Source organism: Rhinopithecus bieti, unplaced genomic scaffold (genome assembly GCF_001698545.2).
Source record: "Rhinopithecus bieti isolate Rb0 unplaced genomic scaffold, ASM169854v2 scaffold_13704, whole genome shotgun sequence".
Lineage (NCBI taxonomy): Eukaryota > Metazoa > Chordata > Mammalia > Primates > Cercopithecidae > Rhinopithecus > Rhinopithecus bieti.
Window position 1 is genome coordinate 663430 of NW_016808231.1, and position 70052 is coordinate 733481.

The following is a 70052-nucleotide window of genomic DNA, read 5'->3' on the forward strand; positions in this document are numbered from 1 at the left end:
GGCCAGACTGGTCTCAAACTCCTGACCTCAGGTGATCCGCCCACCTTGGCCTCCCAAAGGCGGGTCCCATTTTTAAGAATTCCACAAAAGGCTGGGCGCAGTGGCTCACGCTTGTAATCCCAGCACTTTGGGAGGCCGAGGTGGGTGAATCCCCTGAGGTTAGGAGTTAAAAACCAGCCTGGCCGACATAGTGAAATCTATCTCTACTAAAAATACAAAAATTAGCTGGGTATGGTGGAGCACACCTTAGTCCCAGTTACTCAGGAGGCTGAGGCAGGAGAATTGGTTGAACCTGGGAGGCAGATGTTGCAGTGAGCTGAGATCATGCCACTGCACTCCGGCCTGGCCGATAGAGCAAACTCCATCTCAAATAATAATAAATAATAATAATAATAATTCCATGGAAGATAGTTGGATTTGAGGAAGCTAGAAGAATTCGGGATCTAGTCCTCTCTACAGGTAGATCAAAGAACTCATAAATAAAGCACAGGGCTGCAATCTAATAACAGGTGTAAAGCTTTTCTTCATACACATAACTTTTCCTCTCTACATTGATTGAACAGGAATCTCAGGCTGGATGTGGAGGCTCATGCTTGTAATCCCAGCACTTTGGGAGGCCACGGTGAGTGATTCACTTGAGTCCAGAAGTTGGAGATCAGACTGGGCAACACATCGAAACCCCATCTCTACAAAAAAAAAAAAAAAAAAAAAAAAAAAATCGGTAGGTCGTGGTAGCATGTGCCTATAGTCCCAGCTACTAGAGAGGCCGAAATGGGAGGATCCCTGGAGCCCTGGAGGTCAGGGCTTCAGTGAGCCATGATTGTAGCACTGCACTCCGGTCTGGGTGACAGAGCAAGACACTGTCTAAAAAAAAAAAGGAATCTCAGATTATAAAACCTCTTGAGGCTAGGAAGCCAAACCAAGACAGACTTCAGATTTTGTTTTCTGTAGTCTGAAGGTTCCTGGGCCTGCCAGGAAGTGACGATTTTTACTTGCTCGCTGTGAGGCTGGGAACCCCGGAAGCTAGGCATTTTATGCACATTCACAAATATATTGCAATCAAAGCCTTGGTAATATAGTCAATGTCTCCAATTGTATCCTATGTAAAAACAGAGCAAATGCTTTTTTTTTTTTTTTTTTTGAGACGGAGTCTCACTCTGTCGCCCAGGCTGGAGTGCTGGAGTGCAGTGGCCGGATCTCAGCTCACTGCAAGCTCCGCCTCCCAGGTTCACACCATTCTCCTGCCTCAGCCTCCCGAGTAGCTGGGACTACAGGCGCCTGCCACCTCGCCCAGCTAGTTTTTTGTATTTTTTTTTTTTTTTAGTAGAGACAGGGTGTCACCATGTTAGCCAGGATGGTCTCGATCTCCTGACCTCGTGATCCGCCCGTCTCGGCCTCCCAAAGTGCTGAGATTATAGGCTTCAGCCACTGCACCCGGCCTAAAAAAAAACAGAGCAAATGCTTAAACTTCAAATAACCATATTGTCGTAAGAATACTCATGAATAGTGTCTGAATTTTGGAAGGATCCACTCTTGCCTGGATGACAGAGCAAGACCCTGTCACAGAAAAATAAAATAAAATAAAATAAAATAAAGCTTCAGTTTAGATGGCTGTTAAACACAGAAGCAAAAATTAATGCTTCTTGTGGATTTACCAAAAGCAGATTTAGGCCGGGCGTGGTGGCTCACACCTGTAATCCCAGCACTGTGGGAGACCGAGGCAGGCAGATCACCTGAGGTCAGGAGTTCGAGACCAGCCTGGCCAACATGGTGAAACCGCAACTCCACCAAAAACACAAAAATTAGCTGTGTGTGGTGGCACATGCCTGTAATCCCAGCTACCTGGGGCTGAGGCAGGAGAATCACTGGAACTGGGAGGTGGAGGTTGTAGTGAGCTGAGATCGCGCCACTGCACTCCAGCCTGGGCAACAGAGGGAGACTCTGTCTCAAAAATAAATAAGTAAAAATAAAAGCAGATTTATATTTCAAGGAAATCTTGTCGTACTAACATAGGGGACCAAATTTTAGTTTTAAATCAGTGTAGGTTTGTTTTGTTTGTTTGTTTTACTTCTCCTAGAGCTTTCAGATGAGAATATCAGTGTAGTTTTAATATGAAAGCTCAATCTTTAGAAAGACTCATGAATAATTTCCTTCTAATTTTAGCCAACCTGATCACATACAAAAATTTCTTTCACAAATTAATCCTTCCCCAAAAAATGGGAAGGATGAATTATATGTGTCTCTGCTAGATGTTTCAAGGTCATAAAACTATAAACCCAACCTAAAAACAGAGTGATCTTTGTTCCTGTAGTTCTTTGATAAATAAAACTAATTTAGTATTGCTGGTTTATTGAAAACAGCTCTGTTTTATACATATACATATATATATACATAGTAATGAGCCAAATACCTTTTAGTTCACATGATTTAACTATATCTTTGATAAACAAGCTGGTTTTAAATTGGTTGATAACATAGAAATACCTCAAGCTTTTTTTTTTTTTTTTTCCTTTTTTTTTTTTTTTTTTTTTTTGAGACAGAGTCTCTCTCTGTTGCCCAGGCTGGAGTGCAGTGGCACAATCTCGGCTCACTGCACACACCTTTCATGACTTAGCACTTCTATGACATGCTTAGGCCTCTGCTTTGACCTAAAGTTCCCCTTTCTTAGGTAACAAGTTATTTTACTTTAGGACACAAAAATTTACCATACAAGATCCTTTCTCATTCCAAATTATTCTCTTTTCTTTTAACAGTACTTATCAAAAATATATCTTCATCCCTTTCTTCATCTCTCTCTCCTACTTACGGGTTCCTTTCTATCCTGTTTTCCTTTCTTTCATAAAGCCATATTTTGGATATATGAAAACACATTTTTGCCAGGTGCAGTGGCTCACACCTGCAATCTCAACACTTTGGGAGGTGGCCACTTGAGCCTAGAAATTCGAGATCAGTCTGGGCAGCGTGGCAGGATCCTATTTCTATTTTTTTTTTAATTTAAAAAAAGTTAAAACAATTTTTAAGTATACAAAAAACTCAAATAAAGCAAAACATGTTTTACACATTTTAAATAGTTTTCTCATCAAACATACATATTTTTTGGTACACTTTGTCTACAGAATTGTATAGATTAATCAGAATTTTTAATTCTTAGCAACCTTAATTTCTAGTGAAAAGCTAGGAAGCAAAAAACATTTAAATGACTGTCACATATTAGTATTTTACAGATGGGAACCATTTATAATTTTAGAAACATGTTTCCCCATCGCATAATTTTTATATGTATTAACCTCTATAAATTTGGTAGTTCCATAAAATTTAAGAAACCAAAAACAAACTTATATTTATGTTCAGCAATTTATGTATTTGTGTTTTATCTTACTTGGAAATGACCAATATATTTAATAAGTATCTGTCAGTTAAGGTAGCATAACATGACTTTAAGATTTCGAAGTCTGGCCAGGCACAGTGGCTCATGCCTGTAATCCCAGCACTTTGGGAGGCTGAGGCGGAGGACTGCTTGAGACCAGGAGCTCGACAGCAGCCTGGCCAACATGCTGAAACCCCGTCTCTACCAATAATACAAAAAGTAGCTGGGTGTGGTGGCGCACACCTGTAATCCCAGCTACTCAAGAGGCTGAGGCATGAGAATCACTTGAACTTGGGAGGCGGAGGTTGCAGTGAGCCGGGATCACACCACTGCACTCCAGCCTGGGCGACAGAGGAGACTCTGTCTCAAAAAAAAAAAAAATTCAAATTCTATGGAAAGCTCATTTATAGACATTCATCCTATTTACATTTACGTAATTTATATTTTTAACAATTATACCTCCATTAATTATGAATACTGAGATATTACTATTACACAAAGCTAGTACTCATTTCCAGGTATTTTCTTGTTCACTATTTTCATAGCCTGTGACTCTCGGGCGTTCACTTAAAAAGCTTAAAGTTAAATACATGGATATTTTGCCAGTAACTCCTAAGACAGAGCTGTTTACATTAAACCAGCAATACTAAATTAGTTTTATTTATCAAAGAACTACACAAAGATCACTCTGTTTTTAGATTGGGTTTAAAGTTTTATGACCTTAAGCCAGACAAGGTGGCTCATGCCTGTAATCTGAGCACTTTGGGAGGCCGAGGTGGGCAGATCACCTGAGGTCAGGAGTTCGAGACCAGCCTGGCTAATATGGTGACACACCATCTCTAATAAAAATGCAAAAACTAGCAGGGTGTGGTGGCACATGTCTGTTATCCCAGCTACCCAGGAGGCTGAGGCAGGAGAATCACTCGAACCCTGGAGGCAGAGGTTGCAGTGAGCTGAGATTACGCCACTGCACTCCAGCCTGGGTGACAGAGTGAGACTCCGTCTCATAAAAAATAAAATAAAGTTTTATGACCTTGAAGCATCCAGCAGAGACACATATAATCTTATCTGACTCACAAACCCAGGGGAAAACGTACGCTGCAAATACTAAAGATGAAAGTGCGTGGTGGCTCACGCCTATAATCCCAGCACTCTGGGAGGCTGAGGCGGGTGGATCACTTGAGGCCAGGCATTTGATTTTTAATTTTAATTTTAATTTTAATGTTTTTGAGGCCAGGAGTTTGAGACCAGTCTGGCCAATATGGCAAAACCCATTCTTTACTAAAAATACAAAAAAAAAAAAAAAAAAAAAAAATTAGCCAGGGGTGGTGATGAGCACCTGTAGTACCATCTACTTAGGAGGTTGAGGCATGAGAACCACTTGAACCTGGGAGGTGGAGGTTGCAGCGAGCTGAGATTGCATCTGGGTGACAGAGAGAGACTCTGAGAAAAGAAAGAAGGAAGGAAGGAAAGAAGGAAGGAAGGAAGGAAGGAAGGGAGGGAGGGAGGGAGGAAGGGAGGGAAGGAAGGAAAAAAGAAAAGAAAATGCTAAAGATATTTCTCTTTTTATTTTATCAACAAATTTAAAACAAGCTTATTTATCAAAGATGTGGTTAAATCACACGAACTAAAAGGTATTTGGGTTCATTACTATGTTATATATGTAGGTATATGTAATATGTATACATGTATTTATATATGTATGTATCTACACAGGTGTGTGTGTGTGTATGTGTATGTGTGTGTGTATATATATATATGTACTTTTTTTTTTTTTGAGACAGCGTCTCACTCTGTCACCCAGGCTAGAGTGCAGTGGTACAATCACAGCCCATGGAACCTTCCACTTCGCAAGTTAAAGTGATTCTCCTGCCTCAGCCTCCCCAGTAGCTGGGACTACAGGCACACGCCACCATGCCCTGGCTAATTTTTGTATTTTTTTTTGTACAGATGGGGTTTTGCCATGTTGCCTGGGGTTTTGCCATGTTGCCTAGGCTTATCTGGAACTCCAGCTACTGGGCTCAAGCGATCCACCCACCTCAGCCTCCCAAAGCGGTAGGACTAAAGACGTTTGACACCGTACCCAGCCTATATACATATTTTTTAAGAGATGGGGTCTTGCTATGTTGCTCAAACTGTCCTTGAACTCCTGGGCTCAAGTAATCCTCCTGCCTTAGCCCCCTGAGTAGCTGGGAAAACAGGCATGCTCCACCATGCCCTGTTCACTATATATTTGAACAAGTTTAATTAATCTAAGTTAACATGAACAGAATGCCTTAAGGAATTTCTGGACTCTTGTGTCAGATTTCAAATTGGAGACACAACGCATGACATGAAAAAACATACATAAACATAGATACACACACAAATAAGACCTTATAGCTTTCATTTGAGCATTTCAGTCATGAGACAGCAAAACATACTAATACAGACTTGCAGGTTTATAAGACATAATTGGATCCAAATGAGATTTCTGAGAAAATGGGAGAGGTACCGAAGCCAAACTTTAAGATTTTCATTTGTCTTCATAAGCAATCTTATGAGGGCTGTGAACCAAAATTTTAGGTAAAGCAGATTGTTTTTCTTTTTTGTTTGTTTGCTTTTATTTTTTATTTCTTTGATCGTACCTTTTCCCTTTTTCAGTTTCAAATGAGTTTAGGGGTTAAATATTAAATGTTTATATTTTAACTAGGACTGGCTGGATTTTATAAGAGAAAGAAAATCACGGAGCAGTTTTGAAGTCCATGACCAGTTGCTTTTGTTTGCCACTCTTATTTGCTTGACAGCTCCATGCAGGTAGGGAAGCATTTTAGGAGGTTTTTTCAGTTTTTTCTGGCCCTGTGTAGCAGACAAAGCAATTTTATCCTGAGCAGAGACCCTTTTTATTATCGCACTGAGTTCACAATTTTGACCTCTTTGATCTGAGAGCCTAATTTTTATAAACATTTCTCTCGTTCTGTTCTTTCTAATAGCAGCCCTTCCATGGACTGGTCCATCACCCAAAGCAACTGTTAGACAGGCAAACCTAAATTTACATTTCCAAAAGGTGTCTAGGTTGTGGGTTGCCATGGAGCTGTTGTAATTTGTAGAGCCATTAATTTGAAAACCTTTTAAGACCTCTTTCTTATTGGTTTTTATCTTGGCTGGAAAGTGATATTGTGGGTTTATCTTAATACCAGCAGAAATGTCAGCAGATTTCAAGTAGGCAGAAAAAAGAGAGAGCATTTAACTCTGTAGTTGGCAGTTTTAAAATTCAGTGTAAGGAAAAAGCAAACTTGGGGAGTTCAAATGATTCCCATTATGCCATTGATTTTAAAATGTGCATGAGGAAAAGCCACGTAGCTGGCTGTTAATGTTTGAGAATGTCATTTCCTTTCTTATGAATCTCAAAAGCAAAGAAAATCCTATAAATCCCGGGGTTTGCACAAGTATTTCGAAAGTGGTGATGCCCTAGTTTCTTTTAACTGGCTATCTTATACCCATCTTTTGAAATTGTTCTGTTGTTGTTGAGACAGGGTCATTCTGTCAACCAGGCTGGAGTGCAGTGGTGCGATCACAGCTCAATGTGGCCTCTACCTCCCAGATTCAAGCAATTCTTACGCCTCAGCCTCCTGAGCTCAAGCAATCCCCCCCACCTCGGCCTCCCTCATAGCTGGGCCTACAGGCATGGACCAACACACCTGGCTAATCTTTGTATTTTTTGTAGAGACAGGGTTTTGTAATGTTGCCCAGGCTGGTCTTGAACTCCTGAGCTCAAGCCATCCTCCCACCTTGGCTTCCCAAAGTGCTGGGATTATAGGCGGGAGCCATTGTGCCAAGCCTGCACTCAACATTTATTTATTTATTTGTTTTTAAATGTTTCCTACGGTACCAAACCATTTATGTTTATTTTTGCTATCGGATGATCAGAAGGTGTTCACAAGCGAAAAAAAAAAAAAAAAAAAAAGCCAAATCATTTACAGACGTGGGAAACCAAACCAAAATCAGAGTGCTCACAAAATTTCAACCAAGGTGTGCACATCAAACAAATATTCAGCCAGGCATCCAGAACCAAAAGTGAGTTCACCAGAAAAGACTTGCCGTCTAGACAGAAAATAAATTCTGTAGAAACTAGAGCCCTGAAACCAGAAGGGCACTTCTGTTTATACCAGAAAGTGCTTGGGAAAAGCAAAGAAGCAAATGAAAAAACAAAACTGGCTGGGCACAGTGGCTCACCCATGTAATCCCACCATTTTGGGAGGCCGAGGTGGGCAGATCACTTGAGGTCAAGAGTTCAAGACCAGCCTGGCCAACATGGTGCAATCCAGTCTCTACCAGAAATACAAAAATTAGCCGGACATGGTGGTGTGCGCTTATAGTCTCAGCTACTAGGGAGGCTGAGGTACAAGAATCGCTTGAACCTGGGAGGAGAAGGTTTCGGTGAGCCGTGATCCTGCCAAGCACTCCAGCCTGGGCAGCAGGGCAGGACTCTTTTGGGTGACAGAGCAAGACTGTCTCAAACACACACACACACACGCCCCAACAAAACTCCAACCTTTATACTCCCAAGAAGGATGCAAGGTCCTTTGTTTAAGAGAGCCTTATAACTAAATCACATCCAGGATAAAGTAAAAAGGAACTGACCAAAGGGAGGGAGTCTGAGTATTCAAGGAGATTCACCAGAACAGAAAATCAACTCCTGGAAAGGCAGCCTGCAGAGGGCTCAGTCAACGCTGCATTAGATTTCAGGAAACTCTGATTTGTCCAAGATGAGTTCACTTCAGAGTTCACTTCAGTCCCACTTCTGGCTCCACTATGTGACATTGCATAACAGATACAGGGAGACTCTAAAATAAAATGAACTTTCTTTGGAAATAGGTATTGCAATGGGAATAAGCAGGCCATAGGAAACTATGTGTGAATTTAGAGAGGTGAAGGAAGATAAAGGTTTTAGAGGAAAAGGAGGAGGATCATAGGATTGTTTTGAGATATTTATTCTTGGCTACAAGGATCAAGGATATGAGTGGCACCAGTTTGAGGCTGGACAGGCAATTGCTGGGCAGATGTCCTAACAGAAGTATTCTTTGTTGAAAGGTTGCAAAAGTCATTATGCAAGCTGGTTGTTTGCAATCTTCTGTGATAGTTCTTGCTGTCAGGTTTTGTGCATGATAAATCCCCTTCATGTTCCTGGCTTTACTTCTCAGGGTTTTTAACAAAAGGAACTCCATTTTGATTCTGACAAGGTTCATAGGCTGGGTGACTGGGATCTGTCCTTAGTCAGGGAGGAGGCAGTGAGTCAGATTCTGAAGCCCTCACGGTCTGTGCCTGGCACCCCCTCGGGCCTTCTCTCTCCAAGGCAGCTCTGGCTACTCTACCCCCTCCCAACACCCGCCCCCAATCCTCACATCAGGTATCCAGTTGTGTCACTCAGGGCTTCACTGGGTGTCGCTGGGCACTTATGTGGTCTGTCATGCTCTTGCATATGAGTCATGGGGTCACCTGGGCAATCAGGGTGTATTAGTCCGTTCTCACCCTCCTATGAAGAAATACCTGAGACTGGGTAAATTATAAAGAAAAGACGTTTAATTGACTTACATTTCCTCATAGCTGGGGAGGCCTCAGGAAACTGACAATCATGGTGGAAAGCACCTTCTCACAGGGCGGCAGGAGCAAGAATGAGAGCAAGCAGGGGAAATGTCAGACGCTTATAAAACCATCAGATCTCGCGAGACTCACTCATTATCACAAGAACAGCATGTGGGGAACCAGCCCCATGATTCAATTTTCTCTACCTGGTCTCGCCCTTGACATGTGGGGATCATGGGGATTACAATTCAAGGTGAGATTTGGGTGGAAACACAGAGCCAAACCATATCACAGAGGTAGGGGAAGCCCCCCACAGTGAGGGAACTGGAGGTGGACCACTGGCATCACCCACTCACCCACAGCCTCAGCTTCTCTTTTGGGGGAACTGCAGGAGAGCCAAGGAGCTGCGCCTCGGACCCCTCTTTATTGGCAGTCTGTGCAGGGTGACCAGGACTGTGTGGTCAGAGGCTAAACCCAAGTCACCTCCTATAGGCAGTGATTGCTGTGCTCTGGGACCACCGCCCATTGGGACCCTGCGGGCCGCACTCACAACCCCAGGCCTGCTTCTGGCAGGGCTCTGCATTGCTCTCCGTGGATCAGGGGCTGGGGGAAGGGGGCGAGACACCCAGAAGCCCAGACACCCCGGGGAGAGCTGATCCGGGACAGGGGTTCCCAGGAGGTAAAGGAAGCTGCCTGGTGAAGGTGCGCTCTGCGCAGGCGCTGTTCGGGCAGCCCAGGCACTCCATTAGCGCCCCCTCAATCCTGAGGAAGAGTCTTCCCTGGGCTCCTCCAGGGCTGTGGGCTGGGCCATGACGGCCCCCAGCTGCGTAACTCCAGCTCCTTTCCAGTCGGTTGGTGGGAGATTCCGACTGGGGACACAGGATCAGAGGGGACTGCTCCCAGGAGTGCCCACTGCCCTCACTCGTCCCGGGACGCGGCTAGACCCGGAGTCCCCTGCCGTAGCCCGCGCGCGACCCTCGGAAGCCTGTCTCCGCGGCCCCCGGCCCAGGTCCCAGCTGCCGCCGCGCTGCCAGGTGGCCCGAGGGTCGCAGGAGGACGGAAGGGAGCGCGGAACTGGCGGAGGAGGGTGGAGCCGCTGGCCCGTCCCCTCCCTCCGGCAGGCAGGCGGGCGGCGGGCTGGGGCGGCGGCAGAGAAGGCAGCGGGCGCGGGGAGACACCGGCCGCCCGCGTCGCTTCGCTCCTGCTCAGGCAGCGGCTCCGGCCCGACCCGCTCCGCCTCTGCTAGGCTCCGGCGCGCACGTGCTGGGTAAGTGGCGCCTGAGTCCCTGCAGCCGCGGCCACCGTGGCGGTCACTTCCGTCACCTTCGTAGCCGCTGCGCGGAGCTTCCCGGCTTTGTCTGCGTCCTCACCACTGTAGCTGCGACTCCCAGGCTCGACTCTCCGGCTCCATGGACTGCGCGCCACGCCTGCCTGACTCTGGGCTCGCCCGGACAGCTCGCGCCCCGACGTGGGTGAAACTTCGCCCAAGTGTGGGTTCTAGGGAGAACCTGTTGAAGCCAGGAGTGGAGCGGAAAGGGGATAGAGACCGACAGGTCTCGGGTTTCCCATCACGGCCGTGCAGGGAGTGGGTTGTGCATCAGCGACCCTGGGGCGTTGGCGCGTGCCCCCTGGGAAGGGGCGGGTGGACCGTCGGGCCACCGAGCAGAAGGAGCCAGCGAGCGGGGTTGAAGTGGTCGATCCCGCGGACTTCCGCGAGGACAAAGGTTGGTTCTTTGGCCGTTTTGCGGAGCGTCTCGGAGAGCTGAAAGTGACTCATAGATGTGCCCCTGACCACACCTCCTCACTTCAGCTTCTGCTCTTTCCCCCACCCCACTTGGCCTTGGCTAGGGCAGGTCGTGGACTAGAAAGGCGAAAGGAAGAGGTATGGCTTTTCAATGAAGACCCATTACATGCCAGGCCCCGTGCCTGGAGCATCCCCCTTCCCATAAGAGGCCTCCCAATCCAGCATCCAACACATGTGTGCAGGGAGGAGGACAGGGGAGAAGAAGACTCCACTGTGCACGCGGGGGTGGTGGCCCCGCCAGACCCTCCTCATCCCTGGTTTCCTCAGTGAATGAGGCCGGCAGCTGGGTCCTCTGCACCCAGGCCTGCGTCTCTCCTCACTGTGCCTGGGAGCCCCGTCGGGCTGCTGCGTCTACTGAGCCTGATTCTGCTCTTCCCGCAGCTTTGGCCCTGGGGCCATGCAGAGGACCACGAGGAGGCCAGCGGCCTCGCGCATCCCATAGCCCAGGTGGCCCAGGGCTGCACCGCGGCGGCCTCGGTGCGATGGAGAGCGGTATTCGCTGACTGCGCACTAAGACGCATCCCAGTAGGTCAAGTACCTGAGCTGCTGCGGCGCGGGGATTGTGCAAGAGGCCTTTCTGCCCCACAGGCTTCTCTCGAGGAGCAGCGCCACCGAGGACGGGTCGCTGCCGCGCTGGAACCCTGCATGAGACGAGCCTGCTGTCGGGGCTGGTGTTCGCCGCTGGTCTCTGCGCCATACTGGCGGCTATGCTGGCGCTCAAGTACCTAGACCCGGTCTTCGCGGGCGGCAGCGCCTGTCCCGAGGGCTGCCCCGAGGGCAAGGCCTTAGCGCGCGCAGCCGGCTTCCTGGCAGCCAACCTGTAAGCCAGCATAGACCCATGCCAGGACTTCTACTCTTTCGCCTGCGGCGGCTGACTGAGGCACCGCGCCATTCCCAACGAAAAGCTCACCTATGGCACCATCGCGGCCATCAGCGAGCAGAAAGAGGAGCGCCTGCGGCGCCTGCTGGCACGGCCCAGGGGTGGGCCCGGCGGCGTGGCCCAGCGCAAGGTGCGCGCCTTTTTCCGTTCGTGCCTCAACATGCGCAAGATCAAGCTACTGAGTCCTCAGCCCATGCTAGAGGTCATGGAGGACTGCGGGGGCTGGGACCTGGGCGGCGCGGCGGGGCATCTGGGGGTCGCGAGGCCCTGGTACCTCAACCTGCTGCTGTACAAGGGGCAGGGCGTGTACATCGCCGCCGCGCTCTTCTCCCTCTGGGTCAGCCTAGGTTACAGGAACTCCTCGCGCTACATCATCCGCGTGAGAAGGCCTCCCGAGCGCCCCTCCAGCAGCCGTGGACCCGGGGGCGTCCCTGCCCAGGGGTCCCTGCGCGTGGGAGGAGGGCGCGCGAGAGGAGAGAAAGGGAAAGCAGGGGAGGGGAGCGCTTGGCGGCAAAGCGCGGGAGGAGGGCGCAAGTTAATTTTTCTGCGTTAACTGAGGTGTTTAGCGGAGCTGCAGGAGCCGCAATTTCCCAGCCCTCTGGAAGGCAGTGAGGGCGGGGAGGGAGGACGCGCCGGCGGGCTGGACTGACATCTCCGTGAGGGTTGGGGCTGGCGCCAAAGCCAGGAACCCCAACTGTCAGTGCGGCACTGCGCAAGTGCCCCCGACAGGTAGGGAAAGTGCAGGCGTTCAGGGGTAAGCTGAGACAGTCGGGGATGGGGCTTTGGTCATCTCATCTGGTGGAAAGAGGGGCTGAGGTCTGCGTGCTTCTGGGGCTGTACTCATGGATGTCTGGTCGCTCTCTGGGCATTGGGGTGAGAATTTCATCTGTCTGGGGAGTCTGGCATGTGGACCTCTGACCTCTGGCCCCTGTCTCCCTCCCCAGATTGACCAGGATGGGCTCAACCTGCCAGAGAGGACCCTGTACCTCGCTCAGGATGAGGAGAGTGAGAAGGTGCTGGGACATGGGATGGGGAGGCAGAGAAGGCCTGGGGCCCCAGGAGGGGTGGGCCCAGACTAGGCCTGTCCCTGTCCCTGGAGGGGCCCCTTCCCGTGGTGTAGATACTGGCAACACACAGAGTGTTCATGGAGCAAGTGCTCAGCCTCCTGGGTGCTGATGCTGTACAGCAGAAGGCCAAGGAGACCCTGTGGCTGTAGTGGGGACAGCTGATGACAGGGGACCATGGGGTAAGGCTGGCTCAGCCCTGATCTCTACCCCCACCCAGATCACTGTGTCAAAGTATGATGATTTCCGGGCAGATGTCAGCTCCATGTACAAAAAGGTGACACTGGGGCAGCTGCAGAAGATCACCTCCGCATATGGCCCAGGCCCCTACCCTGTCCCCTGGACTTGCCTGCTGGGTGTGCCATGAATTTCCACCTCTTCTTCTGTCCAGTAGTCACATTAAAGGAGGCAGCACTCAAAAAGGACCCAGAGCCCAAAGATCCGATCCTAGCTCTTCCCTCTGCTTTCCGAGGCCCTGGGCAGGGCTGGGAGCTTCCTGAGCTGCAGTTTCCTCACCTAGGATGGTTGGAAAGAGAAAGTATGGCTACAGCTGTGCTGTTCCTGCACCACTGTTGGGAGAGCCTCGTGGTGTCTATACACCATGGGGAGGAACAGAGGCCTTTGCAGGCCAGTTCTGAGTCAGACAGTCACCCTCAAAGTCAGACGCTGTCTCCCCATGGCAAGTCAGGAAATGATTCAAGCCCTGACCCATCACATCAGGGGCTGGCATCAGTAGCAAGAGTGTCTTGCTATGTTGTTGAGCTCAGCACTCTCCAATTCCAGTCTCCACATACTTGGGATGACCTCCTGCCCCTTCTTTGAGGGTGCTGGGTCCAGTTGCGGGCTGGGGAGTACAGGCTGGGGTGGTGCCCTTGGTGGCCCATATGAATGTCTTTCTGGACACCCCACTGGCTTCATCTGGCCCCCAGCATCCTGCACAACTACCTTGTGTGGGGCGTGGTGGTGGTCCTGAGTGAGCACCTGTTCTTGCCATTCCATGAGGCATTGCACAAGCTGGCACGGGAGATAGAGGGCAGTAACAAGCCACAGGAACTGGCCCGGGTCAGCCTGGGCCAGGCCAACCACCACTTTGGCATGGCGCTTCATGCCCTCTTTGTACATGAACACTTCTCAGCCCTCCTCAGCCAAGGTGGGCTGCCCTGGTTTAGGGTGGGGAGGCTGGTGCTGAACTGAGGGTGGAGCCCTCCCGAGGCCATGGTCCTAGCATGGGGAGCCCCACACATCCCACTGTAGACAGGGGTACCAGGCCCTGCTTAGGCCTCAGCCCATTTTGAGGCTCCAGGCTGCTCCTCCGCAGGACTCCTCCTCCTGGTCTGTCAGTGGCAGGTGGCCTTCCCCGCCAGGCCCCTGCCCCACCTTCTCAGCCATGCTCAGGAGGCATCTCCTTAAGGATGCCCATAGTGGTTGCTGCAGCTGTTGCCTCTTCTAGCCTGTAAGCTTATTGTTGGAGGGGAAGGGTCTAGATTCCTACCTCCAGCGTGTCCTCTTGGCACCTAGCACGGAGCTCTGGGCTTAGGAAGTGGTACTTAAAGACTCCTTCATGCCAGGAATGATGGACCAGAGTGAAAGGCTGCTGGGTTGACCCTTGTTCCCTGACCCCTGACCCTGCAGGTGTGGCAGCTGGTGGAAGACATCAAGTACCTCCAGGGCCAGCACCTGGAGGAGCCAGACTGCATGGAGACCAGAACAGCTGCTGGGGCCGTGGCGAGGGGCCCCCAGTGCCACCGGTTGGTCCTGTGAACATTGACTGAGCACTTACTGTGTGCCAGCGAAAGAGAATGAAAGGGACAAAGAGGCCTTCATGGAGTTGACCAGGCCTGCCTCCCCCACCATGAAGCCCACTCCCAGGCTGGCCTAGTACTCCTTTCCTTGGTGGGCGGGGGGTGGGCAGGGACACTGTGTCCTGAGGCCCCATGCCAATGCCACCTTCACCTGCCCTCTGGCCCGCAGCTTCAGTACATGGTGGTGATGGTCGGCTACTCAGACTTCCTGCTCAAACTGGGTCTGTGGACAAGGAGTATGAGATGGGACTGTGTCCCTGCCTGCCCAGCCTGACCACAGCCCCTCTGCTAATGGCACCTGGGAGGGCCTGGATGGCCAGGTTGTGGCGCTGTCTGCAGCCTTGCCCTGGTCTGTGGCTGAGTGCTGCCCGTGCCTCGCATAGTTTAAGGTCCACGAGAAGACCTACTATAAGAACATCTTGAACAGCATCTGCTTCAGCATCCAGCTTTCAGTCAAGAAGATTGGGCAGGAGGTGGACAAGTCCACATGGGTGCCTGGCCCAGAGCTGGGGGGGTCAGAGGGAGCGGTCAATGAGGTAGTAGCTGGGAGGGGTGCGTGGCCTAGCTCAGAGGTGCGGCCACAGAAAGTATACTGTCAGGCAGGATGGATGTGGCTGGGCTGCAAGAAGTCCTGCAGTCCAGGCCCTCTGTGCACCTTCCTACAGGGTGGCAGTTCCCCACAGTTGCTCATTGCCTTCTATCTATCCCAACAAGAACCAGATGCGTACAGGGTGTGTCTCTACACCTATTGCGCCGTCCAAATGCTGGCAGCGTCTCCACTGACTACACCCTCCTGTAGTGTCAACCACAGAATGTCCTGCCAGTCCAGCGCTTATGACCTGACTTCACTGATCAAGGACCATAAAACGATAACTGCATGCCTGCTGTGGGCATCCCGGATGCTCAAGCTTCTATAAACAGGAACTTCAGCTGCTTCTTGGTGTTGGGGTCAGTGTGTGCCCTGCGAGCGAAGGAGGAAGCTCTGGTCGGAATGGAGTCAGTAGGCCCCTGGGCGGTCCCCTTGCTCAGAGCGGTACAATTGCAAGTCCCAACATGTAAATCCCACACACTGTAGACATCTGGGGACCCCTTGGGAGGAGGGCAAAGGCCAGTTATACAGCTGCTAACCCAGTGGGGAGGCCTATTCCTAGAACCAGTGGGACCAGGGCATCATCAGATGCAACGTCAGCACTCAGGCCAGAAGGGCACAGCTGGGATCCCCCTTGAGTCCTCCCGAGAGGCTGCAGGGAGCATCCTCCTCTTCCCCGATCCGGAGGCTTCCTGTGCCCATCACTGGAACTGTGCAGGGGCTCACAGGCACTCAATGGGCAGGGGGCCTCGGATCTGGTGGAGACTGAACTTGTGGTGCCGTCTGGGGTCTGAATCTTGCAGGGAGTGAGACGCCCCTGCTCACAAGGAGTTGCTCAGGCCTGCCTAGGCTGCAAGCACCTCAAGACTAACCTGGACCTTGGGGTTTGGTTAAAGGGATATCAGGCCCTTCTGAGTGCTTACTGTTTGCTGGGCTCACCACATGCCTCAGCACAGCCCTGGGCAGTGAGTGCCCCAAGAGCCCATGTTTAATATCGAGCTGCATGCTGGTGCCTTCACCTTTCATGCAGGCACCCACCCCATGTGGTTCGTGGGTGTCCCGGAGTAAGGGACTCAGGGACTCAGGCCCTCAGGCCAGGGGTTGACACAGTGCGCCCTCCAGATGGCACGCTTTCAGCAAATTGAGGAATATTAGAGTATTAGAGTTTTAGAGTATTAGAGTTTAGTGTGTCTGCTTAAGTGGACTGACGGATTATATGATCTAGTTTTAACCGACCTCATCCTCCAAAAGGGCCAAGAGGCTCACACAATATTCCTGTAAAGAATCTGCAACTAACACCAGAAATCCAGAGCAGATGAACCACAGCAGAAGGGAGAGCTGAGCATTCCTTATTACTCCTGGCAGAGCGCATGTCACCAGGGGTACAGACCTGACCAGATGTTAGCTCCTAATAATAAAAAATCAGCAAACATAAAGTATTAAGAAAAAATCAGCAAACAAAACTCTTTGAATTTCCCACACTCTGTGATTACTGCTGAAGTTTGCCCAGGGCCCTTGTTCCTGGAGGTATTACTTAATTACTTGTGAGCAGTGTGAAATCCTCATGGTTGGCAAGGTGTCTAAAACTAAGCTCTTTTTTTTTGAGATGGAGTGTCGCTCTGTCGCCCAGGCTTGAGTGCAGTGGCAAGATCTTAGCTCACTGCAACCTCCGCCTCCTGGGTTCAAGTGATTCTCCTTCCTCAGCCTCCCAAGTAGCTGGGACTACAGGCATGCACAACCATGCCTGGCTAACTTTTGTATTTTTTAGTAGAGACAAGGTTTTACCATGTTGGCCAGGCTGGTCTTGAACTCCTGACCTCAGGTGATCCGCTCACCTCTGCCTCCCAAAGTGCTGGGATTACAGGCGTGAGCCACTGCGCCCAGCCAAACTAAGCTTTCAGAACCGAAGAAAGAGTGTAATTTTTTCCCATCAATGTTTAAATTTAAGTGCAGTTCAACCCAGTACTTCTTGATATTTCCATACGCAATGACTAATATTTGGAAAGCTCTTTTAAAGTTTCTTGCATGATAGCATGAGACTAAAAACACCTACCACCAGGGAGAAACTTAATTCTTTCTGTTGCAGGAAAAATGGCAGAAACAATGAGCAGTAAATGATCTGTCGACAAACCGAAAGGCATTTCTTTGTCAGCAAACACCCTCAGAAGATATAGAGAAAACACTGCCGAAGATTGGAAGAAACTCGCGTTAGAGCAAAGTACCCAGTGTGGGCGGTTTGCTTTGCAGTGGGCTGAAGGCATAGACGTTCGCAACATGGCTCAGCTGAAGGTATTTGCCAGGTGCTGTTCCAGTAAGGAAATAAACAAACCACTTTTTCTGTCGGTGTGTGTGAGCCACTAAAGAGAAGATATAGCAGACAAGATGTATTGCCAACAGTAAATGCCTTTTTAAATAAAAACAATGTTGGCCGGACGCGGTGGCTCAAGCCTGTAATCACAGCACTTTGGGAGGCCAAGACGGGCGGATCACGAGGTCAGGAGATCAAGACCATCCTGGCTAACACGGTGAAACCTTGTCTCTACAAAAAAAATACAAAACAAAACAAAACAAAAAAACTAGCCGGGCGAGGTGGCGGGCGCCTGTAGTCCCAGCTACTTGGGAGGCTGAGGCAGGAGAATGGCGTAAACCCGGGAGGCGGAGCTTGCAGTGAGCTGAGATCCGGCCACTGCACTCCAGCCTGGGCGACAGAGCGAGATTCCATCTCAAAATAAATAAATAAATAAACATAATAATAAAATAAAACAAAATAAATAAAAACATTAGCTGGGCATGGTGACATGCACTTATAGTCCCAGTTAATCGGGAGGCTGAGGTGGGAGCATCAGCTGAACCCAGGAATTCAAGACTGCCGTGAGCTATGATTATGCCACTGCAACCCAGCCTGGGTGACAGACAGCCCCTACTTATATTAAAAAAAAAAATATCTGATGATACGTTATTGTAATGAGCAATTGACAAGGAAGTTTGGTTATGTCTGCGACATACAACGTAATCATGGAGTGAAATGCCTGGTGAAATATTAGATTTCTAATAGTTTTATCCAATTTTGGAATTTTCTTATACCTTGTCCATACAAAAATAAAAATGTTAGTCAGGTGTGGTGGTGCATACAAAAAAGTTAGCACAGTAGTTGGTAGTCCTAACTACCCAGGAGGCAGAGGCAGGATAATCCCTTGAGCCCGGTAGGTCAAGGTGGCAATGAGCCAAGACCATGCCACTGCACTCTAACCTGGATGACAGAGTGAGACCCTGTCTCAGAAAAAAAAAAGAAAAAAAAAAAAAAGAAAAGAAAAGCAAGCTTCAGTTTCGACGTGAAATATATTTTAGGAGTAAAAATTAATAACTCTTTTAGATTTTCTAAGAGCAGATCTATACTTCAAGAAAAAACTTTGTTGTACTAACACAGGGGACCAAATTTTTAGGTGCGCTTTTTTTTTTCTTTTTTTCTTTTTTGAGAAAGAGTCTCACTCTGTCGCCCACACTGGAGTGCGGTGGCATCATCTCTGCTCACTGCAACTTCCACCTCTCACGGTCAAGCAATTCTCCTGCCTCAGCCTCCCAGCTAGCTAGGGTTACAGGCACCTGCCAACACACCCAGCTAATTTTTGTATTTTTAGTGGAGATGAGGCTTCCCCATGTTGAGCAGGCTGGTCTCGAACTCCTGACCTCAAGATATCTGCCCACCTCAGCCTCCCAAAATGCTATGATTATAGGCATGAACCACCACACGCGGCAGCAGATTTTTGGTTTTTTAATCAGCGTAGTTTTTTTTCTTTTTCTTTCTATTTCTTTCTTTCTTTTTTCTTTTTTTTTTCTTCTAGAGCCATAAGAGGACAGTATCAGTGTAGGGTTTTTTTTGTTGCTGTTGTTTGTTTGTTTGAGATGGAGTCTCACTCTGTCGCCCAGGCTGGAGTACAGTGGCACAATCTTGGCTCACTGCAACCTCTGCCTCTCGGATTCAAATTCAAGTGATTTTCCTGCCTCAGCCTCCGGAGCAGCTGGGATTTCAGGCATGTGCCATCATGCCTGGCTAATTTTTGTATTTTTAGTAGAGATGTGGTTTCACCATGTTGGTCAGGCTGGTCTCCAACTCCTGACCTCAAGTGATCCACTCACCTTGGCCTCCCAAAGTCCTGGGATTACAGGCATGAGCCACCATGCCCATCCTCAGTGTAGTTTTAATATGAAAGCTCAATCCTTAAAAAGACTCATAAATAATTTCCTTCTAATTTTAGCCAACTTGATCACATACAAAAATTTCTTTCACAAATTCATCCTTCACAAACCTTTCATGACTTAGCAATTCCATGACATGCTTAGACCTCCGCTTCGACCTAAACTTTCCTTTCTTAAGTAATAAGTCATTTTATCTACGACAGAAAATTTACCATACAAGATCCTTTGTCATTCCAAATTCTTTTTTTTTTTAACTGTTTTTACCAAAACTATATCTTCATACCTGTAACATTCTTCACATCTCTCTCCTACTTACTGGTTCCTTTCAATCTTGTTTTTATTTTGTTCATAAATCCATATTTTGAGACAACATTATATAATCTTCAAATTTGACAAAATTATTCCTTTATTTCCATAAAGAACACATTTTGGCCAGGTGCAGTGGCCCACACCTGCAATCTCAACACCTTGGGAGGCTGTGGCACAAGGATCACTGGAACCTAAGAATTTGAGACCAGGCTGGGCAACATAGCAGAATCCTATCTCTATTTTCTTAATTTATAAAAGTTCAAATAATTTTAAAAGCCAGGCACGGTGGCTCAAGCCTGTAATCCCAGCACTTTGGGAGGCTGATGCGGGCAGATCACGAGGTCAGGAGATCGAGACCATCCTGGCTAACACTTTGAAACCCCGTCTCTACTAAAAAATACAAAAAACTAGCCGGGCGAGGTGGCAGGCGCCTGTAGTCCCAGCTACTCGGGAGGCTGAGGCAGGAGAATGGCGTAAAACCTGGGAGGCAGAGCTTGCAGTGAGCTGAGATCCGGCCACTGCACTCCAGCCTGGGCAACACAGTGAGACTCTGTCTCAAAAAAATAATAATAATAATAATAATAATTTCTAAATATACAACAATACCAAATAAAGCAAAAACATGTTTTACACATTTTAAATAATTTTCTTATCAAAATGCATCTTTTTTTGGTACACTTGGTCCACCGAATTGTATAGATCAATTAGAAATTTTAACTCTTAGCAACCTTAATTTCTAGTGAAAAACTAGGAAGCAAAAGAAAAAAATATTTTTTTCTTTTTTTTTTTGAGACGAGTTTCACTCTTGTCACCCAGGCTGGAGTGCAATGGCGCACTCTCAGCTCACTGCAACCTCCACCTCTTGGGTTCTAGTTATTCTACTGCCTCAGCCTCTGCAGTAGCTGGGATTATGGGCACCTGCCACAACATCCAGCTAATTTTTGTATTTTTGGTAGAGACAGGGTTTCATCATGTTGGCCAACTGACCATCACATATCACTGTTTTACAGATGAGAACCATTTATAATTTTAGAAACATCACTGTTTTATGTGTATCAGTACAACCGCAATATATTTGGTAGTTCTATAAAATTTTAAGAAGCCACAAACATACTTACATTTATGTTTGGCAATTTACGTTTTTGTGTTTTATCTTATTTAGAAATGATCCCTATATTTAATGAGTATCTGTCACTTAATGTAACATAACATGACTTTAAGATTTCAAATTCTGGCTGGATGCAGTGGCTCTCACCTGTAATTCCAACACTTTGGGAGGCCGAGGCGTGAAGATCAACTGAGGTCGGGAGTTCAAGATCAGCCTGACCAACATGGAGAAACCCCATCTCTGCTAAAAATACAAAAATTAGCTGGGCGTAGTGGTGCATGCCTGTAATCCCAACTCAGGAGGCTGAGGCAGGAGAATACCTTGATCCCAGCAGGATGAGGTTCCGGTGAGCCAAGATCATGCCATTGCACTCTAGCCTGGGCAACAAGAGCGAAACTCCATCTCAAAAAAAAAAAAAAAAAAAAAAAAAGATTTCAAATTCTGACTGGGTGCGGTGGCTTACACCTGTAATCCCAGCACTTTAGGTGGCCAAGAGGGGAGGATTGCTTGAGACCAGGAGTTCACGACCAGCCTGGCCAACATGGTGAAATCCTGTCTCCACTAAAAGTGCAAAAATTAGCTGTGCGTGGTGGCACATACCTGTAGTCCCAGCTGCTTGGGAGGCTGAGTCAGGAGAATCCCTTGAACCCAGAGGCTGAGGTTGCGGTGAGCCGAGGTCTCACTACTGCACTCCAACTTGGGCCACAGTGACAGAATCTGCCAAAAAACAAACAAACAACCAGACAAAAAAATCTCAAATTCTATGAAAAGCTTATTTATAGAAACATTTATGCCATTTACATTGACCTAATTTATATTTTTAACAACTATATCCCCATTAGTTTTGAATACTGAGATATTACACAAAGCTAGTTCTCATTTTGGGTTATTTTCCTGTTTACGATTTTTGTAGCCTGTGACTCTCAGGTGTTCACCTAAGAACCTTAAGGTTAAATAAATAGGTATTTTGCCAGTAACTTGTAAGATAGCTGTTTTCATTAAAGCAGCAATACTAAATTAGTTTTATTTATCAAAGAACTCCACAAACAAAGATCATTCTGTTTTTAGGTTGGGTTTAAAGTTTTATGACCTGGAAGCATCTAGCAGAGACATGTATAATCCTACCTGACCTGCAAACCCAGGGGAAAATGTACACTGCAAATGCTAAAGGTGCTCACGGCTGTAATCCCAGCACTCTGGGAGGCCGAGGTGGGTGGATCACTTGAGGCCAGGAGTTGGAGCCTCAACCTCCTGAGCTCAAGCAATCCTCGCACATCAGCCTCCCGATAGCTGGGACTACAGGTGGGTGCTGCCACACCCAGCTAATTTTTGTATTATTTTTAGAGGCGCAGTTTCATCGTGTTGCCCAGGCTGGTCTCCAACTCCTTAGCTCAAGCCATCCTCTCACCTCAGCCTCCCAAAGTGCAGGGATTACAGGCAGGAGCCACCTCGAGGGGCTGACCCTCACCATGGGTATGTGTGTTTTAAGAATTCCTATGGTGCTAAACTATTTATGTTTATTTTTGCTGTGGGATGATCAGAAGATGTTCAGGAACAAGCAAGAAAAAAAAAAAAAAAAAGAGCCAAATCACTTAAAGACATGGGAAACCAAACCAAAATCAGAACGCTCACAAAATTTCAATCAAGGTGTGCACATCAAACATAATATTCAGCCAGGCATGCAGAACCAAAAGTGAATTCACCAGGAAAGACTTGCCTCATGGACAGAACATAAATTATTTAGAACTCAAAGTCCTCAAACCAGAAGGGCACTTCTCTTTACACCAGAAAGTGCTTGCCAAAAGTAAAGAAGCAAAAAAAGAAAAAAATAAAAAGAGAAAGAAAGGAAGGAAGGAAGGAAGGAAGGAAGGAAGGAAGGAAGGAAGGAAAGAAAAGAGAGAGAGAAAAAGGAACCCAATCTTTATACTCTCAGGAGGGATGCAAGGTATTTTGTTTAAGATTATAACCAAATCACATCCAGGATAAAGTAAAAAGGAACTGACCAACGGGAGGGAGTCTGGATATTTGAGGAGATTCTCCAGAACAGAAAATCAACTTCTGGAAAGGGCAGTCTGCAGAGGGCTCAGTCAACCCTGTTAGATTCCAGGAGACTCTGATTCACCCAAGATGAATTCACTTCGGTCCCACTTCTGGTTCCACTATGTGACACTGCATAACAAATACAGAAAGATCTAAACTAAAATGAACTTTCTTTGGAAATAGGTATTGCAATGGGAATAAGCAGGTCATAGGAAAGTCCGTGTGAATTTAGGGAGGTGAAGGAAGATAAAGGTTTTTAAAGGAAAAAGGAGGATCACAGGATTGTTCTGAGATATTTATCCTTGGCTACAAGGATCAACGACATGAGTGGCACCAGTCTGAGGTTGGACAGGCAGTTGCTGGACGGATGTCCTTGCAGAAGTATTTTTTGGTGAAAGGTTAGGAAGGCCTTTGTGCAAGGTGGAACTGGAGCCTGGACCACTGGCATCACCCACCCACCCACCCACAGCCTCAGCTTCCCTTTTGGAGACACTGCAGGGGAGCCAAGGAGCTGGGCCTCGGACCCCTCTTTACTGGCAGTCTGTGCAGGGTGACCGTCGGAGGCTAAACCCATGTCACCTGTGATAGGCTGCGATTGCTGTGCTCTGGGTCAACTGTGCATCAGTACCATGGGGGCCGCACTCGCAGCCCCAGGCCTTCTTCCGGCAGGGTTCTCCGTTGCTCTCCCCGGGTCAGGAGCTGGTGGAAGAGAGCGAGGCCAACCAGAAGCCCAGACGCCCCGGGGAGAGCTGAGCCTGGACAGAGGTTCCCAGGAGAACAAGGAAGCTCCCTGGTGAAAGTGCGCAGGCGCTGTGCGGGCAGCCCAGGCACTCCATCAGCGCCCCCTTATCCTTTAGGAGGAGTCCTCCCGGGGCTCCAGCCCGGTGCTCCAGCCCGGTGCTCCAGGGCTATGGGCTGGGGCGTGACGGCCGCGAACTGCGTAGCTCCAGCCCCTTTCTAGCCGGCTGGTGGGCAGCTCGGCGTGGGGACGCGGGATCCGAAGGGACCCCTCCCGGGAGTATCCGCTGCCCTCACTGGTCCGGGACACGGCTGGACCGGCGGGCGGGCGGCTAGACTGCAGAGAAGGCGGTGAGCGCTGGGAGACAGCGGCTGCCCACGCAGCTCTGTTCAGGCTCACGCTCTGGCTCCAAGCGGGCCCGCTGGGCCGGGTCCTGCTCAGGTGCGCACCTTGCCGGGTAAATGGCGCCGAATCCAGGCAGCCTTCGCCACCATCGCCGCCGCTGCGCGGAGCCTCCCAGCTTCGTCTAAGTACTCTGGGCTGCAGCTCTGGCTGCGGTTGTGTCTGCGGCTTCCGGGCTCGGCTCTCGGGCTCCGGGAACTGCACCGCGCGGCTCCAGGAGCGGGGCGCACCCGAAGAGCTCATGCCCCGTGGGAGGTAAAACTTCACCCAAGTTTGGGTTCTGGGGAGAACCTACTGAAGCCAGGAGTGGCTCGGGTCGGGGACCCACACGGGAAGTGGGAGTGGGGGAGGGACGGAGCCGGTCTCGGGTTCTCTCCATCAGGGCCCTCCAGGAGGTGCGTTGTGTATCCGCAACCCTGGGGCGTTGGCGCTCCCCTCTGGGAAAGGGGCGGGTGGGCCGTCTGGCCACCGAGCAGGAGCCAGCGAGCGAGGTTGGAGCGGTCATTCCCGCGGACTTCCGCGAGGACAAAGTTTGTATCCGTGGCTGCTTTGTGGAGCGTCTGTCTGGACCCAGCTGGGGGAGCTGAAAGTGCCGCAGAGAGGCGCCCCGACCGCACCTCCTCACTCCAGCCTCCGCTCCTTCCCCCTCACCCTACCCGGCCTTGGCTGGGGCAGGTCGTGGACAAGAAAGGCGAAGGGAAGAGGGACGGCCTTTTAATGAAGGCTCACTACATGCCAGGCCTCGTGCCCGGCGCCTCCTGCTTCCCATCAGGGCCCTCCCAACCCTGCGGCTCGCAGGTGTGTGTAGGGAGGGGACAGGGGAGAATAATTCACTGCACGCGGGGGTGGTGGCCCCGCCCAGCCCTCCTGGTCCCTGGTTTCCGCAGTGAATGAGGTCCGCAGCTAGGGCCTCTGCACCTCGCTGTGCCCGGGAGCCCCGTCGGGCTGCTGCGCCTCCTGAACCCGCCTCTACCCTTCACGCAGCTGCAGCTCCGGGGGCCACGCTGAGACCCACGAGGAGGCCGGCGGCCACGCGCATCCCGTAGCCCAGGTGGCCCAGGACTGCACCGCGGCGGTGCAGCGAATACTCCACCGTATTCGCTGATGGCGCACTACGATGAGGTCAAGTAAGTGAGCTGTTGCGGCGCGGGGGGGCGCACGCGGGGCCTCCCTGCGCTCCGGCTTCCCTCGGGCGCAGCGCCACAGGGCCCAGGCTGAAGCTCTGGAAGTGGCGCGAGGTGAGCCTGCTGTCTGGGTTGGTGTTCGCCGCCGGCCTCTGCGCCATCCTGGCGGCTGTGCTGGCGCTCAAGTACCTGGGACGTTGGCGGCGGGAGGCGGCGCCTGTCCCGAAGGCTGCCAGGAGCTCAGGACCTTAGCGCGCGCCGCTCGCTTCTTGGCCGCCAACCTGGACGCCAGCATCTACCCATGCCAGGACTTCTATTCTTTGGCCGGCGGCTGCTGGCTGTGGCGCCATGCCATCCCGACGACAACCTCATCCATGGCACCATCGCGGCCATCGGCTAGCAAAATCAGGAGCGCCTGCGGCGCCTGCTGGCGCTGCCCAGCACTAGGTGCGCGCCTTCTTCTGCTCGTGCTTTGAGATGCGCGAGATCGAGAGACTGGGCCCGCACCCCATGCTGGAGGTCATTGAGGACTGCGGGGGCTGGGACCTGGGCGGCGCGGCAGAGCGTCTGGGAGTCGCGGCGCGATGGAACCTCAAGCGGCTACTGTAAAAAGTGCAGGGCGTTTTACTGTGTTAGCCAGGATGGTCTCGATATCCTGACCTCGTGATCTTCTCGCCTCGGCCTCCCAAAGTGCTGGGATTACAGGCGTGAGCCACCGTACCCGGCCACGGTGAAACTCCGTCTGTACTAAAAATACAAAAAATTAGCCGAGTATGGTAGCGGGCGCCTGTAGTCCTAGCTACTCAGGAGGCTGAGGCAGAAGAATGACGTGAACCCGGAGGGCGGACTTTGAAGTGAGCCGAGACCGTGGCACTGCACTCCAGCCTGGGCGACAGAGAGAGACTCCGTCTCAAAAAAAAAAAAAAAAAAAAAAGAAGAAGAAGTGCAGGGTGTGTACCGTGCCGTCGCGCTCTTCTCGCTCACCGTCAGCCTGGCTAACAGAACTCTCCGCGCTACGTCATCCGTGTGAGTGCGCCCCCTGAGCGCCCCGCCACCCGCCGCGGACCGCGAGAGGAGAGGAAGGGAAGCGCACAGTGGCAGAGGTGGGGAGGAAGGCGTAATTTCCCTGGGGTAACTTTGGTGTTTAGCCCAGCCGCAATTTCTCAGCCCTCTGGCAACCAGTGAGGTCCTTACCCTCACCTGACCTCCAGCCCGCAGCTTCAGTACATGGTGATGATGGCAGCTACCCGGACTTCCTGCTCAAACTGGGTCCCTGGACAAGGAGTATGAGGTGGGACTGTGTCCCTGCCTGTCCAACCTGACCACAGCCCCTCTGCTAATGGCACCTGGGAGGGCAGGTGGCCTGCATGGCCAGGTTGTGGCGCTGTCTGCTGGCAGGCCCCTCCTGGTGTGAGGCTGAGTATTGCTCATGCTCCCACAGTTTGAAGTCCACAGCCAAGACCTACTACAAGAACAACTTGAACAGCATCCGCTTCAGCATCCAGTGGCTCAGTCAAGAAGACTGGGCAGGGAAGTGGACAAGTCCCGGGAGGTGCCTGACCCAGACCTTAGAGTCAGAGGAGGCTCACTGGGTTTGGGCGGACAGGTTGGTGGCCCAGCCCAGGGATGGCACAGAAGATGCACTGTCAGGAGATGGTTGTGGCTGGGCCACCAGGACAGCCTTCAAGGATGAGGAGGCTAGGATGTGAGGGTAGTGGTGGAGGAGGTGTGTGCCTCCCAGCTCACCCCACCTTCCTACAGAGATGCTCCCTCCACAGCTTCTCATTGCCTTCTATCTACCCAACAAGAACCAGACGGGAATGGAGTGTGTCTCTACACCCCTTGGTCTGAATGTGGGTGGGTTTCCCACTGACTACACCCTCCCTGTACTGCCATGACACTGCAGCCCAGGCTCCAAACCTGGCTTCAGCAGTCAAGTCATAACATACCCTGGCCAATGCATGCCCAGTGGCATCCCGGATGGCAAGTTTCTATCAAGAGGAACTTCAGCTGCTTCTTGGTGTTGGGGGTCTGGTGTGTGCCCTGGTAGCGAAGCAGGAAGCTCTGGTTGGATGGAGTCAGTAGGCCTGGGGCCCGCCTTAGGTCAGAGGGTTCAATTGAAAGTCCCACGTAGTAAATCCCACACACTGTAGGCATCTGGAGGCCCCTTTGGGAGGCTGGGATTTAGGGGGGGCTTCCTCTAGAGGTGAAGGCCCTTTCAGAGCCAAAGAAAAAGTTACACAATTTGTTTCCATCTATTTTTTTTAGATGGAGTCTTGCACTGTTGCCCAGGCTGGAGTATAGTCATGCAGATGCTAACCAGGTAGGGAGACCTGTTCTGGACCCAGGAGGGCCTAGGGCACCATCACATGCATCGTTAGCACCCAGGCGAGGAGAGGGGCACAGCTGGGAACCTCCTTGAGTCCTCCCAAGAGGCTACAGGAAGCGTGCGCCTCTTTCCTGCTCACGAGGCTTCCTGTGCCAATCACTGGATCTGTGCAGGGGCAGGGGCTCAAGGAGGCTCCAGGTCTTGTGGGGGCTGAACCTGTGGTGCCCTCTGGGGTCTGTGCTCTGCAGTGAGTGAGACGCCCCTGCTCACAGGGAGTTGCGCAGCCTGAGTGGCCTGCCTTGGTCCAAGTAGTTTGGGACCAACCTCAACCTTGGGGTTTGGTTAAAAGGACTTTAGGCCCTCCTGAGTCCCTACTGTGTGCTGGGCTCACCACATGCCTTTCCATAGCCCTGGGCAGGGAGTGCCCCAAGACAGGAATGTGTACCTCTCCTGTTTAATAGTGAGTTCCATGCTGGTTCCTTCACCCTTCATGCAGGCACCCACCCTAGGTGGTTCCCGGGTGTCCTGGGGGGAAGAAAATGGGGTGCCCCAGGCCAGGAGTTGACACATACCCCCTCCCACATACATGCTTTCGGTGGACTGGGAAGCATTAGAGTTCAGTGCAGCTGCCTAAGTGGATTGATGGATTATGTCGACGAAAAGAGACAAACTCTAAAATATTTGAAGAGATGTATTCTGAGCCAAATATGAGTGACCATAACCCCTGACACAGCTCTCAGGACATCCTAAGAACATATACCCAAGGTGGTTGGGGCGAGCTTGGTTTTACACATTTTGGAGAGACATGAGACATCAATCAAATACATTTGAGAGATACATTGGTTTGGTCCAGAATGGCTTCCAGATTATAGGTAGATTTAAAATTTTTCTGATTGGCAACTGGTTGAAAGAGTTATTATCAATGGAAAGGAATATCGGGGTTATGGTAAGATGTTGTGTTAAGCAAAGTTTTCTCATGCAGGTGAAACCTCTAGATAGCAGGCTTCAGAGAGAATAGACTGTCAATGTTCCTCATCACACTTAAGGTCTGTGCTGCTGTAATGCTGGAGAGGATGACGAGGCATGTTGGCACCCCACTTCTCCTCAGGGCCTGAACCAGGCTTTGAGGTTACATTTTAGAGTGCCCTGGCCTAGGAGGAAGGCCTTTCAGATGGCTGGAGGGCCTTAGAAGTTTATTTTTGCTTTACAATTGTATGATTTAGTTTTCACCAAACTCAACCTCCAAAATGACCAAGAGGCTCCCAGAAGATTCCTGCAAATAATCTGCAACTAACACCAAGAATCCAGAGTGGGTGACCCACAGCAGAAGGGCGAGCTGAGAATTCCTTACCACTCCTGGCAGAGCTCAGGTCACCTGGGGCACAGACGTGACCAGATGTTAGCCCCTGATATAACAAATCAGCAAACAAAACTCTGTGAGTCCCCCCATTCTGTGGTTACTGCTGAAGCTTGCCTCAGGTGCCTTGTGCTTGAACAATATATTGATCAGTACTGTGAAATCCTCATGGTTGTCAAGGCCTCTAAAACTAAGCTTCCAGAGCTGAAGAAAAAGTCACACAATTTGTTTCCATCTGTTTGTTTTGTTTTGTTTTAGATGGAGTCTTGCTCTGTTGCCCAGGCTGGAGTGCAGTGGTGGGTTCTCAGCTCACTGCAATCTCTGCCTCCCAGGTTCAAGGGATTCTCCTGCCTCAGCCTCCCAAGTGCCTGAGATTACAGGCACCCGCCACCACACTTGGCTAATTTTTGTATTTTTAATAGAGACTGGGTTTCTCCATGTTGGCCAGGCTGATCTCAAACTCCTGACCTCAAGTGATCTGCCTGCCTCCACCTTCCGAAGTGCTGGGATTACAGGCGTGATCCACCGCACCAGGACCTCATCAATGTTTAAAGTTATATGCAGTTCAACCCAGTATTTTTTGCTATTTTCCTAAGCAACGATACATGTTTGGAAAGCTCTTCTAAAGTTTCTTGCATGATATAGCATAAGACAAAAAACACCTACCACTCAGCAGACACTTATTCTTTCTGCTGCAGGAAAAGTGACAGAAACAGTGAACAGTAAATGATCTGTCGACAAACCGAAAGGCATTTCTTTGTCAGCAAACACCATTGGGAGATGTAGAGAAAACACTGCCCAAGATTGGAAGAAATTTGTGTTACAACAAATTACCCAGCGGGGGAGGTTTGCTCTGCAGTGAGCTGAAAGCACAGATGTTCCCAACATGGCTCAGCTGAAGGTATTTGCCAGGTGCTGTTCCAATAGGGTAATACACAAACCACTTCTTTCATTTTTTCTCATGTCCCACTACAAGGTAGATATAGCAGACAAGACATATTGCCAACAGCAAATGCCTTTTTAAATAAAAACAATGCCATGAGGGAATGGTGGAAATGCAACCACAGATGGAACAGCTACTCTGAAAGGGCTTTTATAAAAAAAAGGATTCTGGATACAAATCATCCTTACCCCCCACTCATTGGCTCATCCCCAGTCTAAATCAGCGCAGGAAAGAAGCCTGGAGCATACCTGGAATGTTGTAGAAGGCAGCAGAGTTGATTTTATAAAGCTTAGATGGCCACATAAGAGTAGAAACTTTGAGATGCATGGTAAGGGGATTGGGTACGACCATGGAAACTTTCCAGCCACATAGAATGAGTCACAAAGTATTGAAATCACTTGTCCTGAGTTCTTCCTCTCTTTCTTCCTAATTCTCACTCCCTCTTTCTTGAAGTCCAGTGTGCTGACATTGTTGGGGCTGAATAGAGTTGTCTATTTTAGGTGCACCAGGAAAAGATTGAAAATATAAAATGGGCTGGGGGTGGTGGCTCATGCCTGTAATCCCAGCACTTTGGGAGGCTGAGGCAGTCGGATCACCTGAGGTCAGGAGTTCGAGACCAACCTGACCAATATAGTGAAACCCGTCTCTACTGAAAATACAGATTAACCGGTCTTGGTGGCACAGGCCTGTAACCCCAGCCATTTGGGAGGCTGAGGCAGGAGAACCCCTTGAATCTGGAGGTGGAGGTTGCAGTGAGCTGAGATCGAGCCATTGCACTCCAGCCTAGTCAACAAGATCAAATCTCCTTCTCAAAAAAAAAAAAAAGAAAGAAAATGAAACTGTTTTACCCAAAATTTTGGTTCACTGCCCTCATACGATCGCTGATCGGACTAATGACAATTTTTTGAGACTGAGTTTCACTATTGTCGTCCAGGCTGGAATGCAGTGGAACTGTCTCACCTCACTGCAACTTCCGCCCCCTGGGTTCAAGTGATTCTTCTGCCTCCAGAGTCGCTGGGATTACAGATGTCTGCCACCACACCTGACTAATTTTTGAATATTTAGTAGAGACTGAGTTTCAACATCATGGCCAGGATGGTCTTGAACTTCTGACCTCAGGTTATACACCCACCTTGGCCTCCCAAAGTGCTGGGATTACAGGTGTGAGCCACAGTGCCTGGCCCTGAACAATCTTAAAGTTTAGCTTTGGGACCTCTCCCATTTTCTCAGAAATCTCATTTAGATCCAACTGTGTTTTATACATCTGTGAGTTCGTATTACAATGTTTTGCTGTCTCATGACTAAAATTCTAAAATGAAAGCTATAAGGTCTTATTTATGTTTCTGTCTATGTATGTATGTTTTTGCATGTTGTATGTTGTGTCTCTAAGTTGAAATCTGGCATAGTCAGCCAGAAATCCCTTAAGGAATTCTATTCGGGGTGGCTGGACACGGTAGCTCATGCCTGTCATCCCAGCACCTGAGAGGCCAATGCAGGTGGATCAGCTGAGGGCAGGAGGTCAAGATCAGCCTGGGCCACATGGCAAAACCCTATTTTTACTAAAAATAAAAAAAATTAGCAGGGACTGGTGGCATGTGCCTGTAATCCTAGCTACTCAGGAGGCTGAGGCAGGAGAATCGCTTGAACCCATGGGTGCAGAGGCAGCTGTGAGCCGAGATCACTCCAGCCTGGGTGACAGAGCGTGACTGTGTCTCAAAAAAAAAAAAAAAAGACAAATTAAACTTGTTAAAATATACAGTGAGCAGGGCATGTGAAGCATGCCTGTATTCCCAACTACTCAGGGGGATGAGGCAGGAGGATTACTTGGGACCAGGAATTCGAGGCCAGTCTGAGCAACACAGTAAGTCCCCATCTCTAAAAAAATATGTATATAGGCTGGGTGTGGTGTCAGACATCTTTCGTCCCATCACTTTGTGAGGCCAAGGTGGGTGGATTGCTTGAGCTCAGGAATTCGAGACCAGCCTGAGCCACATGGCAAAACTGCATCTCTACAAAAAAAAAAAAAAAAAAAAAAAACTTAGCTGGGCCTTGGTGGCATGTGCCTGTAGTCCCGGCTACCTGGGAGGCTGATGTAGGAGAATCACTTTAACTCCAGAAGTAGAGGCTGTAGTGAGCTGTGATTGCACCACTGCACTCCAGCCTGTGTGATGGAGTGAGACCCTTTCTCAAATATAGATATATATTATATATACACACACACATATCTATGTATATGTACATGTGTGTAGACACATATATAAATACATGTATACATATGTAAATACATGTATACACATATACAAATATAGCATAGTAATGAACCCAGATACCTTTTAGTTCACGTGATTTAACTATATCTTTGATAAATAAGCTGATTTTAAATGTGTTGATAAAAATACAAATATATTTAGTATGTTCTTTTGTTTCTTTTTTTCTTTTTTCTTTTTTTTTTTTTTAAGACAGGGTCTTGCTCTGTCACCCAGGCTGGAGTGAAGGGGTGCAATCTTGGCTCACTGCAACCTCTACCTCCCAGGTTCAGGTAATTTTCATGCCTCAGCCTCCTGAATAAATGGTACTACAGGCACGCCTCACCACCCCTGGCTAATTGTTGTGTATTTGTAATAGAGAATGGGTCTTGCCATGTAGGCCAGGCTGATCTCGAACTCCTGGCCTCAAGTGATCCACCCACCTCGGCCTCCCAGAGTGCTGGGATTACAGGCGTGAGCCACCGCGCACATCCATCTTTAGCATTTGCAGTGTACATTTTCCCCTGGGTTTGCGGGTCAGGTAGGATTATACGTGTCTCTGCTAGATGCTTCCAGGTCATAAAACTTTAAACCCAACCTAAAAACAGAGTGATCTTTGCTTGTGGAGTTCTTTGATAAATAAAACTAATTTAGCATTTCTGCTTTAATGAAAACAGCTCTGTCTTACAAGTTACTGGCAAAATACCTATTTATTTAACTTTAAGGTTCTTAGGTGAACATCTGAGAGTCACAGGCTACAAAAATCGTAAACAGGAGAATAACCTAAAATGAGGACTAGCTTTGTGTAATATCTCAGTATTCAAAATTAATGGGGATATAGTTCTTAAAAATATAAATTAGGTCAATGTAAATGGCATACATGTCTATAAATAAGCTTTTCATAGAATTTGTTGTTGTTGTTGTTGTGTGTGTTTTGCTTTTGTGTTTTTTTAGGCAGATTCTCACACTGTTGCTTAGGCTGGAGTGTAATAGCACCATCTTGACTCACTGCAACCTCCGCCTCACAGGTTCAAGTGATTCTTGTGCCTCAGCCTCTTGAGTAGTTGGGATTACAGGCATGTGCCACCATGCCCAGCTAAATTTTGTATTTTTAGTAGAGACAAGATTTCACCATGTTGGCCAGGCTGGTCTCCAGCTTCTGGTCTCAAGCAATCCTCCCCTCTTGGCCTTCCAAAGTGCTGGGATTACAGGAGTGAGCCACTGCCTGGTCAGAATTTGAAATCTTAAAGTCATGTTATATCACATTAAGTGACAGATACTCATTCAATATACAGGTCATTTCCAAATAAGGTAAAACAGAAAAACATAAATTGCCAAACGTAAAAATAAGTGTGTTTTTGGCTTCTTAAAATTTTATAGAAGTACCAAATATATTGGGGTTGTACTGATATACATAAAATTATAAATGGTTCCCATCTGTAGAATACTGATTACAGGGATTACAGGTGTGAGCCACCACACTGGCCAAGATATATCTTTTTTAATGGAATATTGCTCTGTTGCCCAGGTTGGAGTGCAGTGGAATGATCTCAGGTCACTGCAACCTCTGCCTCCCAGGTTCAAGCAATTCCTCTGTCTCAGCCTCCCAAGTAGCTGAGATCACAGGCACGTGCCACCATGCCTGGCTAATTTCTGTATTTTTAGTAGAGACGCGGTTTCACCATGTTGGCCAGGCTGGTCTCAAACTGCCTACCTCAAGCAATCCTCTAGCCTCAGCCTCCCAAAGGGCTGATATTATAGGTGTGAGCCACCGTGCCTGGCAATGAATATTTTTCTTTATATAAGCTCAGTTTTTCCTTAAGTTTATTAGAAACTTGTAGATACTAAAAATAGAAGACCGCCATCTCCTGCCAGCAAACTAACTAAAACGCAATATTATTACAATTTCCTTAGATGCTTTGAGTCTAAAGCATGCTTTATTTTGTTAAAAGGGAGATGGCAAAGTTAGGGTGGTAGTGAAGACATTATAGAACCAACTGAGATTCTCTCCTTGACATTATCAGAAGGGATGGAAAAGATTAAAAAACTAATAACTTTCTCATTGTGAAGTCCAATGCTATTTAATGTCATGCCTAGATAGCAGCTGAAACGTCCCCCACAGCACCTAACATCATTGGGAGTGGCACAGATTGGCAATATGTATATGACACATTTTAGAAAATGCTGGTTGAGATGAAAATGGGAAATGTAGCTGGAACAGACTCATCTAATCTAAATGAAACTATGAGCATGTTCCTCCTTCTTTCCTTCTTTTTGAGATGTATCAAACATTAAGCATAGTGCTTAAAACAGAAAGCTGTGACCTAAAGAATAATTACAGAATTGAACACTGAAGAAACCACCACCCGGATCAAGAAATGGACTATGACAGTGAGCGTTATAGTGGGATTACGCCTGTAATCCCAGCACTTTGGGAGGCCGAGGTGGGTAGATTGCCTGAGCTCAGGAGTTTGAGACCAGCCTGGGCAACACAGTGAAACCCTGTCTCTACCAAAAATACAAAAAATTAGCTGGGCATGGTGGCTTGTGCCTATAGTCCCAGCTACTCAGGAGTCTGAGGCAGGAGAATTGCTTGAACCTGGGAGGTGGAGGTTGAAGTGAGCCAAGATCGCGCCACTGCACTCTAGCCTGGGTGAGAGCGAGACTCAGTCTAAAAAAAAAAGGAAGAAATGGACTATGACCAGGATCTCCCCAACCCACCCCATACCTTCCCCGTTCATAACCCTATCTCTTCCTTTGTCACCAAAGGAAACTGAATTGTTGGGTTTGTTGGTTGGTTGGTTTTTGTTTTGTTTGTTTGTTTAGAGACAGAGTCTTGTTCTCCCACCCAGGCTGGAGTGCAGTGGCAGGATCGTAATTCACTGCAGCCTTACACTCTGGCTCAAGTGAGCCTCCCAACTCAGCCTCGAAAGTAGCCGGGAGTACAGATGTGTGCCACCACACAAAGCTAATGTTTAAATTTTTTTCTAGAGATAGAGTCTCCCTGTGTTGATCAGACTGGTTTCAAACCCCTGGGCTCAAGCAATCTTCGTTCTTACCTTGGCCTCCCAAAGTGCTGAGATTACAGGTATGAGTCACTGCACCTGGTCTCCCTGAATTTTTTGATACTCATTTCCTCTTCATAGTTTTATCCCTCATATAGTTTAGTTTTTCCCAGTTAAAACTTTATATACATAAAAGATATGTTCCACCCTATGTATTCTTTTGTGATTTGCATCTTTTGTCCAGCTTTATGTCTGTGAGATTCATTTAATCGGTTGCATGTTACAAAAGCCTGATTATATCCATTGCTGTATAGTATTCTAATTATGAAACTACTGATCTTTTATCTTTTCTATTGTCAGTCAACATTTGGGGCTGTTTCAATGTCTGACTATTTAGACGATGCCACTTTGTACACGTTGGTGCTTTCCTCCTGAAACATGTGCCAAGTTTCTCCAGGATACTTACCCAGGACAGAATTTCTGTCTCGTGGGATGTGCACAGCTCAACATTCAGAACGATGCTCCTATTGGTTCCTCCAGTTCCCTCCAGCTCCCTAGGGGTGGACTTTTAAATCTGTGCCAACATGGGATCTGGGATACCACCCCACCCAGTGTGGTCTCTTCTACATTGGTGGACACCTTTTCACACGTTTATTGATATTCTTCTTCTTTTTTTTCTTTTGTGAGACAGGGTATCCCTATGTCACCTGGGCTGCAATACAGTGGCTCAAACATGGCTCACTGCAGCCTCGAACTCCTGGGCTCAAGTAATTCTCCTGCCTCACCCTCTGGAGTAGCTGGGACGAAAGGCGTCCCAGGCACCACCACACTTGAGTAATTTTTAAATTTTTTGTAAAGACAGGGTCTCTCCATGTTGCCCAGCCTGGCCTCAAGGGATCCTCCTGCCTCAGCCTCCCAAAGTGCTAGGATTACAGGCCTGAGTTAGGAAACCAGGGCGAATTGTAGCTGAGGATTGCTTAAGGTCATCATAAGAAGAGTGTTGAAAGAAACTTCCCACTACACAGCTATCAAAACGGCTGAAATAAAAAATATGACAACACCAGATGCTGGCAAGTATGCTGAAAAATTCAATCCCTCAGCTTGCTGGTGGACACGTAATGATACAGCCAATCTGCAAAACAAGCTGGCAGTTTCTCCAAAAACTATACATGCAACCACCATACAGCCCTGGCCATTTATCCAAGAGGAATGAAAACATGTTCACTAAAAAACCTACCCACGAATGCTCATCACAGTTTTATTTATAAAAGCCAAAACTGAAAGCTGCCCAAACTTCCTTCAGCAGGTGGTTGGTTAAACACACTGTGATGCTTCCACCCCGTGAAATAGTGCTCAGCACTACGCAGGAGCCAGCTATTGGCACACACTTGGATGAAGTTCCGGGAAGCTATGTTGAGTGAAAAAAACGTCCTTCCCAAGAGATCACACGTTGTTTGTTTGCATTTATGTAACTTAGTTGAAATGACAAAATTTTAGACATACAGGATGCAGAGCAGATTACCAGGGACTGGGGACAGGGGAAGAGGTGGAGGAAAGAGGTGGCCTGGTTATAAAAGCGACCCTGTGGGGTTGGAACACTTCAGTATCTCAACTATGGTGCTGTTATACAAACTTACTTGGGTGATAAAATTGTATACACACTCCCACACATATGCACATGAATACAGCGAACACTGGGGAAATCTGAATAATCACTGTGGATTATGCCATTGAGGGAGACTAAGCAAAGTGCACAAGGCTCTTTTTTTTTTTTTTTTTTTTTCGTGAGACAGAGTTTCACTCTTGTTGCCCAGGCTGGAGTGCAGTGGCACAATCTCGGCTCACTGCAACCTCCGCTCACTGCAACCTCTGCCTCCCAGGTTCAAGTGATTCTCCTTCCTCAACATATGGAGTAGCTGGGATTACAGGCATGCGCTACCACGCCCAGCTAATTTTGTATTTTTAGTAGAGATGGGGTTTCTCCATGTTGGTCAGGCTGGTCTCGAACTCCTGACCTCAGGTGATCTGCCTGCCTCGACCTCCCAAAGTGCTGAGATTATAAGCATGAGCCACTGGGCCCAGCTGGTATTTTTTTTTTTTTTTTTTTTTTTTTTTTTTTGAGACGGAGTTCTGCTCTGCGGCCAGGCTGGAGTGCAGTCGTGCTATCTTGGCTCACTGCAAGCTCCGCCTCCCGGGTTCATGCCATTCTCCTGCCTCAGCCTCCTGGGTAGCTGGGACTATTGGCATCCGCCACCACGCCCAGCTAATTTTTTGTATTTTTAGTAGAGATGGGGTTTCACCACGTTAGCCAGGATGGTCTCGATCTTCTGACCTCGTGATCCAGCCACCTTGGCCTCCCAAAGTGCCGGGATTACAGGTGTGAGCCACCGTGCCTGGCCCGGTATTTCTTATGTTATTATTATTATTCTTTTCTTTTTCTTTTTTTGAGATGTTTTCTCAGTGAGTCACCCAGGTTGGAGTGCAGTGTGCGATCTCAGCTCACTGCAACCTCTGCCCCCCAGGCTTAAGCCATCGTTGCACCTCAGCCTCAGGAGTAGCCGGTACCACAGGTGCACATCACAATACCTGGCTAATTTTTTGTATTATTTTTATATAGTTGGGATTTTGCCATATTGCCAGGCTGGTCTTGAACTCCTGAGCTCAGGCGATCCACCCACTTTGGCCTCCCAAAGTGCTGGAGTTACAGGCTTGAGCCACCACGCCCAGCCTTCTTGTATTATTTCTTACTACTACATGTGAATCTACAGTTTGTCAAAAATCCAACTTAAACAGGAAACTCTGCTGGGTGCGGTGGCTATTTCCTGTAATCCCAGCATTTTGTGAGGCTGAGGCGAGCGTATCGCCTGACATCAGAAGTTTGAGACCAGTCTGGCGATGATGTTGAAACCCCGTCTCTACTAAAAATACAAAAATTAGCCCAGTGTGGTGGCCGGCTCCTGTAATCCCTTATACTCGAGAGGCTGAGGTGGGAGAATCACGTGAACCTGGGACACGGAGGTAGCAGTGAGCCGAGATTGCGCCACTGTACTCCAGCCTGGGCGACAGAGCAAGACTCTGTCTCAAAAAATAAAATAAAAATGAAAAAAAAATTAGCCGGCATGGTGGTGCACACCTGTAATCCCACCTACTTGGGAGGCTGAGGCGGGAGAATCATTTGAACCTGGGAGGCAGAGGTTGCAGGGAGCCAAGATGGTGCCACGGCACTCTAGCCTGGGTGACAGAGTGAGACGCCGTCAAAAAATAAAAAAATAAAAAATACTCAGGATGGCTGCGAAAGCTCCTGACTGGGTCTGACTTTGGAGTGAATCAATGAATTAATTAAGGGCCTGCCTATTAGTGAGTCTCCTCTGACCTTTAGGCAAGACTATTTCTAACTCAGCAAGATGAAGCAGGAGGTAGAGGGAACTAAGGGGGCAACAAGCAGGAGGCAGGAAGGGTCCATGAGGGTGACATCTTCCCTGAGAGCCCCAGGACGACCAGCGGGAAGCCAGGCGGGTGCAGATGGGTGGACCCGGGAAGCTCGGCCTGAGGGGAGGCCCTGGGCGTGGTGTGGAGCAGGGCAGGGCAGGCAGAGACTGGGCAGCAGGTGAGGTCCCCTGGGTTCTGAGGGTCAAGCCTGGGGTTTGAGGTAAACAGGCCTGAGTGGAGAAGGGGCTGCTGTGGTTGGGCTGGGGTGGGTGAAGCTGCAGGAGTCTTTTCTTCTTGAACCAATTTTTGAATTGTGCTACATAACATGGTACATCAAATTTACGTCCACCATTTTCAGGTATACAGGGTGGCAGTGTTGAGTACACGCACAGTGTTGTGCAGCAGATCTCCAGAATGCTCTCATCCTGCAACCCTGAAGCTCTGCCCCTATTAAACCCCAACTCAACCTTAACCCCAACCCCAACCCTAAACCCAACTCTAACCCTAACCCATTGCTCCTCCTCCAGTCCCAGGTAACCTCCATTCCACTTCTGTCTCTATGAATTTGATTCCTCTAGGGACCTCAGAGAAGTGTGTTCATGTGTATTTGTGCTTTTTGTTATTGTTTTTAAGAATCTTACTTTACAAGAGACAGTATTTGTCCTTTTGTGGCTTTCATATTTCACGGGGTGTAATGTCCTAATCATTCATCCATGTTGTAACAGAGTCTTCTTCAGGGCCTCCTTCCTTTTCAAGGCTGCATGATATTTCATTGGGTGGGTGACCCCATTTGGTTTTTCCATTGTCTGTTGATGGTTGCTTGGCTTTCTTCCACCTTTTTTTTTTTTTTTTTTTTTTTTGAGATGGAGTCTTGCCCTGTCACTCAGGCTGGAGTGCAATGGTGCAATCTTGGCTCACTGCAACCTCCGCAGGTGGGTTCAAATGATTCTCCTGCCTCAGCCTCCCAAGTAGCTAGGACTACAGGTGCCTGCCACCATGCCCAGCTAATGTTTGTATTTTTCGTAGAAATGGGGTTTTACCATGTTGATTAGCCTGGTCTTGAACTCCTGACCTCAGGTGATCTGCCCACCTCAGCCTCCCAAAGTGCTGGGATTACAGGTGTGAGCCACCACACCTGGTCTGTTATTAGTCTTTAAATGGAATAGATGGAAAATATTTTTTGCATGACAACAAAAATGGAAAATATATTAATGAAGTTCAGCCATTCTTCTTTTTTACTTATAATAACAGAAGAGAGAAACCTGAAAGTTACCCTTGACCACTCCCTCACCGACCAAGTTCAAGTAATTATCACTTCCTTTTTTTATTTTTTGTTTTTTGAGACAGAGTCTGGCTCTGTCGCCAGGCTAGAGTGCAGTGGCATGATCTCGGCTCCTTGCAACTTCTGCCTCCCGGGTTCAAGCGATTCTCCCGCCTCAGCCTCCTTAGTAGCTGTGACTACAGGCTCGTGCCACCATGCCCAGCTAATTTTTGTAATTTTTAGTAGAGATGGAGTTTCACCATGTTGGCAAGAATGGTCTTGACTTCCTGATCTCTTGATCCGCCCACCTCAGCCTCCCAAAGTGCTGGGATTACAGGCGTGAGCCACCACACCTGGCCTAATTATCACTTCTGATTATGCCTATAATGCCAGCACTTTGAAAGGCCAAGGTGGGCAGGTCACTTGGGGCCAAGAGTTCAAGACCAGCCTGGCCATGATGGTGAAACCCCATCTCTACTAAAAATACAAAAATTAGGTGTAGAGGCTCATGCCTGTAATCCCAGCTACTCAAGAGGCTCAGGCAGGAGAACTGCTTGAACCCAGAAGTGGAGGTTGCTGTGAGCCAAGTTCACACTACTGCACTCCAGCCTGGGTGACAGACCGAAGCCCCTCAAAAAAAAAAAAAAAAAAAAAAAATAGGATCACTTTCTATTCTTCCCCACCCACAGCACCAAACCCTGGCCTCAGCTACCTTGATTCTCACTAGAAATCCAAGTCTCTCCCTTTTCCTTAACACCCCCACTCTAATCCAATCTCCCCACAGCAGCCAAAGCCAACACTTTAAAACATGATTAACTTTGTCTTCAACTTGAATCTCTCTCACCACCCTCCTTTTCTATCAGAAGCAACAGAGAGATAAGTAAATTGCCCAAGACCAAACAGTAGGACATGGCAGAGACAGGATTCAGAATCTACTAGTTTCGACAGTCCACATGTCTCCTCCACCCACTATCCCACCTTGGGTGATCCCAGAAAAGGGTCAGCTACTGCCCTAACGCAGGGTAATCTCGGACAAGGACAGAGGATTTCTCCTCCAATCACCACCTCCCCTCCCTTATCAGCCTAACTCCTAGTTATCCCTAATTCTCAGCTCAAACCACACTTTCTAGGAAAAGACTTTCCTAAGCCCCTTGTCCTATTCCAACAACTCCCCACAATTTGAAGGCCAGCATGAAAAACATTCCTCTTCCACTGGACTGTGCCCTCCACAAGGGGAGGTCTGTTTTGCCCACTGTTGAAGGCTGAAAGAATGATGGCCATGATCAAGTCAGTATACCACTGGAGGCTATGTGAGTAAACAGCAAACCGTTCTTGGGAAACAGGTTGTTGACAAACTGACAAACTGCTTCTGCCGCCCAGAAGGAATGCTGACAGCAGTCACGCCCCAGGCGCAGTGTTTCTTGTGACTGGGCACATCTGAAGCCTGATAGCAATAATGTGAACCTGTGATCAATCAAGCAGCTGAGCAATCATTAGCTGCTCCTCTCTGCTCTTGCTACCCAATAAATATGAAGGCCTGTGGAAGCTCAAGGCCCTTGCTCACTAGAAGCAAGGAGCTCCCTGGCCCCATCTTTAGAGCAGTATCTTTTGCCTTTGTTTTCATTTCTGGGCTCTTCCCCCTTCATCCAGTCCCGTAGTAACCATCACAGTCCACCATTGTGGCACACATCACACACCCTTGAGCACTCTGCTTCCTCTCCAAATCCATTCCTCCTGAATGTGGGCCCAGATTGCTGTGACAGGTGGGTACCACCACACCCAGCTCATTTTCATATTTGTTTTAGAGGGGGGTTTTCATCGTGTTGCCCAGGCTGGTCTCCAACTCCTTAGCTCAAGCCATCCTCTCACCTCGGCCTCCCAAAGTGCAGGGATTACAGGCAGGAGCCACCTCGAGGGGCCGACCCTCACTGTGTGTATGTGTGTTTTAAGAATTCCTATGGTGCTAAACTATTTATGTTTATTTTTGCTGTGGGATGATCAGAAGATGTTCAGGAACAAGCAAGAAAAAAAATGAGCCAAATCATTTAAAGATGTGGGAAACCAAACCAAAATCAGAACGCTCACAAAATTTCAACCAAGGTGTGCACATCAAACAAAATATTCAGTCAGGCATGCAGAACCAAAAGTGAGTTCACCAGAAAAGACTTGCCTCGCAGGCAGAACGTTAATTCTGTAGAAATCAGAGTCCTCAAACCAGAAGGGTACTTCTCTTTACACCAGAAAGTGCTTGCCAAAAGCAAACAAGCAAAAAGTAAAAAAGAAAGAAACCCAAACTTTATACTCCCAGGAGGGATGAAAAGTCCTTTGTTTAAGGGAGCCTTATAACCAAATCACATCCAGAATAAAGTAAAAAGGAACTGACCAAAGGGAGGGAGTCCGGGTATTTGAGGAGATTCACCAGAACAGAAAATCAACTTCTGGAAAGGGCAGTCTGCAGAGGGCTCAGTCAACCCTGTTAGATTCCAGGAGACTCTGATTCACCCAAGATGAATTCACTTCGGTCCCACTTCTGGCTCCACTATGTGACACTGCATAACAAATACAGAAAGATCTAAACTAAAATGAACTTTCTTTGGAAATAGGTATTGCAATGGGAATAAGCAGGCCATAGGAAAGTGCGTGTGAATTTAGGGAGGTGAAGGAAGATAAAGGTTTTTAAAGGAAAATAGAGGAGGATCACAGGATTGTTCTGAGATATTTATCCTTGGCTACAAGGATCAAGGAAAAGAGTGGCACCAGTCTGAGGTTGGACAGGAGTATTTTTTGGTGAAAGGGTAGGAAGGTCTTTGTGCAAGGTGGAACTGGAGCCTGGACCACTGGCATCACCCACTGACCCACAGCCTCAGCTTCCCTTTTGGAGACACTGCAGGGGAGCCAAGGAGCTGGGCCTCGGACCCCTCTTTATTGGCAGTCTGTGCAGGGTGACCAGGACTGTGTGGTCAGAGGCTAAACCCACGTCACCTCCAATAGGCTGCGATTGCTGTGCTCTGGGTCAACTGTGCATTGCTACCATGGGGCCGCACTCGCAGCCCCAGGCCTTCTTCTGGCAGGGTGCTCCGTTGCTCTCCCTGGGTCAGGAACTAGGGGAAGAGAGCGAGGCCAACCAGAAGCCCAGACGCCCGTGGAGATCCTGTACAGGGGTTCCCAGGAGGACAAGGAAGCTCCCTGGTGAAGGTGCGCTCCGCGCAGGCGCTGTGCGGGCAGCCCAGGCACTCCGTTAGGGTTCCTTTGTCCTTTAGGAGGAGTTCTCCCCGGGCGGTGCTCTAGGGCTATGGGCTGGGGCATGACGGCCCCCAGCTGCGTAGCTCCAGCCCCTTTCTAACCGGCTGGTGGGCAGCTCAGCTTGGGGACGCGGGATCCGAAGGGACCCCTCCCAGGAGTACCCGCTGCCTTTACTGGTCCTGGGACAGGGCTGGACCCCGCGGGCTGGCGGCTCGGTGGCAGAAAAGGCAGGAGGCGCTGGGAGACTGCCCATGCAGCTCTGTTCAGGCTCAGGCTCTGGTTCGGAGCGGGCCCGCTAGGCCAGGTCCTGCTCAGGTGCTCACTCGCCAGGTAAATGGCGCCGAATCCCTGCAGCAGTCACCACCGTCTCGGCCGCTGCGCAGAGCCTCCCGACATCGTCTGCTCGCGCCCCGCGGGAGGTGAAACTTCGCCCACGTTTGGATTCTGGGGAGAACCTATTGAAGCCAGGAGTGGCTCGGGTCGGGGTCACAGACAGGGAGTGGGGGTGGGTGAGGGACGGAGCCGGTCTCCATCAGGGCCGCCCAGGGGGTGGGCTGTGTATCCACGACCCTGGGGCGTTGGCGCTCGCCCCTGGGGAAGGGGCGGGTGGGCCGTTGGGCCACCGAGCAGAAGCAGCCAGCGAGCGGGGTTGGAGTGGTCGATCCCGCGGACTTCCTCGAGGACAAAGTTTGGTTCTTTGGCCACTTTGTGGAGCCTCTGTCTGTGTTCAGCGCGGAAAACGGAAAGTGCAGCATAGGCGCGCTCCTGACGGCACCTCCTCACTCCAGCCTCCGCTCCTTCCCCCACATTCCGCCCGGCCTTGGCTGGGGCAGGTCCTGGACCAGAAAGGCGACGAGAAGAGGTACGGGCCTTTCAGGGAAGGCCCACTACGTGCCAGGCCCCGTGCCCAGCGCCTCCCCCTTCCCATCAGGGCGCTCCCAACCCAGGGACCCGCACGTGTGTGCAGAATGGGGGACAGGGGAGAAGACTCCACTGTGCACGCGGAGGTGGTGGCCCCGCCGAGCCCTCCTGGTCCCTGGTTTCCCCAGTGAAAGAGGCCCGCGGCTGGGGCCTCTGCACCCAGGCCTATTTCTCTCCTCGCAGTGCCGAGGAACCCCGCTGGGCTGCGGCGCCTCATGAGCTTGCCTCTGTCCTTCTGGCAGCTGAGGCCCCAGGGGCCACGCTGAGGCCCACGAGGAGGCCGGAGGTCACGCGCATCGCGTAGCCCAGGTGGCCCAGGGCTGCACCCCGGCGGCCTCGGCGCCATGGAGTCCTGGTATTCGCTGATGGCGCACTACGATGAGTTCTAGGAGGTCAAGTATGTCAGTCACTGCGGCGCGGGGGGCGCTTGCGGGGCCTTTCTGCCCCCAGGCCACCGGGCCCAGGCCGGGCTGCAGCGCTGGAAGCAGCCTGCAGTGAGCCTGCTGTCGGGTTGGTGTTTGCAGCCGGCCTCTGCTTCATCCTGGCGGCTATGCTGGCGCTCAAGTACCTGGGCTCGGTCGCGGCCGGCGGCGGCGCCTGTCCTGAAGGCTGTCCTGAGCGCAAGGCCTTTGCGTGAGCCGCTGGCTTCCTGGCAGCCAACCTGGACGCCAGCATCGACCCATGCCAGGACTTCTACTCGTTCGCCTGCGGCAGCTGGCTGAGGCGCCACGCCATCCCTGACGACAAGCTCACCTATGGCACCATTGCGGCCATCGGCGAGCAGAACGAGGAGCGCCTGCGGCGCCTGCTGGCTCGGCCCAAGGGTGGACCCAGCGGCGCTGCCCAGCACTAGGTGCACGCCTTCTTCCGCTTGTGCCTCGAGATGCGCGAGATCGAACGATTGAACCCGCTGCCCAGGCTGGAGATCATCGATGACTGCGGGGGCTGAGACCTGTGCGGCGCGGCGGCGCGGCGGAGCTCCCGGGGGTCGCTGCGGGATGGGACCTCAACCGGCTGCTGTAAAAAGTGCAGGGCATGTACAGCACCGTCGCGCTCTTCTCACTCATGGTCAGCCTGGACGACAGCAACTCTTTGCGCTACGTCATCCGTGTGAGTGCGCGCCGGAAGCACCCCGCCAGCGGCCGCGGACCCAGGGCGCAGTGGCCTTGCTCAGGGGTTCCTGCGCGCGGGAGGAGGGTGCGCGAGAGGAGAGGAAGGGAAAGCAGGGGAGGAGGTGAGGGAGGGCACAGCGGCCGCGCGCGGGAAGAAGTCGTAAGTAATTTCCCTGGGGTAACTTCGGTGTTTAGCGGAGCAGCGGGAGCAGCCATTTCCCAGCTCTCTGGCAGGCAGTGAGGGCGGGGTGGGGGCGGCGGGGGAGGGAGTGCGCGACAATATATTCAAGCTTGTGTACAAAGCATTTGAGGTCGAGTTGAAGAAACAACTTGAAGAATGGTCTCACAGCAATTACAAACAAATACCCTTCGGCAATTACAAGAAGGCTTTCAATGACTGAACCCGAATACTTGGTTTCCTGGGTTAAACATACGCATTTGGGTGATGGCTGCTATATTATTTTTTGTAACTGATTGCAGCCTTCTGTAAATGGCTCTGTGCTGCCGCCCAAAGCATTTACGACCAGGGAAGAAGGAGAGATGCTTACCTTGCATTAGATAACCAGCAAGCTCTAAGAATTAAAGAAAAGGGAGATGTGGGGGGTGCATTTGAGCTCCAGGCATGGAAAAATACTCAGGCACTGTGTGTACGTTGTTTGTGCGTGAGAATGTACCTCCTTGACTTTGAAAACATTCCACAAGGAGTGGAATGTGTGATAAGGAGCGCTGAAAACAGCCTCCTAAGAATGTGGTCTGAGTGCTTTTACAAGGCAGGACCCCACGGCAAAAACCCATCTGGTGGATGTTTGTAGTTTAACAAGCCCTCTAATAAATACTTGGCGGACAGATTTTGGGGCAGCACTCTCTCAGAGGAGCTGCTCCCTGCCCCGCTTAGCTGGAATTGTCTGAGTACTTCACTCTCAGCGTTCACAGCAGCTACAAGCTGCAAGTGGTGACCCCAACGTGACCACCTTGAAATTAGGCGTGGAGCAGGTCGACTCATCAACTTTTGGAACTAAAAATACCAAAAATTAGCCGGGCGTGGTGGCGGTTGCCTGTAATCCCAGCTACTCAGGAGGCTGAGGCAGAAGAATTGCTTGAACCCAGGAGGCAGATGTTGCAGTGAGCCGAGATCGCGCCACTGTACTCCAGCCTGGGCGATACAAGCGAAACTCCGTCTCAAACAAAACAAAACTCATGCTAAGGAAAGAGCATATTTTTGAGCAGAAGTTTGAAAATATTTTCTCTGACACTTGATTTTGAGGTAAATAATGTATTGGACTCATAAACACTCATACCTACACAGGAAAAGGAAGCTTGAGAACAGAATGATCTAATTTCAGAATAATCTTTTTCCTCCCCCTCCTCCTCCTCCTCCTCTTCTTCGTCTTCTTCCTATTCCTCTTCCTCTTCCTCTTCTTCCTTCTTCCTCTTCTTCTTCTTGAGATGGAGTTTCACTCTCTTCACCCAGGCTGGAGTGCAATGGTGCCATCTTGGCTCACTGCAACCTCTGCCTCCTGGATTCAAGCGATTCTCTTGTCTGAGCTTCCCGAGTAGCTAGGATTACAAGCGCCTGCCACCACACCTGGCTAATTTTTGTATTTTTAGTAGAGACAGAGTTTCACCATGATGACCAGGCTGGTCTCAAACTTCTGATCTCAAGTGATCCACCTGCCTCGGCCTCCCAAAAGGCTGGGATTACAGGCATGAGCCACAACGCCTGGCTAGAATAATGTTTTTAAAGCGTCTTCACTTTTAAAATATAGAAGTCCTTGGGTGTGAGCGCTCATGTAAAACCTAAACATGCAGCACCTCCGCATTGGTTAGAAAGAGGAACTTCCTAACCCACTGACAACTGGGAAGATAGAAATATACTCGCTGGATTTTACCAGAACCTTTGCATATTTGGTGAATGGAATGTAACAATGAGTGTGATGATTTACTAAGGCCAGCTAGTGGTGTCTACCTTCTGTTCACCTCCCGTGTTTTTATGACAGCCACTAAAACCTAGAATTGGAAAAAAAAAAAAAAAAAAAAAACTGTCCTGAGAGAGCCAGGTCCTCAAATAGACGTATATATTTTTCCAGACAGGGTCTTGCTGTGTCGCCCAGGCTAGAATGCAGTGGAGCAATCTTCTTTTACTGCAGCCTCAACCTCTCTGGGCTCAGTTGTTGTTTTTGTAGAGACGGGGTCTCACTATGTTGTCCAGGCTATTCTCGAACTCCTGAAGTCAAGTGATCCTACCCCGTCTTCCTGCCAAAGTGCTGGGATTGCAGGTGTTGAGCCGCCATGCCTGCCAAATAGATATTTTACAATGTTAAATTAATTTTCATGTGCAAGGACACATTCAATCATGCTAATATTTCTAGTGAGCACAAAATGCTTGCCTTTTTTTTTTTTCTCATAAGACAGAGTCTGGGTCTGTTGCACAGGCTGGCGTGCAGTGGTGTGATCTCAACTCACTGCAGCCTCCCAGGTTCAATCGATTCTCCTGCCTCAGCCTCCCAAGTAGCTGGGTGCTGACCACCACGCCTGGCTAAATTTCATAGTTTTAGTAGAGACCGTGTTTTAGTTTAGACCAGTTTTAGTTTTAGTTTCACCATGTTGGTTGGGCTGGTCTCAAACTCCTCACCTCAGGTGATCCTCTCACCACAGCCTCCTGAGTAGCTGGGTCCACAGGCATGGGCCACGAGGCTTGGCTAAATTTTGTCTTTTTTGTAATAGTGTAAAATTTGCTGGAAAATGTGGTTGATTTCACCTTTAATTCTTTTCAGCCGGACGTGTGGCTCATGCCTGTAATCCCAAACTTTGGGAGACCGAGGTGCGTGGATCACCTGAGGTCAGGAGTTGGAGACCTGCCTAGCCAACATGGTGAAACCCTGTCTCTACTAAAAATACAAAAACTAGCCAAGCGTGGTGGTGCACACTTGTTAACCCCTAGCTACTTGGGAGGGTGAGGCAGGGGAATGACTTGAACCCAGGAGGAGGAGGTTGCAGTGAGCCAAGACAAGATCATTGCACTCCAGCCTGGGCAACAAAGTGAGACTGCCTCAAAAAAAAAAAAAAAAAAAAAAAAAATTCTTTTCAAGGTTCTCTTGGGGCAGGTGTGGTACTCACCAAGCATGGCTGTATTGGGATAGGTGCTCCCAAATGCTTTCGGAAGGTCAGAAACACCTGGAGTCAGCTCCTTCCCCAGCTCTCACCTCTACCTATTACCCTCTACCACCCCCACCATCCACCCAAAAGACAAGACCCTTCTTCTGGCAGCAGCCAGAGTACTCATTTTCCACCTAGGGCAGGTCACAGCCCTACTCAAAGACCTCCAACCACATCCCTTTACTCAGACTTCACACTCCCCCATGCTCCCCACCCTCTTGACCCCTCAGATTTACCCCTCTACCCACCCACCCTCTAATCCAGCCCTTGGCCTCCCAGAGCACCTGCTGGCACTGCCCCAGGGCCTTTGCACTGCTGTGCCACCTTGCTCAAGCCCCACTCTGTTCAGGTCTCCTGCTCAATCGTCTGCTCCTCAGCAGCCCCTCCTGGCCTGCGTTATCCACCCCTCCAGACACTGTGCCCACAGGCACTCACGATTTTTCTCCTAGGAAGTAGTACTGGCATTACACTATCTAACACTTCCTTTTCTTACTTGTTCATTTATTTTTTTAATTAATTTATTTATTTTTGAGGCGGAATCTCGCTCTGTCGCCCAGGCTGGAGTGCAGTGGCATGACCTTGGCTCACTGCAACTTCTGCCTCCCAGGTTCAAGCGATTCTCCTGCTTTAGCCTCCTGGGTAGCTGGGACTACAGGTGCATAGATAAGGGGTTTCACCGTGTTAACCAGGATGGTCTCCATCTCCTGACCTCATGATCTGCCCACCTTGGCCTCCCAAAGTGCTGGGATTACAAACACTTCCTTTTATTATTGCTTTGTCTCCCAGGAGAGCGGAGGCCCTGGGGAGGCAGGGGAGTCTTCCTTGTTGAGAAATCTATGCCCAGTGTCCAGATGTCCGGGGAGGGACCTTTGGCTCTCGACTGCTGCCCTGCACCCAGGGCTTCCCAGGAGCTCCTTGGATCTCAGTTGGGTGCTGAAATTGGCATTTGGAGGTATGGAACATCTGAGTAGTTGTGATATGGGGCAAGCCTCTGCCATGAGGCAGAGGGCCCCTTGGAGGGGTACAGGAGTGTGGAATTAGCTCAGTGGGGGGCAGCGAAGGCTGTGTCAAAATCCCCCTGGGGATCCCCACCCCAGCAGCCTCCTTGGCTGGCAGGGTGGCAGGAAGCCACGCTTCTCCAGGCGTCCTGAAGCTCCCAAGTCCTCAAGTCCCACAAGTGATTCAAGGACTGAAGCAAAGGTCAGCGGGGTGCGGGGTCTGGGTGCTTCTCTTCCCCAGAAAGGGAGCCTGCCTGGTACCCAAGGACTATAGGTGGGGGCTGGATGGCCTGAGTTCCCTTCTTTCTTGGGGTGCAGGCAGCCACAGGGCACAACCTGCAGTCCCTGGGGTTGGGGCAGGGAGTCCAAGAGTAGCCAAGGGGCAGCTTTGGTGTCATGGGCTCAGTCCCCAGGGCGCGCGAGGAGATGAAGGTTCCATGGCAGGACATCTGTGTGGCGACTCTGGGGGTGATGACTCGGGGTGGAGGCCGGGCAGGACGACAGGAGGTGGGGAGCAGGAGAACTCCGAGATGGGGAAGCAGGAGCCCCAGGGATAGGACCCTCAGGGAGCAGTGACCGTCTCCAGCAGCAGCAGCAGGGCCCCAGCCAGAAGAGGCAGGGACTCAGGGACCGCGGAGCGCCCAGGGTGTGCGGCGTCAGTGGTGGCGGCGGGGGGCGCCAGGTCACAGGCCGTGTAGGGCTCCAGACAGGCGGCAAAGGCCATGACATGCGCTACGAAGCTTTGCTCCTGCACGCCATGAACCAGGTGCGCCTGCGGGCCGCGCGCGAACACCGCCACGTCCTCGCCTGCGTGTGTCTCTTCGTCCAGGGGCACTGCCGACTGCTGCCGGTACTCGGGGCTCCCTGGTAGGAGAGTTCAGTTCCGGTAGGAGGGTTCAGTTCCAGGCAGACAGAAGGTGACCCCTTCCAGCCAGTCCCCCATCCTTGGCACCCTGGTCCCCCTCAGGGGGCGACCCCGCGGCACTTACCACTCTGGCTCTCCGTAACATCTGGCCGGGCGCCGTCCTTGATCACATAGCCCGGACCGTTTCCATATAGGAGGGCCGTGTAGGCCTTCCTGTCCTGGGCCTTGCCAGGTGCCAGCCCTGCAGAGAGAGGGGTCCCTGTGGTTGAGCTGAACACAGCTGTGCAGTGCCACCCACGTGCTGGGCTCCGCCACTTTTTGCCTGGTCAGGGGCTTAGTCCTCAGGAGACCCTACAGGGCTGGTGCCAGCATTACTACCATTTGACAGAGGAGGAGACTGAGGCTCAGATTTCACCCACGTAATTGATGCAGCAGCACCTGCCACTCTCCCCAGGCCTACCGAAGATGGAGCTCCCTCGCAGTGGGTAGCCACCAAAGGAGAAGACATGGGAGTGGTCAGCAGTGACGAGGGTCAGCGTGTCCTCCTCGCTGGTGAGCTGGCCCACCCTCTCAATGGCGTCGTCAAACATGACCGCCTCAGTCAGTGCCCGGTAGGCCCTGCTTTCGTGATGACCATGGTCAATGCGACCGCCTGCAGGAAGGCCAGAGAGGGGTGGTGCTGAACCTGCCCTGCTCCAAACCCCAACCCCCACTCCCCAGGGGCCACCACGCACCCTCCACGAAGAGGAAGAAACCGCGGGGATTCCTGCTTAGCAGGCGCAGGGCAGCCTCTGTCATCTCCATTAGGGAGGGGTCCAGTGTGGAGTCTCGGTGGATCTCATATTTCATGTCTCCGGGCTCAAAGAGACCTGTGGGACAAGGGGTCCCATGGTGACTGGCAGGCGGCGGGTGGGAGGGTGCTGGCAGACGTGTATGCAGGTTCAGAAGGTGCCATCTGAGGCCATCTGAGGGATTCCAGGGCAGGAAGGGGGTCCTTACCCATGAGGTGGGTCACAGACGGGTCCTGGGAAGCCTGCATGAGCTCAGTGCGGTTCCACACGTACCGGGCACCCTGCAGGGAGGGAGAGGGCCAGGCCTCAGCCCACAGCCCTGAGCCCCACACCTCTGCCCTTCCCCTGCTGTGCCTCCTGCACCGGCCAGCCCCCATCACCTGGTGCTTCGCCAGCCATTCCTGCACCAGGTTCTTCCCATCCATCCTGGTCCCATCCTGGCTGTAGTCATGTGGGTACTCAGGGTCTGGGGCCCCCATGCGAAACATGTGCTTTCGGCCTCCACCTAGGATCACCTGGGAACAGAGGATGGGGCACGTGGGTTTGGGGCCTGGCCGGCCCTGTGCCACTTCCTCCTGTACAGCCCTTGGCTCCCCTCCCCAAGGTTGTGGGAGTGGCCCGGCCTGGGCTGCATCTTCTATGCCCCCAACCCTACCCTCAGATCCTGCTGACCCAGATCAGGCTGTTGGTTGCCTGGGTCTGAGCTGGTGCCCCCTGCTACTCTCTGCCCAGCCCCAACCCTTGGCCCTGGGGTCACACGTCAATGTCCATGTTGGAAATGAGCTGCGTGGCGATGTCCTTGCAGCCCTCCCGGCGGGCCGAGCCAGGCATGTTGGCGTCCGAGTACCAGTTGCGGTTCACCGTGTGGGCGTAGGCACCGGCTGGTGAGGCGTGCTGCACCCGTGTGGTGGTCACCACTCCCACTGACTTCCCTAAGGGTGACAGAGGTCAGGATATGTGACCAAGGTCTGTGACCTGGCCCTGATCCCGCAGTGTGCCCCAGCTCACCTGCTTTCTTGGCCCGATTCATCACAGAGACCACCTCATTGCCGCGTGTCGTGTTGCACTGGTTAAAGCGGGCAGCTGCACTCAAGCCGATGGTCTGGAAGTTGCCCTTGACGCCGCACAGGTAGGCCGTGGCTGTGGCTGCGCTGTCTGGCACATGCTTATCTACACTGTATGTCTGGGGACAGAGACACTCTGAGCTCTTCTCTGGGGCAGACACACAGACCCTGATCTCTGTCCTCTGGGATTCCAACTGCCCCCAGCTCCTTACTGGAGGCCCAGCTGTTTAGGGTCCCTCCGTCCTACCACACTCCATAGCCAGGATACCCTTCTCTGCTTGAAGACTCTAAGGTGGCCCAGCCCTTACCTTGGACAGAGCCACGTATGGGAAGTGGTCCATGGCCAGGGGGGTCTCAGGCCCCAGTTTGTCCTTCTTCTGCCCCTTTAGGATCCTGGCGGCTGTCACCGTAGACACCCCCATCCCTGAAGGAACAGAAATGTGTGAGGCTTGGGCCCCAGGGTTGTCCTGGAACCACCGAGGGTCCGGGCGCTGGGGCTGTGAGGGCTGCGGGGATGGACAGGCCTTGCTCACTCACCATCACCCAGGAAGAGGATGAGGTTCTTGGCGACCTTCTGGATGGGCTGCAGCTTCTTGGCGGCACCCAGGGCCTCGGCTGCCTGGCGGTTCCAGAAGGCTGGGTTCTCCTCCTCAACTGGCCAGGGGAGAGCAGAGATCAGGTCAGCCTGGGCTGGGGGGCGCCCTGTGTGTGTGTAGGGGCAGCTCGGGGAGCCTCATTACCTGGGATGATGGCCAGGGAGAGCTGTAGCCTCAGGCCCAGCAGCAGCAGCACCCAGGACCTCCGCATGTCGGGAGGGCAGCAGGAGAGTGGTGTGGCAGGAATTCCGGGTATGGAACGTGAGCTGCACTCCAGGCTGCCTGGGTTTAAATCAGGGAGAACTGTGTCTCGGCTTCTCCCCTTGTTGCCACCTTGACCCCGCCCAGCCTCTTGACATGAAGCCACACTGGCTGAAGGGAGTGGCAGGGTGCGGCTGGGCTGGGCCAGGCTGGGGTTGGGGTCCTGAGAAAGGCAGCTCAGGGTGGGACCAGGTGTCGCTCAGGGAAGGGTGGGGTTTTGGGTACAGATGCCATCTGGGTGAGTGTGGTGTGCATCCTGCAGCCAGGAGCCCCTCCCCCAACCCCTGCTCACTGTGTCTTGTGTGGAACAAGACGCCCTGTCACTCATTCATTCACCCATTTTTTTTCTACATTTCCCAGAAGCTGGGGCCAGGCTCTGTTCTGCTGTCGAGAGGAGGGGAGGCTGGAAGCACACAGCCCGGGCCAGGGCCTGGGTTCAGCCTACTGATTCCAGGAGCCTGGGCCCGGTGGGAAAGGGGCACGTGGGGGGCTTTGGTGCCCTGGCACCCCGTTGCTCCATCATCTGGCTTTGGCCTGGACAGGTGGGGCTGGCAGGAATCCGGGCCCAGAGCTCTAGGGCTGTGGGCAGTTGTGGGTCCAATGGTGACAACACTGACAACACTGAGCCAGTCCTGCCCATTGCTCACATTCTGTGTGTGATTGTGTAGGTGTTTGTGTGGATGCACTCGTACTAATGTTTGGATGGCGCAGGTGGGAGAGAGTCCACCCCAGCCCAACCACAGCAGCCCCTTCCGCACTCAGGCCTGCTCGCCCTGAGCCCCAGGCTTGGCCCCCAGAACCCAGGGGACCTTACCTGCTGCCCAGCCTCTGCCTTCCCTGCCCCACTCCACACCACCCCCACGGACTTCCCCTCACGCCAAGCTTTCTGGAGTCCTCCTGCCTGCACCTGCTTCCCGCTGGTCGTCCTGGGGCTCTCAGGGAAGATGTCACCCTCATGGGCCCTTCCTGCCTCCTGCTTGTTGCCCCCTTAGTTCCCTCTACCTTCCGCTTCATCTTGCTGAGTGACGACATTTCTGGGCTAAATTTCAGAGGAGACTCACTAACAGGCAGGCCCTTAATTAATTCATTGATTCACTCCAAACTCAAGGCCAGTCAGGAGCTTTTGCAGCCATCCCCACGATTATTTTTCAAGTGGGAGTTGTTTTGGTTTTGGAGACAGGGCCCCACTCTGTCAGCCAGGTTGGAGGGCGATGGCTGAGTTGCAGCTCCCTGCAGCTTCTGATCTCCCAGGCTCAAGCTATCTTCCCACCTCTGCCTCTCACATAGCTGGGACCGATGGCATGTGCCACCACACCCGACTCATATTTTATTTTGTGTAAAGACATGGTTTTGTTATGTTGCCCAGGCTGGTCTCGAGCCCCTTGGGCCCAAGGGATCCTCACATCTCAGCCTCCCAAAGTGTCTGGGTTATAGACATGAGCCACTGCACTCACCTTCCCTTTTTTTTTTTTTTTTTTTTTTTTTTTTTTTGAGACATGGTCTCATTCTGTCACCAGGCTGGACTGCAGTGGTGTGATCATGGCTCACTGCCTCAGCCTTAGCTTCAGCCTCCACAGTAGCTGGGCTTATCGGCACCAGCCACCATGCCTAGCTAAATTTTTTTTTGTAGAGTCTCACTATGTTGCCCAGGCTGCTCTCAAACTCCTGGCTTCAAGTGATCCTCCCGCCTTAGCCTCTCAGACCACTGGGATCACAAGTGTGAGCCACTGGGCCCAGCTGGGTGTTGTCGTTTGGCAACAACATTCATTCCCAGCCCCTGCCATGCTGTCCCCTGAGTGGCAAGGGCTGTCACCATATTTCCCAGTGAGATGCCCTGGTAAGATCTGGAGGGCAGGAGGCAGGCAGAAGCCATTCATCCGTGGTTGGCAGTAGCTGGTGAGGGGGCAAATTCAGCCCTACCCGGCCACTTTGGGAGGCTGAGGCAGGTGGATCACCTGAGGTTGGGAGTTCAAGACCAGCCTGACCAACATGGATAAACCCCATCTCTACTAAAAACTACAAAATTAGCCAGGCGTGGTGGCACATACCTGTAAGGTGGGCACTGAGCTGGAACATCGTCTGGACTGCACAGAGCTTGGTATCCCCAAGGGCACCAGGTGGTAGAGGGTGCTAAGGGATCCAGATGGGGCCCTGCAGGACCAGCCCTTCCTTCCCAGAGAGCAGAAGGACCAAGACGACCAATCCTCAGAGAATACACGCCACAGCCTGGGCCTCCCCTTGCCCTAGGGAACAGCAACCAAGAATCCCAGGAATGGAGGCTTTATATCTCCCTCCAGCCGGGGAAGCCCTGCTGCTTCTGCTTCGAAATCCCTGGGTCTCAGAGGAAGAGCTGTAACCAGACATTATGACAGGCGACTCTGACATGAAGGTAGGAGGCAGGGTGGCCAAGCATCCCCATGTGGCCAGGGTGTCATCATAGACTTTGAATGTGGACGAGTATCCTTTGTTTTCTGCAAGTGACATTGGCGTGTGTCTGGTCTCCAGTCTTGCTCAGGCGCCTGACAAAATTCACCACATAGTGAGCAACATAGCGAGACCCTGTTTCTATTTAATTTAATTTATTTATTTATTTATGTTTTTTTGAGATGGAGTCCCGTTCTGTCCCACAGGCTGGAGTGCAGTGATGCCATCTCGGCTCACTGCAACCTCCACCTCCCGGGTTCAAGCGATTCTCCTGCCTCAGCCTCTTGAGTAGCTGGGATTACAGGCGCCCGCCACCATGCCCAGCTAATTTTTGTATTTTTATTTTTTTTGGTTGTGTTTATTTACTTGTTTTAGAGACAGAGTCTCGCTCTGTCACCCAGGTTGGAGTGTAATGGTGAGATCTCTGCTCACTGCAACCTCCGCCTCCCAGGTTCAAGCAATTCTCCTGCCTCAGCCTCCCGAGTAGCTGGGATTACAGGCACCTGCCACCAAACCTGACTCATTTTGCATTTTTAGTGGAGATGGGGTTTCACCATGTTGATCAAGCTGGCCTCAAACTCCTGACCTCAGGCAATCTACCTGCCTTGGCCTTCCAAAGTGTTGGGATTACAGGCGTAAGCCACTGCACCCGGCTGATTTTTGTATTTTTAGTAGAGATGGGGTTTCACCATGTTGGCCAGACTGGTCTCAAACTCCTGACCTCAAGTGATCTGCCCACCTCGGCCTCCCAAAGTGCTGGGATTACAGGTGTGAGCCACTGCACTTGGCCAAAACTATTAAAAGAAAAGGAGTGTCAAAAAATTTAGGCCGTGCTGGGGGTGGAGGCTCACACCTGTAATCACAGCACTTTGGGAGGCGAGGCGTAAGCCTGGGACTTCCAGACCAGCCNTAGTGGAGATGGGGTTTCACCATGTTGATCAAGCTGGCCTCAAACTCCTGACCTCAGGCAATCTACCTGCCTTGGCCTTCCAAAGTGTTGGGATTACAGGCGTAAGCCACTGCACCCGGCTGATTTTGTATTTTAGTAGAGATGGGGTTTCACCATGTTGGCCAGACTGGTCTCAAACTCCTGACCTCAAGTGATCTGCCCACCTCGGCCTCCCAAAGTGCTGGGATTACAGGTGTGAGCCACTGCACTTGGCCAAAACTATTAAAAGAAAAGGAGTGTCAAAAAATTTAGGCCGTGCTGGGGGTGGAGGCTCACACCTGTAATCACAGCACTTTGGGAGGCGAGGCGTAAGCCTGGGACTTCCAGACCAGCCTGGGCAACATGGTGAAACCCCATCTCTACCAAAAATGCAAAAATTAAATGGGCAAGGTGGCACACACCTGTAGTCCCTGCTACTCGGGAGGCTGAGGTGGGAGAATTGCTTGGGCGCAGGAGGTTAAGGCTGCAGGCAGTGAGCCGTGATTCCCCCACTGCACTCCATCCTGGGCTACAGAGCAAGCAGAGCAAGACTCTGTCTCAAAAACACACACACACACACACACGCGCACACACACACACACAACACAAAGTCAATGGGTTCCTTTGGTGGGGAAGGAAGAAGTGGGGTCTGAATGGGGGGGCAGGGTACATATGGGGAGATCCTGGCCGTAGTTAGTTTCTTAATCTGAGTGGTATTACTTTGGCGTTCAATTCTGTAACTCTTCTTCAGGCCATATCTTTCTGTTTTATGCAGTTTTAATGTTTGACATATCTCAAAAGGAAAGAAGGAAAGGAAGGAACAGGCTTGCCATTTGATCCAGATTAGATGCAACTGTTCCCGCTGCATTTTCCATTTTCATCTCAGACAGTATTTTTCAAAATGTGACATGCGCATATTTCCAAAGGGTGGTACTGAAACAGGATAGGTAATCAAGGAAGTGACCATGTTCCCGGGATGCAGCAAGCGTGGTGACTACATAGTCAACACAATAAGCCTCAGCATTCGAATTGTAATTCAGCTCATTCAAGCACAGCTATCTTCAGTGGGGATTTTTCTTTCTAGAGAACATGCGCGTTTTGATTTTACCTATCCTCAAACGGACCCTTTGCTCATAATAGTAAAAAGCACACCCTGGGTGGAGATTTAAGAAGCTAATGAGACATGCGACGCATGAACGAGCATCTACAGCTACTCACATGTGCACCCAGAGGACCACCCAGAACATGCTTACTAGCAACACCTTTTCCCACCCCCTCATGAATAATCATGCAAGATTTCCATAAAGGGAGTCTCCCTAGTGCCAACCTTTGCTGTCTCGTCTTTATGAGCAGCCCACACTGAATTCGTCTCTCTGCCTGTTCTGCACTTCACTTTCAAGATATTCTTTTTCTTTTGCAATAAATTATTGCATGCCACATCTCCTTTGCTATTGCGTCTCTTGTTTAAATTATTTTAAGCTAAGAAGACAAGAACTGAAGTCTCACCTCAGCTGTCAGCAGTACTCCAGATTATTTGAGGTGGTGTGGGTGTCAAAGCAATTCCATCTTGGGGGCTAATCCACCAGGTTGATGAATGCCAGTTCTCAGAGGGCCTCTGAGATTTCCCGTTCATGTTGGGTTTCTTGTGCAGGAGCACCTACTTCCTGTAAATCCTGCCCTTAGGACAAAACAACTTTGATGTTATCATATTTCAATTGTCCTACACATCCCTTTGAGGTCGCCCCTCCCCTGTGGCCCTCGGTCTTGGGGGGTAAACCTACCATCTTGCCTCACCGCCACCTGAGACCCAGACATAGCTTCTGTTCGTAAGTCTCTATTAAATGTTTTTTTCTAAGAAACTGGATATGTCAGCAATTCTCCTGCCTTGGCCTCCTGCAGTGGCTCACGCCTTTATAGGAGTCTGAGGTGGGTTGATTGCTGGAACCCAGGACTTTGAGACCAGCCTGGGCAACATGACAAGACCCTGTCTCTACCAAAATATGTAAAAATCAGCTGGGCATGGTGGCATATGCCTGTAGTCCCAGCTACTTGGGAGGCTGAGGTGGGAGGATTGCTTGAACCCAGGAGGTCGAGGCTGCAGTGAGCTGAGACTGTGTCACTCTGCTCCAGCCTGGGCAGCAGAGTGAGACCCTGCCAAAACAAAACAAAACAACAACAAAACCCAGAGACCCCTGAACAGCAGTCTCTGCCACCCGGAAGCTTGCTGTCTTGCCATTTCGACATGCATGTCTACTTCAGTTGATGCGCTACTGTGGGAACAGCAAGACGAGCTGGCGATTCCACATACTCCCCTTGTTCAGCACGCAAATGGTGCACAGCTATGCGGTTATCTAAAACTGCTCCAGGCTGGTCATGGTGGCTCACGCCTGTAATCCCAACACTTTGGGAGGCTGAGGTAAGCAGATCACTTGAGGCCAGGAGTTTGAGACCAGCCTCTCCAGTATGGTGAAACCCCATCTCTACTAAAAATACAAAAATTAGCAGGGTATTTATGGTGGTACACGCCGGTAATCCCAGCTACATGGGAGGCTGAGGCAGCAGAATCGCTCGAACCCAGGAGGCGGAGGTGGCAGTGAGCCGAGATTGCTCCACTGTACTCCAGCCTGGGTGACTAAGCGAGACTGTGTCTCAAAAATAATAATAATAATAATAAAACTACTCCAGCTAAGGAGTCTAGGGACTTGCTGGGCAGCCATAGTAGCCACCATTTGGCAGCCCTCAGGAGCACAGATCTGTGTCTCGGGTAGCAGCAGTCACTACGGCTGTCTTTTCTAACCAGGGATTACTACATCCAGGCAAAGCCACGCCTGCCCGAAAGACTCCCTGACTCATTATCTGCCAGTCAGATGGAGTGCTGTCTGGCTCACCATCAAGGGAAAAGAGGAGCTTGCCTTCTTTTGGGAAGGGTAAGGGAGTAGCCCATCTGGGATGCTCAATAGAAACGGGGGCTTCGTGGTCCCTAAAAGGGTACGCGTAAGGAGTACTCGGTCCACAATTCTTTCAGGGGTCTTTGGATGTTCAGGTAGGGACATGTAAAAAGCTGTGAACTGTTGGGTTAAGAGGTCGCTATGATCCAGGACAGGTTGACTTCAGTGACACATCCAACAGTGGATGAGCTGGTGGATGAAGCAAGAGCTTGTGAAATACTAAGCAGTGAGCTGTCCTTCCATCCGGAGGCAGGAAGGTGCTGGAGAACACTAACAGCCAGAAAAGCGCATGTTCCCTTTATGATTTCTTAGGGTCTTTGGCTGGGCTTTGAACTCTGCCAGTTTGTCCTGGAGGAACTCCAGAAACACTGGCTTTATCTGAGTGTAGTAAATCTGCAACACCCACAGATGAGTGCGTTCTCAGCAACACCTCAAAAGGGCCGACCACGGTGATTACTCTGATATTCAGCCTGCTGGAATTTCCAGGTCTTCAACAGAACTTGGTCCCCTGGTTTCAAAATGTATTTATTTCTTCTTCTTTTTTTTTTTAATTTGAGATAAGAGTCTCGCTCTGTCACCCAGGCTGGAGTCCAGTGGCTCAATGTCGGCTCACTGCAACCTCCACCTCAGGTTCAAGCGATTGTCCTGCCTCAGCCTCCCGAGTAGCTGGGATTACAGGCACGCACCACCACGCCTGGCTAATTTTTGTATTTTTAGTAGAGACAGGGTTTCACCATGTTGGCCAGGATGGTCTCAAACTCCTGAGTCCAAATGATACGGCCACCTCGGCCTCCCAAAGTGCTGGGATTGCAGGTGTGAACCAACACGCCCGGCCTCAAAATTTAAATATAAAAATATTGTGTGTATATATGTATATATATTTTAGATGGAGTTTCACTCTTGTTGCCCAGGCTGGAATGCAATGGCACGAATTTGGCTTACAGCAAAATATGTGTGTGTGTGTGCATGTGTGTGTGTATGTATATACATATATACACACACATATATACGTGTGTGTGTGTGTGTGTGTGTGTATGAAGACGGGGTCTTGCTCTTTGGCCCAGGCTGGAGTGCAGTGGCGGGATCAAAGTTCACTGCAGCCTCCAATTCCTGGCCTCAAGTGATCCCCCTGCCTCGTTTGGCCTCCCAAAGTGCTGGGATTACAGGCTCATGCTACCATGTCCAACTTAGTTCCACAGTTTCAGAGAGCGGAGAGGCGCGTCCTCAGAGACCTAGAGCCTGTTGGAAACACTCAGGGAGACCAGGTACTGCATCTCCTCATTGTTTTATGTATGATCCAGCTTCTGTTTCTGGGGAGGAAAATCCCTCAAGTGACAGGACATCCGGGGATGGGAGAAATGGTTCATGCTAGCCAGGATGCACATGCTACTGTCCTTTGCTCACACATAATGGAAACACACTGACCATCCCCAGATTGTGGAGCCTGAGGATTCTTTTGAAATGAAACACAAATTAATCACTGAAGACATGGCCAAAACTGGGCTAGCTTTAGGGACCCTGTTCAAGGTAAGAGTTTCCCTCCCTTATTGGCAAGTTTTCAATTTTATTTAATTATTTATTTATTTATTTATTTATTTAGAGATAGAGTCTTGCTCTGTCGCTCAGGTTGGAGTGCAGTGGCGCAATCTCTGCTCACTGCAACCTCTGCCTCCCGGCTCAAGTGATTCTCCTGCCTCAGCCTCCTGAGTAACTGGGATTACAGGTGCCCACCACCATACTCGGCTCATTTTTTATTTTTAGGAGAGATGGGGTTTCACCATGTTGGTCAGGCTGGTCTCAAACTCCTGACCTCAGGTGATCCACCCGCCTCGGTGCCCCAGTGTTGGGATTACAGGTGTGAGCCACCACGCCCAGCCAAAAATATTTTAAGAAATTCCAAAATCTTATTTTTAACCATTACTGCTCTGTAGCAATAGTTGACATCCCAACCGGAGCCAAGAGCAGTGTCAATCTTGAGCCAAAGACATGTTAGCATCTTTCTACTGGCAACAGATGCAGTTCATCAGAGAAATGCACAATCCAAGAACGTGCCACACATCAACAGTACCCATTGCCACAGCGTAGAGGGGAGGGGAAGGGACTGGGATGTCTCCTGTTTGGGGCTCTCACAGTCAAGCTGCCTGGGCCAGGGCAGCACCCCACAGCCTTCTACACCCCAGCACCAAACCCCCAGATGCTCGCTTGTCTGTCCTGCAATACTGGCTCCAGGTAGAAGGTTCTGGGGGCAGGAACAGATGGGGTGAACCGTGGCTCTGGTGACATCTCGGGGTGGCAGGACGCACAGACTTGAAGGCCGCCGGGTGGCTGAGCCTGGAGGAGGGAAAGCTCGAGAGCAAGGTGCCAGGGGATGTCTTTGGTCGCCTCCCACAGCCAGCCCCCGTCTGACGGTGGCAGAACAAAGGCAGCCGTGCCCCATTCGCTGTTGTCAGGCGCTGCGAGGCACTCTGACCAAGGGACCCCTATTGAGTGTGTCTTTGAAGAAAATTCACTGTAACCAGATCAAATGAGCTTGTTAATCCCGACACCCGGAAATGGTGCGGGGATGGCCGGCTCCAACCGGGCTTCCATCCTGGTTTTCGGCCAGCTCTCAGGGGAAGCCAAGCCACCGGAGCCTTCCCCCACGGAGGGGGAAGGAAGTCGCAGGCTGGGCGGCTGGCTGTTGGGAGGGACGGCCCCCGTGGCCGGCCAGCTCTGCCCTCGGGACCCGAGGCAGGTGGCATCCGTGGGTGCCGGGACACTGGGTGGGCAACGGGGCCAGGCTGTGTCACCAAGGAGCCGGTTTCCCTCCTGGTTGGGAAAGGCACTTGAGGGCCCCTGTTCCTCCCCGAGGCTCCAGCCTGCTTCTCTGTCCAGCTCTCCCCTTAGAGCTGTCAGGGCACCAACTCACACCAGAGCTGGCCAGGGGCCTCACAGAGTGCCTGCTTGAGGAACTGGGGGGAGAGGGTGTTGCAGGACTCATGACCCACCAGGGGAGCCACCAGGCCGCAGAGCTGGTGCAGGAAGGAAGCAGGGGGCAGGGTTGGACACAGTCACCATGCGTCAGGGTGACAGGGGTGCTCTCCATCCTGCATACTAATTCCATTTTTAATCAGGCAGAATGAGACTCCGGCATCAATCTGCCACGTAGCCGACTCTGGATCATGCTGGAACTGATAGGAAGGTTCCGGGCGGTAACATCGACTCAGCAGTGAGGGGTGGAGCCTGAGCTGGGTCCCTTGCCCTGGGTGCAAGGGGCATTCCACTGCCCAGGCTTCCCAGAGGCGCCCCACACACCAGATGGCACTCCACACTTGATTTTGTTCCCTGACATGGATTTGCTGAAAAGGCCTCATTCCTTCACCAGAGGAGGGAGTGCGGGGAAAAGGGGGGTTGGCCACTCAGGGGGGTGCTGGGCCGTTGCTGGCCAGGCCTCAGCCTTCCTTCTAGCCCCACCATCTTCCTTGCAGTTTGCTTAAAAACTGAGAGGCAAACAAAAAATCCAGAAATAAAAATAAAAACAGGCCAGGCACAGAGGCTCACACCTATCATCCCAACACTTTGAGAGGCCAAGGCAAGAGGATTGCTTGAGCTGAGGAGTTTGAGACCAGCCTGGGCAACAAAACAAAATCCCATTTTTCCAAAACAAAAACCCAAAAACAGCTGGGCATGGCAGCACAGGCCTGCAGCCCCAGTTACTCGGGAGGCTGAGGCAAGAGGACGGTATGAGGTCAGAATTTTGAAACTACTTGAGCTGCGATGGTACCACCATACCCTGAGCCTGGGTGACAGACAGAGTTTTTAAAAACATTTAAATTAAATTTAATAATTTAAAACATTAAATTTAAATTTGAAAATTTAAACATTTTAAAACAGAATTAAAAATTCCCCTTGGTGTCAACAGTTCCTATTTCTAAAAGCCAGCAGGGCCCGGTCCTCAGTCCTCCCACTCCTCCTCCTCGGGGCCCAGGTGGCCCTGGGTGCCCGGCCACTTCAGGACAGCACTATACTAGAGGGCCATGGCTGCCCGCAGGACTCTCTCCACCAGGCTGAAGACACTGATGACCTGTGCAGAGCCCGGCTGGGAGGAGACAAGGATGGCAGGGGCTGATGTTGAGGCGCAGCTCCGTCTTATTCCCTGCAGCAGGACCCCAGGCCCCTCCCTCAGCCTCTGGAAGCCTGTGCTTGCCCACCAGCAACGGGGGCCTGCTCCAGGATGAATGCTCTGGGTCAGGGCAGAGCTGAGGGAGTCAGAGGCCACATGTCCCTGACGCATCCTGAGAGCTCCCAAGGATCACAAAATGCAACCCTGGGGCCCGGCTCCACCTTCGGGGAACGATGTTGGTGAAAACAGTGCCAGAGAGTTTCTTGGGTATAAACTCATAGCTTTCATCAAGTTCTCAAAAGGACCCCAGAAGGCCAGCACCCCTGCATTAGAGGGACAGGCAGAGCCCCACTTCTCCCCACTGTGGTTGTCCCCAAGGGAGGGAAGGTGGTGCCAGAAAGCAGAGCCACAGGAGGGGGTCTGGGTGAGCTGGGAGGCCCTGGGGGTCCTGAAATCCCACCTGAGAGGCTGCAGTGCTGAGGGAGCCCAGGGGACACAGATGAGGGCAGGGGGCACCACAGGAGGCAGGGGAGGGCTCGCCAGGACTAAGGGGGATGGGACACAGAGGGGGCTGCCTGCCCTCCCACCCTGGAGGGCTTCACTGCTTGGAGGTGGCCCTTGGCCCTCATCCCTGGCCCACCCCTGCCTGGCTGGAGGGAGCTTCAGGGAGGCCCTGCCAGGCCACCTCCGGCTAAAGCAGCAGGTGAGAGTGACCAGGGGCCAGGGGCTGGAGCTGGGAGGGCCTGTGGCTGTGTGTGCTAAGGTGAGCAGGCAGTAGGGGGTCTAGGGCTGAGGGCACTGAGGTGGGGACAGAGAACGGTGGCAGTGGAGCACTGCGCCTCCTGCTGGTGCCGCCTGTCAGTGCAGGCAGGGCTGGGCCCACTGCAGGGTGACCTAGGCTTGAACTTCAGGACACAGAGTCCCGAGAGTCCTCAGGGGGACTCTGTCCTTCCTCTTCTGCCCAGCTCCAGGTTATGAACACCACATTTACTGCACACAACAGGCTGGACATTGTATTCCCAGGGCATTTTGGAAGTTAGGAAATTCAAAGCCAGACACAGGGGCCAGGTGGTGACCTGCGGACCCCAGGGCCAGCTGGAGCCAGGCTCCTCAGCCGGTGTTATGACAGGCCCACGCCCCCTCGGAGAGAACTGTGAATCAACAGTCACTCAGTGTAGGAGTTGAGGCAGGGACAGCTCTCTTCCTACTGCTCCGGGGACGCTCCATCCAGAGTGGCCAAGGACCATTCTCTGACTTCTTTCTTCATGTCCCTTTTAAAACAGTTCCCAAAGCCAGGCAAGCCTGGAGCCAGGGCCCTTTCTGCATAAGGGGACTCAAGGGGAGGCCAGGAGGCTGGGGGGCCAGAGGTGCCCATGCCTCTCTCCAGGAGACAAATCTGGCCTGCCTGGGCCTCCCAGATGCCCTCAAGACAGTGAGACTGAGAATGACCTGGACAGGCCCACCCTGCTGAGGACTGGGTAACTGGGATCCCCCAGGAGGCTGAGGTGGACCCCATGCTGACTGTCAGGACAGTGGGCAGGAGCCGAGCCTCCCATGTCCCGTTGCTGCTGAGTCACTGCTGGGCACCACCAGGTGAATGATCTCTGGTCTACCTCTCCCCAGCATGAGGCAGGGCTGCCACTCTAGCCCAGGAAGGAGGAGAAAGAGGAGGAGGCCTGTGGCCATGTGGGACCAGGGGCTGCAGACGCTGTATGTTGGAGACACAAGTGGAAACCTAGGAGCCTGTGGGTCTTTGCTCAAGGAGGCCAAGTCCATCGGCTGATCTGGCCAGAGTGGGTGGCAGGCAAGAAAGCCCAGGATGGCATCCCCTGCCCTTAGCAACATGGGCCTCAGGCTCCTGGCACTTCCTCTTGGGCCCAGGCCCACTTTTGGTCAGGGCTGTCCTCATGCCCTCTGGCACTGATCCCGCCCAGCTGAAGCCACACTTCAGCCCAGCACCTCTGTGCCCCCCAGTACCTCACCCCACAGCAGCCGAGAGAGGCAGTTTCCAGCCTGCCAGACTTGGCCCTTCTCATCTCTGACCACCTGACCCTCCCAGGGGCTGAGACACAGAGGTCTGAGTTCCAAAGGCCCTTGTGCTGGGCAGGAGGCAGGACTGGGACAGGGGGAGACACCTAGTGTCTCTAGGGACCAGCACACAGCCCAGCCCAGCTGGGGCCACAGCCCCTGAAGCTGCTTGTCCTGTGATCTCCGAGCTTTCAGGGCTGGGTGTCAAGGCCAGTGCTGCTGCCTGGGAGCAAGTGAACGGGTTCCTTGCAGAGGTCCAAGGTCACTCCTGTGTGTCTCACTGGCTCCCTTGCTCCCCGGCTGCTGTACACACTCACCCTCCTGTGCCCTTGGCCAGACAGACAGCCAGCTCCCATTACTCTGTGCACACGGGTCCAGGAATCCAGGGCACAGTTGGTGGTGACCTGCTGGGCTCCCTAACTCCACTTCCCTTCCAGCTCCTGCTGGGCCCTGGGTTAAGTCGGGGGCAAGTCTCTGGGGGAGGTGGGCACAGCCTCCACTCCCAGACATGTTTGGGCTTTGTTCTCAGCGGTGGCCCAGTTCCCCAGATGACCTGGGTGAGGTTGATGAAGGGCCCTGGCCCCTCCTGGCTGGTGGAGGTGGCTCAGGGTGGGGTGGGATGGGGGCGGGGACGANTTGCCCTCATGTCCTTCTGATGCTGCAGGTAGCGGATGGGGGCGGAGAGAATAGGTGGGTTCTGAGCAGGAGTGAACAAAGGTGGGGCTGGCCCCTGGCTCTGGTGGTGGCACCCTGGGGTGGCTGGAAGGTGGGTCCCCAGTGGAGTTTGGGGACAGAAAGTTTCAGGCCAAGCCCAGCTGCCGGCAGCCAGAGTTGCAGTGAGTTAAGGATTCACCATCGCAAATAGGGCCCCGCAACCCAGGACGGAGAACTGAGCTGAGCAGTGCGGAGTGGGTGGGGTGGGGTAAGTGGGAGTCAGGGCTCTCATCTGGAACCAGCGCAGGGACCCCTCATACAGTCTCATGCTCTCCTCACAGGATCCCAAGTACCTGCCAAATTGATGAGAAATACATGCCAACCCTTCCTTTCCCAGGACACTCATAGTGGCTTTGGAAATGATTAAGAGTTGATCTGGGCCTGGGCAGAGGGCGTGGCTGTTGGCCAAAGATGAAATGCATTCATCTCCAACATTTATCTCCAAAGACTTAAGCAAGAGAAGCAGCCCCTTCTGTGCTCAGGCACCAGGCCCTTTGTCACACTCTGTGGGTGGCTCCTGCTAACGGAATGAGGCCACTCACAGAGCATGTTCAATTAGCTCTTGCTGAAAACTGCTAACGTGGAACTTTGATAAGTGTTGCATGCAGGGAGCGGTGGATCACCCCATAATCCCAGCACTTTGGGAGTTCAAGGTGGGAGGATTGCTTGAGTCCAGGAACTTGAGACCAGCATTGGTAACAAAGTGAGATCCCGTCTCTACAAAAAAAAAAAAAAAGTCATCCTGTTGTGGTGGCATGTGCCTGTTGTCCCAGCTACGTAGGAGGCTGAGGCAGGAGGGATCCTTTGAGCCCAGGAGGTTGAGGCTGCCGTGACCCATGACTGCACCACTGCACTCCAGCCTGAGCAACAGAGTGAGACCCTGTCTTGAAACAAAATCAGAAGAATTGCTCCCAGCCAGTTTCACCTTCATTTCTTCTGAACACCACATTTTCAAGGACTTAGGCAGGTCCTTGTTGCAGGCTTGGAGCCTGTGGGCTCTGCTGAGGCCATGAAGGCAGCTGCTGGGCCTGTCTCAGAAGCAGAGTGCCCGAGCACAGCCCCTTCTCCATGGCTGGGCAGCCCACAGGGTGCTGGTGGCGGCCACCTTTATGTGGGACCTACTGTGTTTTTAGTGGCTGGAAATGGAGGGGAGTGTGATAGAAACTCTGTCTGCAAGAGACAGAGGTCTGTGGGGCACTGAATTGCAGGCTGCTGGGAGGGAAAGTGGAAAAGATCTTGGTGGCAGCTCTGTCCCGGGCCAGGCTGGGTGGGGCTGGGGTCTGGGAGCTGGAAAGTGGAGGCCTAGAGAGAGGGAGCCACAGGCAGAGCCCCTGGCCTGGGTCGGGGAGGCGGGGTCAGGGGAAGTGTAGCTGCCTGATGGACCCCCAACCCACAGCTGGCCATGCACCCTGCTGCCAGTCTCCAGCAGAGGGTACCGTGGCCACTGGGTGGCCCACTAGTCACAGCTTGGGCCTGTCACTGACCCGTCTCCTCCTGGGCGCACTGCAACATCCTGAACCCATTGGACATCCCCATAAAACCACAGGGAAATGAATGGGGCCCAGTTCACAGGCATGGAAAAGCCCAGAGGAGAAGGCCTCTGGAGCCAGACATCACAGGCCTGCAGGGGAGGCCAGAGCCAGGTTTCCTAGGCTGGGAGGCTCAGTCCACGGCAGGGCCTTTCTCTAGGTGAGTGGGCGGGGCCCTGACGCAGCCAGGCACATTCAGCTGCTGTTTTTCTAGCTCCAAAGGAAGGAAGTCCCCAGAGGCCAGGTGGCTATATTTGGGCCCTCAGGCATTGCCAAAGGGAGGCCCAGAGGCTATGGTGGTTTTGGGGAGGGGGCTTGCTGGGAGCTGGAGCCAGGCTCTGGGCACTCAGGTATTCAAGGGAGAAGGGTGTTCTGGAAAGGTGTTCTGGTGCAGGTCTTTTTCCTCTCTTCTGCCTGCATACATACTCCCACACACTGATGCTACCAGAGATGGCTAGGTAAGTGAGATGAGCCTGGGCTTCCTGGGACCTCTGGCAGCTTTGCTGCTGCAAATTGGAGCACATTTGCTCACCTTTGAAAGGTGTTCTTGCCCCCATGGCCTCTAGGGGCAGGTTCTCTTCAGCAGGGCCACTACCCCAGCCAGGTAGCCCCTAAAGGCTGCAAGGAAATGAGAGCACAGCTGCCATACTGGGCTGGGCTCTGTGCACTTTCCTGTGCACGCCTCAAAACTCTGGTAAGGCCACCTCCTCCCAGCTGCATCCGGCTCTGGCCCCTCTCTTGTCTCAGAGTTGCCCTGGGCTAAGCACAGTGCTGAGCATGTTTGCTTTTCCTGAAGCCCTCGGTCTTCCCATCACCTGCAGAAGGTGCCAGGTGCTGCCTCTGTTGTTAATGCTCCTCCCACCACCCCATGGAGACGTGCTGGGCCCCAGATGTGCTGGGTCAGGATGTTACCACACAGCAGGTGGATTCTGTCTCTCCGTGAGTGTATTCGTCCGTTCGGCAGTGCTATGAAGAAACACCGGAAACTGGGTAATTTATAAGAAAAGAGGTTCAGTTGGCTAACAGTTCCACAGGCTGTATAAGAAGCATGGCTGGGGAGGCCTCAGGAAACTTTCAATCATGGCAGAAGGCAAAGGAGAAGCAGGCACGTCTTCCATGGCCGGAGAGTGAGGAAGAGAGAGGAGGGGGAGGTACTGCACACATTTAAATGACCAGATATTGTGAGATCTCACTCGCTATGACGAGAACAGCAAGGGGAAAGTCCTCCCCCATGATCCAATCACCTCCCACCAGGGAGCTCCTCCAACGCTGAGGATTACAATTCAACATGAGATTTGGGTGGGGACACAAATCTAAACTATATTGTCACTGGTAGAGGGTTGTGACTACAAGTTGTCCAGGTTCCTGGCATATTGAACAAAGAATTGGACAAAATGCCCAGCAAGGCAAAGAAAGAATGAAGTGACAAAAGAATGAAAATGGGGATTTATTGAAAAGGAAAGTACACTCCATGGTTTGGGAGCAGACCGAGCAGCGGCTCAAGGGCCTGGATACAGAATCTTCTTGGGTCCAAATATCCTCTAGAAGTTTCCCAATGGCCATGTCATGCTCACCTCATGTAAATGAAGTGGTGGCCTGCAATCAGTCTGATTGGTTGCAGAAAGCAGCGAACCAAAGGCTGAAGTGAAGTTACAAAGGTCACACTCCTGTTCAACCAATCAGAGACTAGAGTGAAGTTACAAAGTTATACTTCTATTGAAACGAAGACCCGGCCAGCAATCAGTCTGATTGGTTGTGGACAGCAGCCATTCAGAGGCTGGAGCGAAGTTACAAAGTTGCCAACGAAGACTGGACCTTCAATGAATCTGATTGGTTGTGGACAGCCAATTTCCCATCTGCCTAGCAGAAAAGGTTGGGGGTTTGCAAAGGGAGTAGCCTCTGGTCCGTCTGTTACTCAGGTATGGAAAGCTAGGGTTCTCCCTTCAATTTAGTTCTAGGATGTCGGTGTGAAGCAGCCTTAGGTTCCCTGTCTCCAGACCCTATTCTCCTGCCTCAATATCAGTGTCATGCAATGATCACCCAGTGATCATAACCAAGGAGGATTTAGCAGTGGCATTTTATTTCTTGTAACAGGGAACCAGCAGGGACAGTTTCCAAGGCAGTGTGTCTCTGAGCTGGGCACTGGGTCAAATGTTAGAAGCATAGGGTAACAAGGTGTGATGTAACTGAATCCTGCCGTGGGGGTGACACCAGAGCTCCATCTGAGTGGCCCCCGGATCCTGCCCACAGTGTCTGCTTCTTCATTCAGTCCCTGTTCCTTGGTTGGAGCACTTAGGTCCCCCCACGGTGGTATGCTTTGTTCACCGGGCATGCTCAGGGTATGCGAACTTTAACCTGAGGGTCCACGGCCGCTGAAAAACAACTCACAACTTGTTACATAAAAATTAAACCAAGCTGGGCACAGTGGCTCCTGCCTGTAATCCCAGCACTTTGGGAGGCTGAGGTTGGTGGATCACTTGAGGTCAGGAGATCAAGACCAACCTGACTAACATGTGAAACCCCGTCTCTGTAAAAATACAAAAACTAGCTTTGCATGGTGGTGTGCACCTGTAGTCACAGCTATTCAGGAGGCTGAGGCATGAGAATCGCTTGAACCTGGGAGGTGGAGGTTGCAGTGAGCTGAGATCGTGCCACTGCTCTCCAGCCTGGGTGACAAAGTGAGACTGTCTCAAAAAAAAAAAAAAAAAAAAAAAAACAACAAAAAAAGTTGAACCAGATTATTCTGATGCAGTTACAAATCCCCCCCACCAAGTTTTTTGTTTTTTGGGGTTTTTTTTTTTGTTTTTTTTTT

The 70052-nt window shown here is 51.2% G+C and overlaps 2 protein-coding genes and 2 pseudogenes across 2 annotated transcripts; 3 read left to right on the forward strand and 1 right to left on the reverse strand.

Moving 5' to 3' along the window:
• Positions 1-9741: 9741 nt before the first annotated feature.
• On the forward strand, positions 9742-15399 carry LOC108538228 (endothelin-converting enzyme-like 1). The gene is given in 15 exon segments (XM_017886188.1): positions 9742-10096; positions 10179-10400; positions 10534-10700; positions 11118-11213; positions 11266-11376; positions 11378-11995; positions 12561-12629; positions 12737-12862; positions 12901-13043; positions 13610-13850; positions 14313-14405; positions 14652-14697; positions 14700-14723; positions 14864-15018; positions 15148-15399. Coding segments are annotated over 15 exon segments (2718 nt in total).
• A 7955-nt stretch (positions 15400-23354) lies between these two features.
• LOC108538229 (endothelin-converting enzyme-like 1) lies at positions 23355-25661 on the forward strand (annotated as a pseudogene).
• A 15871-nt stretch (positions 25662-41532) lies between these two features.
• LOC108538253 (endothelin-converting enzyme-like 1) lies at positions 41533-49052 on the forward strand (annotated as a pseudogene).
• On the reverse strand, positions 48457-53872 carry LOC108538250 (alkaline phosphatase, placental type). Its single transcript, XM_017886216.1, has 11 exons — positions 52451-53872; positions 52248-52364; positions 52019-52134; positions 51655-51829; positions 51406-51578; positions 51027-51161; positions 50855-50927; positions 50590-50724; positions 50316-50507; positions 49980-50096; positions 48457-49854 (listed from the first exon to the last, which is right to left on the reverse strand). The coding sequence occupies exons 1-11, from the start codon at positions 52515-52517 to the stop codon at positions 49553-49555; spliced, it is 1602 nt and encodes a 533-aa protein (XP_017741705.1). The 5' UTR covers positions 52518-53872; the 3' UTR covers positions 48457-49552.
• Between the last annotated feature and the right edge of the window lie 16180 nt (positions 53873-70052).

Excerpts from the sequence above, each read along its gene's own strand:
- LOC108538250 (XM_017886216.1), bottom strand. The coding sequence starts at position 52,517 with ATGCGGAGGTCCTGGGTGCTGCTGCTGCTGGGCCTGAGGCTACAGCTC. Across the intron at positions 51,579-51,654 it reads GAATCGGGCCAAGAAAGCAG|GGAAGTCAGTGGGAGTGGTG; the intron begins GTGAGCTGGGGC and ends TGTCACCCTTAG. Across the intron at positions 51,162-51,405 it reads TTTCCAACATGGACATTGAC|GTGATCCTAGGTGGAGGCCG; the intron begins GTGTGACCCCAG and ends CTCTGTTCCCAG.